The sequence below is a fragment of the Gigantopelta aegis genome, chromosome 9 (genome assembly GCF_016097555.1).
Source record: "Gigantopelta aegis isolate Gae_Host chromosome 9, Gae_host_genome, whole genome shotgun sequence".
NCBI lineage: Eukaryota > Metazoa > Mollusca > Gastropoda > Neomphalida > Peltospiridae > Gigantopelta > Gigantopelta aegis.
In genome coordinates, this window is record NC_054707.1 from 3,304,920 (window position 1) to 3,377,008 (window position 72,089).

General features: G+C 38.3%; 1 protein-coding gene across 1 annotated transcript; it reads left to right on the plus strand.

Annotated features, from left to right (window-relative positions):
• Positions 1 to 12,508: 12,508 nt before the first annotated feature.
• LOC121380727 (double-stranded RNA-specific adenosine deaminase-like) lies at positions 12,509 to 36,218 on the plus strand. The gene is made up of 10 exons (XM_041509680.1): positions 12,509 to 12,517; positions 13,247 to 13,398; positions 14,535 to 14,685; positions 16,067 to 16,247; positions 20,985 to 21,078; positions 24,473 to 24,631; positions 25,457 to 25,521; positions 25,977 to 26,147; positions 27,760 to 28,003; positions 35,954 to 36,218. Exons 1-10 carry the CDS (start codon positions 12,509 to 12,511, stop codon positions 36,186 to 36,188), a joined length of 1,461 nt encoding a protein of 486 aa, XP_041365614.1. The 3' UTR covers positions 36,189 to 36,218.
• The last annotated feature ends 35,871 nt before the right edge of the window (positions 36,219 to 72,089 follow it).

A 72,089-nucleotide genomic window follows, 5' to 3' on the forward strand; every position in this document is an offset into this window, starting at 1 on the left:
TAGATAGCACTTTAAACAATAAAACATATGCGTGCAAACTAATAACAGTTGAAGACTGACTTAGATATGGATAAACAGGGTAATATGTAGATGTCAGAAAAAACTGCCAATAAAAGATACAGAGTTTGTTTTGTTTAACGACACCCCTAGAGTACACTGATTTATTAATCATCGGCTATTGCGTGTCAACAGTCTGGTGATTCTGACATATAGTCTTAATTATTGGGATACAAAATTCAATTTGAGCTACTTACAAAGATTAGGATAACTAGAAACACATTGAATATACAGATTCTGATATTCTAAACAAGAAAATATATTTTATATGCAATACCAGTCGTTACAAAATTGTGTTAAAATATACTTTGCCTTGATTTATGTATTGTATTTTATTATCCACATAGTTTGAGATATTCAGAGAAATATAACCAGTATTTTGGATGATGTGGATAACAAAGTACTGATCACACTCGCGTGTGAATCGCACTGAATTTACGAAACTCGTGTCAGGGTTCATGTGTCACACTCGCTCTCGATCGGGTAAGCGCGACTCGTGAGATATGATTGCAAACTTCACGAGATGAGATATAAATCATATTTGACAAAAACCATGAAATATCCTCTCTTTTTTTTTTGAGAATGTCAAACACTGTAGAGGTTTTTTATAGTAGGTATTTCTTAATGGTGTGAAAATTAGTGATACTTGTTTACACAAATAATAGTGTAATTTATGTTTTATGACAAAAACGTTAATGGGGTGGAAGTCCTCCGAGAACCTTTCTGGATCCGCCACTGAGTGTCACGCAGTATAATATCACTGAACACGGCAGTGTAGCAGGCCTGAACATGACTGTGAAGAAAAGAAACCGTCATTTGTACCTTGACCTCATTACAATAGCTGATAGAGGTCTGGTCTGATAGAGTTGTAACGTATTCAACTATACTGTATGCTGCCTTAATCTACTCGATAAACAAAGCTTGATAGTTAAAAGAAAGAAAAAAGAACAGAAAAGAAAAGAAAAGAACGAAAAAAAAATCCACGAACACCCCTTCACCCACTGTTGATAGTTTGACAGATAACTGCTTTGTGTCACGAAAAAGCCTAACAGTACAGCGTGTCACGAAACTGTGGAGAACTAGTATATTTTTTCTTTGTTTACAAACGTCAGTGGAGTTACAACGTAGTTAAATATCACAACCATATATAAACGTAATAGTTTAAGTATATATTACTTAAAAAAAAGAGAAGAAGTTTGTTTTGTTTAACGACATCATTAGAGCACATTGATTTATTAATCCTCGGCTGTTGGATGTCAAACATATGGTCATTTTGACACAGTCATGAAGAGGAAACCCGCTGCAAGAACAGGACCAGGAACTCTATTAACGTGCCCCTATCCATAAGGTTGAGACACGCCCATCCCAGGTTTAGCCTCTGACTTCGCCAGTGACCAACCCTGGGACGGGATGGTACCCGCTACATTGTACATTGCTCCATCCCACAGACAGGATAGCACATACCACGGCCTTTGATATACCAGTCATGGTGCACTGGCTGGAACGATCAATGGCCATATATTATACTAAAGACTGGAAATTAACAAGTGAGCCTACGAGTGAGGGAGTGAAAGAGCAGGGCTCACCCGGTCCATTGCCAAATAATTAGCCAATTGCTAGTTTTTGCACAAAGTGGCTACAAACGTTAGTGTTTGGTTAATAAAATGTTCCTTAAATGAACAACATTTTAATAATTGTCAAGGAAATACTCTACATATCTCAAAATTATTGGCTAAACAAACTTTCAATTAGTGAGTGAATGATAACATAAATTATAATAACATGAATTAATTGATTTATCAATACATTTCAATGTAAAAACTAATTGGCTAATGTAAAATGTTATAAATACAAACAACTTATTTTAACAGAATTAAAGAATAAGTCTTTAACATATATCACAAAAATTCTATAAAAACATTCAGAATTAACTGTATTAACACAAACACACACACACACACACACACACACACACACACACACACACACACACACACACACAGAGAGAGAGAGAGAGAGAGAGAGAGAGAGAGAGAGAGAGAGAGAGAGAGAGAGAGAGAGAGAGTAAAATAAATAAATAAATAAATAACAATAACAGTCCTGTTAGTTAAAGAAGTCTTGTATACTTAAATTAAAAGATACTGGTAATTTTTAAAATAATAATATGTGAGGAAAGAGGGAGAATTAAGAACGAATCATAGTACTGTAATATTCTTTATGGGCTCTTAATTGAGACACAATGCTCACTTTTTCGCATTTGTATTTGAGCAACCCCACCCCCCACCCCACTGCACCCTCCTATGTACGTCCCTGTTTGGTTAAAAAAAACCCACTTGATTTAGAATGTATCATGTTTTTGTTATTAATCGAGGGACGAATCGGAGAAGCTTTGAAACTCCTGTATTCATCATTAGTAGAGTGTAAACTTAAGCCTAATAGAACACAGCCATGCATTGTGAGCCTTTTCATGAATAAGACACAAATGTATGAGAATCATAATACAATGAGACCCCTTTGCGGGATAAGTACATGAGATCTACAAATACAATAGGACAGAAGTACATTCCTTGCGGAAGCCTAAACCGCCTCTTTCCCAAAGACAGGATCGCGAAATATTATACAGATATGAAGAGGAGTATTGAAATGACATCGTCCTTGAAATACTGTAAAGATTCGTGGCACAGTTACAACTTAATACACGCCTAATCTTTCTTTTCTTCAAGATATTATCAACTGGTTATTGTATTGTGCCGTGCGTTGATTTCGACATATAGCCGATATATAGTTATCTCGGTGTGCTTGCACATGTCATATTCTGTGTGTACCTACTTGATAATAATATGTCCATATTTATGGCTCTGTCTCTAGCAGTGATAATGTATTGTGATGCGAGAATTTAGTTCAGGAACTGACTGATGACGTGCACTTGAACGTGTATCTGAAAATCGACCAATGCCGCCGTGTGCGATATCGTGTTCTGTAACAGGTTAACCTCACGCAGAACAATGTAAATATTAGCATGGTGATACGCGTTTGGAGTAGAAATGCAAGTCGGGAAGAACCACAATTCACTGAGGAACTAGGCATATGGTAAGTTGAATAATTATAATTTAAACTGGAAATAAAAATTGTTTTAAAATTTATTTATTCAAATTTTTTTTTTATCATTTAGAGAATAATTTTTAAAATTTGTTCATTTGTAAGAATGTAACAATAGGATATTAATAAAGTTGATAACAATCATTGTGTGTAGGCGCCCGCGCGCATGCGTGTATGTGTGTGTGTGTGTGTGCGTGCGCATGCGTGTATGTGTTTGTGTGTGTGCGCGCGCGCGCGCGCGCGTGTGTATTGGGGTGGTGAGGTACAGAACACGCATTACGCAAGTAACGTGTTACCCCCATAACTATTGTTCATTTCAAGTAGGCCTGTTTGTTCAGTTATAATACCTGTTATTAACCGGGTGATAATTTAAAGGGAAATTCCTGAGTTTACTGCATTGTAAGATGTTTCCGTCTAATAAAGTATTTCTACGATTAAACTTACATATTTAATATATTTTCTGGTTTAGAATATCAGTGTCTGTATATTCAATGTGTTTCTGGTTGTCTTAATATTTGTAAGAAGCCCAAACTGGATTTTGTCTTCAAAAAATATTTTTTAGGAAATAAAATTAACCTAGTACAAATATTAGAACGATCAGAAACACGTTTAATATACAGCCACTAATATTCTAAACAAGAAAATATATTTAATATGTAAGTTTACTCGTAGAACTATTTTATTAGTCGATAATATCTTAAAACATTGCAGCAAACTCGGGAATGTCCCTTTAATATAGTATTGGTAGGCATCTTTCTGTCACATTAATACGTGGAGTTGAATAGATTCCTCGTGAAATACTATACAGCTGACACTCGCTATATAGCGCTGATCAAATTAGGCTCCTATTTACGTAGGGACATAAACTTGACAACTGGCAACCCGTGTGTTATGATGTCTGTACTTGTTAACTGGCAACTCGTGTTATTATGTTACGAGTACTATGATGAGCAACGTACATCTCATATTGGTGGATCCAGGGGGTGGGTCGCCGAGGTTCCGTGACGCCTCACCACCCCCGCCTCTTAGAAGTGTGCTTTTTAATGACTTTTTTTTTTTTTAAATTAATCATTAAAAACAACCCCACTAAATTCCTTGTCCGCCCGTCTCAGTTGTGAAAAACTCTGCATAAGCATCATTAGACGGGGAGTGGAGATGGGGTGGGGTGGGGGTGGGTGGGTGTAGTATATATTAATTTAATTTTCAATTTTGGAACCTATTTTGCACAGAACTATCAGGCGAAATCAGAGGGTCTGACCACGACAGGCGTGCTTAAACAGTTATCTGATGGAAACATGTCAAACATTACCCACACCCACAATTTCTGGGGCCAGTGCATTGTCTTTATGGGGGTGGGGGTGGGGGTGGACGATGCCCCCCTGGACCCTCTCCAGGCGCCTGTAATGTTTGCCCCTCATATCTCTACCTTCGGTAACAGCGTGTCCAAACATAATGTTGTGGACCTCGACCTTTACATCAATGACTACTTCTGAATCTTTGTGTCAACATGATTATACCACGGTGCACGTTTGAAAACGGGTCAACAACACAAGTAGTTTGGTAATATAATATTACTCTAAATGACACTATGTTTACCGTAAACTTTACGTCCACCTGGTTAAGTGGCCAATGCACGTTCTTAAATTAAGGCAAACATAAAATTATGTAATATTCTAGCCATTTCGTAATGACTGTTTTACTAGACCAGTCCTGTTTCGTGTGATTTCTTGTTTGCGTAATAAATTGAAAGGCAAGAAGTGTTGTACAACTGGCTGATTCTGTGGTAAATATTTCATTTTTGTTATAATTTAATATATTTTTTCAATTCAATTAAGTATTATGCATTGATCCCCACATGCCCCACACCCACCGTTGAAAATGGAGAATAGCCTACTACACGAGTGGCCGTTAGATACCAGTTAGCTTACGAATTGTTTCAAAACGTATTTAACAAGCGAAAGCCAGATGAATAAGTTTTCAAACCAGTTGTAAGATCAATGGTATCTAATGCATACGAATGTAGTATTTTATTTCTTACAGCGCATGTAGGCCTAGTTAACTTGTGGTCACAGACAAGTCAATTTCAGGTTAAATTTTTCGTCATAGAGTAATCGATTTCGATCATGCTTCTTTTGTTTTTTTTGATTGGATGTTATGACAATGGCGACCAGGCCCCATGCTTATAAACCTTAAAGTCTAGACTTTAATAAAGTCCAAACTTTAACGTCATGGCAACGCCATTCAAATAGCATTACGTTAAAGTCTGGACTTTATTAAAGTCTAGACTTTAAGTTTTATAAGCATGGGCCCTGGTCTGGTACTTATAAAACTTTTAGAGTCTAGACTCGAGACTCTAATAGAATCTGAGACACTAATGTCATGACAACGCCATACAAATTGTATGCGTATGACGTCATTAGAGATCGAGTCTGGACTAAAAGTTTTATAAGCACGGGCCCTGGTCATCACCTGGGAGCAGTCAGTCGTACGTCTTTAAATTGTTATCGCACGGATATGCGTCAACAGCATGTGTTAACAAAAATAACGAATGATGTTCTCACGACGGGTGTGCAATAAAAATTATGAAACAATTGGTCAGAGCAAAATGATACAAGTGGGTGGATACTGATGAAGGAAAAGTTGATGTTGTTTTGAGAGAGAGAGAGAGAGAGAGAGAGAGAGAGAGAGAGAGAGAGAGAGAGAGAGAGAGAGAGAGAGAGAAGGGGGCAATTTTCTACTGAGAGGAGAATGCGTGTTGGCAGTAGAGGTTGCTCATGGCTACCCTGCTTGAATGTCTATCATCTATACAATCGGAAACGCTAAATTATAGTTTTAAATTTCGATTTTTAACATTATTTTAGCTCGAGTGTCCTCTAGCGTTATTCTACTATGTGAATGTTATTTTCACATTTTATAATAGAATAACGCTAGAGGGCACTGACGATGTTACTGAGTTGCATTATGTTTCTCTGGTTACATTGCTTCATGTTTTATGTTACGTTTTTAAAACACCAGGTCAGGTCAGGTCAGGTCAGAGGGTTTTACGTGTACATTCAGAACAAGCTGTTGTAGCGCACGCCTGTTATGGGACTGGCAACTCGTGTGTTATGATATCTGTGCTTGATAACTGGCAACTCGTGTGTTATGATATCTGTGCTTGATAACTGGCAGCTCGTGTTATGATATCTGTGCTTGATAACTGGCAACTCGTGTGTTATGATATCTGTGCTTGATAACCGGCAACTCGTGTGTTATGATATACGTGCTTGATAACCGGCATCTTGTGTGTTATGATATCTGCACTTGATAACCGGCAACTCGTGTGTTATGATATCTGCACTTGATATCCGGCAACTCGTGTGTTATGATATCTGCACTTGATAACCGGCAACTCGTGTGTTATGATATACTGTGATGAGCAACGTACCTCTCACATTGGCGGATGCAGAGAGTTCCATGACGCCCCTTCCCCTTGAAGTGTCCTTTTTAATAACTTGTTTTCATAATTCAGTAGGACAGTATAAAGGGGGTAGGGTGGGTGGGAGGTTTTAAACGTTACCTGAATGTTATTGTGTTGTCTGGGGACAATGCCACATTATTTGTAAAACGTAAATTCTTAATAATCGGTGGACGGCTTGGCGGTTATAAATTTATTTAATTTGATATCAAGACAGGGACAGATTTATGCTTTCCGAAACAATAAGTAAATATTTATGATTTGAAATTATAAATTTTACGTGGACATCAATTTAGATCTACGTGGTGGGGTTTTTTTTCTTTCTTCTTTTTTCGTTTTTTTTTTTTAGCCGAGGGGGGTTTCCGTGCAACCATAATCCGCCCCCGCAAGACTGTTTTGTCCAGACGTTTTCTAGGTGCATTTAGGGTTATATATCCAAAACGCGTTGTTAACCTGGTTATTCAGAAACTTCGTGTGAGCACACGTATAACAGTGACATCATCAGACCGGGTCACAAGACACATGACATGGTAACATCTCCTTTTGTTTGTTTTTGTTTGTTTTTTGTTGACACATTACTCAGTTAGTGTTCAAATTTCACACATTACTCTGTTAGTGTTCACTTGACACTAAATAAAAAAAAAAAAAAATCAATAAAACGAACACTATCGTACATTGCTTAGTTAACTAAAGCAATCGCAGAACTATGCAAACTAAATTTAAAACCCACTATCTATACTAATGCTAATGGATCTTATCATCGGATTCTCAATCTTATACTTTAAAGCAAATTAAAACAAGTCTGCTTTAGGCACACCACTAAACTTCGCTATGCACTTGAAAAATAATGTAGAGGTGGCCAGCAACAAAGCAGGGCCGTAGCTAGGATGTTTTGTTTTGGGGGGCAACTGAGTAGTTAATAGTCTAAAACTCCTTAAACAGTTAAGAAGAGAATTTTCATTAAGTTTCTATAATGCTTTCCGGATGTTTTTCGAGGGGGGGGGGGGGCAACTGTCCCCCCTTGCCCCCTTCCACCCCCCCCCCCCCCCCACCCCCACCCCCCGCTAGCTACGGCCCTGCAAAGTCATCATACTTTTGGGGCAGGCTGTGTGTTCTGGCACACCTGGTATTTGTTGTTGTGCACTGTTCTCCCATTTTCTGAAACTTGATTGCACTACTGACTGTCAGGTTTGATTCACTGTTTTATAGCTGCCTTTGGATTGTCAGTGTTGGTAACAATTTCACTCTCTGGTCTCTGCGAAATGCCCGTGTTCAATGTATTTTCTGATGTGTCACGCGGGTATTTCCTGTTGCGACGATACAAATGTCCACCAATGTCAACAATGTAAGATCTTGTAGAAACTGTCTACTCGCCATGTCTCCATCTTTTGTTGCGATTATTTGGAAGTGGTGCCATACGAACTGGTTGTCCAATATGAAGTTAAGGTAGTTCCATCGCATGCTTGTCGTAATGGAACTTTGCCTTCTGACGTTTTAGTTTGATGTTTTCTGACACTCGTGCAATCACTCGTGGTTTTAGCAGAACTTGAGCAATTGGTACTGAATGTTGCGTTCTTCACGTCATCAGTCTCTGTACTGGACTACTTTCCGTACCTTCAGTTGGTGTGTTTCGCCAGTCTCTGTACTGGACTACTTTCCGTACCTTCAGTTGGTGTGTTTCGCCAGTCTCACTACTGGACTACTTTCCGTACCTTCAGTTGGTGTGTTTCGCCAGTCTCTGTACTGGACTACTTTCCATACCTTCAGTTGGTGTGTTTCGCCAGTCTCTGTACTGGACTACTTTCCGTACCTTCAGTTGGTGTGTTTCACCAGTCTCTGTAATGGACTACTTTCCGTACCTTCAGTTGGTGTGTTTCACCAATCCAGAATGGATTTCCAGAGATCACTGCCATTTTTCTTAGTTTTCTTTAACAGTTTCTTAGCTATCTTCATAGCTGATTCAGCTTTTCCGTTAGACTGACTGTGATATGGTGAAGATGTGACATGCTCAAATTCCCATTCTCGTGCAAATTCCCTGAATTCTTTGCTAGCTAGTTGTGGATCATTGTCTGTAACAACAATATCTAGAATTCCATGTCTGCTAAAATGTACTTTGAGACAATCGTCGATTGTTGCAGAAATTGTATTGGTAAGAATGTCAAGTACACAGACGTCTGAATAATAATCCGCTGTTACTAGGTAGTCTTGTGAGTGCAGTGTGAACATGTCAATACCTACTTTGCTCCAGGGATGATCAGGGACATCATGTGTCAGGAGTGGTTCCTTCTGCTGGTGTGATTCGTACTCATCGCAGATACTGCATTGTTGGATATAGTCCTTGATTTCAGTTGCCACTTCCGGCTAGTATAAAGCATCTCTAGCTTTTCTGAGTGATGTTTCCACACCCAATTATCATTCGGTTTCCCTTGAAGCGAATTCTATTTTGTATTGTCATCTCATCCCGAAAGTTCCAGTATTCTCGTATCAGGACTGGTACTTCATTCTTTGTTTCCGGCCAACCAGATAGAACAACTGATTTTAGCGTTTAAAGAGCCTCGACTTGCCGTGTGTGTGTTCGTATATGTTGTAGTCTTGGCTCATTAACCGTCAACGATTCACAGAAGTTAATGCAGCCAGCCAAGTTCTTCTCTGAATTTCTCCTCATGCACACCGAAGATCTGTAATGTACCATTATCTTCTGCCTTTTGAAAAGGTAGTGAAGGACGTTACAAAGTGTCTGCAATACAGTGTTGTACCTTTCTTGTCCTTAACATGAAGGCTGTACTTCTGGAGTCTCAAGAGCATTCACTGCAGTCGTTTCGGTGCTGCTAATAATGGCTTTTTGGAAATTGTTTCCAAAGGCTTGTGGTTGGAATGTACCGTTATCAAGTCACGTCCAAAACTGTATTGGTCGAACCTCTCACATGCGAACACTATTGCTAGGTATTCTTTCTCGATTTGGGCATATCTTTGTTCTACCTGTGATAATGCCCTTGATGCAAAGACGATTGGTTGTCCATTCTGCAGTAATGTTACCCCAAGTCCGACTTCGCTTACAGTACATTGAATTGTGACCTCCTCTGCCAGATCATAGTATTTTAGAACAGATTGTTTGGTAACCAAACTCTTTATTTTCTGGAATGTGTTTTCCTGTTGTGACTGCCATGACCAGACGACACCTTTATTTGTCAACCGTCTGAGTGGTTCACAAACTAGTAAGTAACAAAACCGATAAACCTCTAAACAGCTTTGACATCTGTTGGTTTTGGCATATCCAAAATTGCTTGGACTTTGGCTGGATCTGGACGAATTCCTTCTGAGGTAAGTATGTGACCAATATACCGTACCTCTGGTTGGCACAATTTCAAACTTGTCTTTGTTGAATTTCAATTCAACTTTACAAGCACATTCAAGAACTCTTCTCAGGTTTGTATTATGGTCCTTGATAACATCATCGGTGTTGTCACCACAACAATATATCAAAATATCATCTATGATAATCTCAATGCCCTCAAGTCCGTCTGGTGTTTCATGTTGCCTACGCTGAAATTCGTCAGGTGCAGATTTGAGTCCAAATAGCATGCGAATGTACCGTCCAAATGGTGTCCAAACTGTAGTCAAGTAACTACTGGATGTATCAAGATTAATGTGCCAGAATCCATCTTTTGCATCCAACACTGTGAACACTTGCTTTTGCTATCATTGGGAAAATATCTTCTATTGTGGTCATCGGATAGTGACATCTCTTTTTTGCACCATTCAAATCTTTTGGATCTAAGCAAATGCGCAGTTTACCCGAGGGTTTCTTCACAGCTGCCATACTGCTTATCCAATCTGTAGGAGTGACTACCTTTGCGAGTACTACGTGTTTGACTAGGCTGTCAATTTCTTTTCTAAGATCAGATTCTAAAGCTTTTGGTACCTTGCGTGGTTGCTGCTGTACAGGTTTTACAGTAGGGTCAGTTTCTAAATGATATGTTCCTGGTATGCTTCCTAATCCCTCGAGCACATCACCAAACTCATCTATGATCTGCTTGTGGAGTGGAATGATCAGTTACAGTGTTTACTGTGTTGAGAGTTACCAAACCCATGTTCTCACATGCATCAGCGAAAGTCACTTTTCCACATCGACTACTAGGAATGATATGTATTTGGTTTTGTTTCCAACTGCGCAATTAATTCTACACTGTCCTCGTGGCAGCATCCGTGTGCCATCATACAGCTTCAATCTCACTTTGTATTGCTCTAGCTTAGGATTACCATCTTGCACAATACAGCAGTGTTCCTTCAAGCTGATTAAACTGCAGGTGGAGCCTGTGTCCATCTGACATTTGACCATACCGTTTACATTTTCCGACTTTAATTTTCATATTCACGAACCATTGCTTTTCAAGTTTTTTCGAATAAACTTAAAACAGTGATTCATCGGATTCAGAGCACTCAAAGTTGCAATTTTCGTTTACTGCTTGTACTCTTTTTGACATTACAATGCGCGACTGTCTACAAACTGAATGGAAGTGATTCTTCTTTTTTGCATTTTGAACACGTTTGGCCATATGCAGGACATTTATTTTCATCCTAGACATGCTGTTATTTCCACAGTATTTGCAGGATATTTTCTCTCTTTTGTCTCTTTCGGGCTTTTCTCCAAATTGCGACGAGAAATATTTATGTCTTTTATCTCTTTCTCCCCGAATCTTTATTTCTTGCAGTGTTGTTTACTGGATGAATTTCTCCTTCTTTTAACTTCCTCAATTGCTGTGTAGTTATCTCACTAGTTCTACACGTCTATAGCTCTCTCAAGAATAAACTCTGGCTCTCGAAGCATTCTAGACCGTGAACCTTCATCATTTGTACCCAAGACTATTCCGTCTCTCGTGAGTTCATCTCGAAGGTTGCCATATGCACATGACTCGGAACTGTAGTAACATAGGTTTCTATATTTTCAGAGGTACCTTGATTTGTGATAATAAATATGCAGCGTTCATATATAACATTGGTTTTGGGTTCAAAATATTTCTGAAGTGCTTTGAGAATTTCTTTCTCTTTCTTTATGTTCTCTTGGGAAATATCTAGATGTTGATAAATCAAGTAGCACTCTTTTCCCAACACACTTAAGTGTTGCCACCATAGGCCTAATAGTCTCATCTTTTTTATCCAGTTCGGTTGCTACTTCATAATTGTGCCACTGTGAACTAAGCAAATTTCCAGCTGCTTTTCACATCACCTTTCATTTCCATTGGAGCTGGAAAAGGGTATGCCTCCTGACACCATGTTCAAGAATTCTGGCGATAGTGTAGCTAATTTTATATATTTTCTCAAGCAGTATACTTTTCTCTAATTTTTTTTTCAAATTTGCGCGAACTTTTGATAAACACAATGTTTATTAACGTCACTCGAATCAAAGAGACAAACTGTTCAAATGTTTTTTGTTGTTTTTTTTTGTTTTTTTTTCACTACATGTGAGCACTTAGTTTTTTTTCTTCTTCTTCTTTTTTTTTGGGGGGGGGTGGGGGGGGTGGGGTGCGAATATTGGTGCAGTTGCAACACATGGCTTGTGGGTTTTGGACCTGTTTTGCAAGAAATAGGTCCAGTTTTAGGAATAACCGGGCTTTAAATCAGTTCTGATTGCTTTACGGGTTAAATTAACTGTCCTATGCATTCCATTAAGTTTTCCACTGGTTTGCGATGGCTGAAAAAAACCAAAAAATATCACAAAATTGACTGCACAGCTATTTATTCAGAAACGTCGTGTGCGAGTACGTCCATCAGTGACGTCATCAGACAAGTGCCTCATCACTACACAAAGTATATCTCAGCACATGACATATCCTAACAAAACGAACAGAATACGACGGCACAAATAACCAAACTGCAGTTGTTCAATAGGCCCCTATGCCAAAGGTATGACATTTATGTGCAAATTTATTAAGGTCGACGACAATCACTTTTCGCACCCTATTTGGTTTTGAACACAATACATTTTAATATAGTCCTATAACATATTACATAATATCTTACTATAATTGTACTTCAAATCCATAGTTCGTAAATAGTACAATGTTTTAATTATAATATTTTCTTCAAACACAGTCAGGTGTATTAGTAATGTTCCACAAAAAACCCACCCAAAAAACCAATAGCAGTTTTACATTGGAATTTTCCCAGCGTTTTCGAAACCTCATCGAAAACGTCATACGCTCAGCTTACTGTTATTGCAAGGTAATGCACTGTGACGTCATTGTAATAATGACGTCATAACAATTGAAATTAGCCATATTATGACAATGCTTCGACACAATAAAATAAAAACTAGTCTACTAACCTTGATCCCTTTTCAAAATAGTTCCGAGAGCCAACAACCCAGTTTACATGCCTGTTTGTTATATTATTTTTCGTAATTTTAGACAAAATATGAAAGAAACAAAAAATTGTCATTCGTCAAATGTATCATATTATATTTGACGTATGAGATTATTATATAATCTGATACATTTGATGAATGACAATTTTTATTTCTTTCATATTTTGTAGGTATGTTATAGGCTAAATATTTATTGTGTACGAAGCCAAAACAAGGGTGCGAAAAGTGAAGTTCTGTCGTCGACTTTAATTTTGTTATGTGTATTTCAGGGACACACAATGACCGCTGGGCCATGGTCCCTGATTTCATCTCAATATGGAGACAGGGACCCTGTAAGCGTCCTCATGGAGTACGGACAGACCAAGGAGGTTACAGTGGAATTCACGCCATACACCAAGTCGGGGCCAGATCATAATGCATGGTAGCATACGAAATAATATTAAACTGCTACACACACACACACACACACACACACACACACACACACACATAAACACACACCAGTTTTATTTCTCAAATTTGACTTGACGCCCATGGCTTTGGAATTTTAGCGTTGTTTTGAAAACAAAAAGAAGGGAACTTTCGGTTTCATTCTAAAAATATCTCGGCAAATTTAAAAAAGTACTATTAATACAAAGCCATGTACTTGTTTTATTAAAATTAATATATCCCGGCTCGTAGGAACCGGTGGTGGGGGGGGGGGGGGGGGCTTTTTTTTTTTGCATATTAATTTTTGCCATTGTAACCAAAATCTGATATAGAGTTTGTACCCGATCCGTCAGTGCCCCCCCCCCCCCCCCTCCAAAAGTCGTTTTTGTCACGTTATGTATCGTTTTCAAAATATATGTTTATAGGGCCTATAATAGCCTAATAGAAAATGGGAATTTTTCACTCCAAAATTGTTAATAAAAAGTTACTTAGCTTTTTACTTGTGAAATGATGGGGAATGGTGTCGATTATAGCTGATGAGGCCGTGCGCATGTATGTATGCACCGCTACCTCTTTTTAATTTTAATTATATTGATATAATACGTGTTACGGTGTTATACATATAACAGACATTCTGAATCAAAAATATTATTGGTAGTAAATCTTAAGGCAGAGATGAATTTTACTTGTAGAATGCAGGAAATTGTATTTCAGGACATCTAGTTTTCTTACTGTTACTGGGGATCATATCCCCGAACCTCCTAGAAACTTTACTTTGCGCCCTCGATCTCAGTCAATCCCCGATTGCTTCCGCCGTGCCTGTATAATAATATAACTTATAGGCCTATATTTCGGTAAAGTCATTAACTGTTTCTCTAAATTACCGCTATAAGTGAACAAAAGGACGACTATATACTCATTATTACAACTGCTAGACAGATCAATTTCGCATCACCGCTTATTTGTAGATCTGCAGTTCATGAATCCTTCGAAAAGACATGTCCTAATCTTTCGAAAGCACTCTACAATTATATTATTGTAATAGAAAACGCAAATTATATATACCGTAAGCTAGATATAGGACACTTAAACACATTTGCTTAAAGGTATGTGTACGTTTGTTTTCAGTTTCCACACCGCGTGTATAGTAGACAATGTCCAGCATATTACGGGCAGCGGTTCCTCAAAGAAACTTGCCAAGAAAGAGGCCGCTGAGAAAGCGCTCAAGACAATTTACGACAGAGGAAAGAAGAAGTTAAAAGAAGCTAATTTTGCTATGGTAACTTACTTTTCAGTGGCAGATTTAGGGGAGGTTTAGGGGTTTAACCCACATCCCTTTGGATGCCAAGTGAGAAAATGTGTCTACCCTGAGCCGGCACCAACACATGACCCTTCCTTACTGGGTGCACACAGTACAATATAACATTCTATTGTGTGCCTGGAATGCTGTTTTTTTAGTAGGTTTTGTTATTATAATACATGCTACAATTGATAGCCTAAATTATTAAATTTACCCCCCCCCCCCCCCCCCCACACACACACACACACACTTATGTGAGAACGCGCGCGGGTGTGTTTGCATGGGGCGGACGTATGACTTTTCTTGGGCGGGAATGTAACGTTTACAAAAGGCACCACCAGTATTCAGGGAGGGAATGTAACGTTTAAAAAGGGCACCACCAGTATTAAGGGAGGGAATGTAACGTTTAAAAAGGGCACCACCAGTATTCAGGGAGGGAATGTAACGTTTAAAAAGGGCACCACCAGTATTCAGGGAGGGAATGTAACGTTTAAAAAGGGCACCACCAGTATTAAGGGAGGGAATGTAACGTTTAAAAAGGGCACCACCAGTATTCTGACGGGATGTAACATTTACAAAGGGTACATACAGTATTTAAAAGTTCACTAACTTGTATATGGTAATCATCCACAAAAATATCAAGATGACCAAAATATGTCCCCCACTAAAAACCAATACATGCATTGTATTCATCTGCTAAGCACTCTTTTAGGCACTTCTAATTTCGAAGTGTGTGTTTATGCGTGTATGTATGCGTGTATTTCTCTATATATCTTGTCTATATATTTATCTATACAATTTCAGATCACACTAGTAATTAATATTTAAAGGATCAAACTGTCACCCCTTTACATAAGTTGTATCTAGGATCGATTCCCGTCGGTGGGCCCATTGGGCTATTTCTCGCTCTAGTCAGTGCTCCACACAACTGGTATAACAAAGGTTGTGGTATGTACTATCCTCGCTGTGGTATGGTACACATAAAAGGTCCCTTGCTACTAATGAAAACATGTAGCGGGTTTCCTTTCTAATACTTAGGATAAGACTATCAACTGCCACGACGAAGTTGGCCAACTCGACGGTTGCGTTGTAATTTCCCCAACTCCTGACTTACGACGGGTGTGTTCAGATTAACAACTAAAGCATGGGTTACACGACGAGAATCGAGTTGTAAGAGCGCCCAGCCAAGCATCTGGACTGTCGTATAATTATGTCGTGAGAGCAGAAAGTTGGCCAACTTTGTGCTGGCAGCTGGTAGTCTGAACCTAGTATAAAAGTACATGTCAAAATTATCGAATGTCTGACATCCAATAGCTGATCATTGTGCTCTAGTGGTGTCGTCAAACTTTACCTGTTACAGAATGAAGACATCGACGAGCAGAACGACCTAATCCACGCCCACAAGATCTGCATCCTGGTGCGGGGGGTGTTGGAGCAGGCGGAGGAGACTCAGCTCATATACTACAGCAAGGAGAAAATCTCGGCCGCCATCGCGCTCGAAATGCACCACGGGAAAATCGTCGTCGTTGGGCTCGGAACGGGTATGCTGCGAATTAAAGTCCGTTTTCCATGTGAACGGATTTTTTTAACGCGGTGCGGGCGACGTATGCACCAAACAAATGCATCAGAAAATCATTGCTATGGCTATCAATAGCAGTGATTTTATACGTCCTTTCTTTAGCGTACCTCGACCGCGCCGCGCCTGAAACCGCGTTCATGGAATATGGCTCTTAAGTTTATAATGTACTACTGCCAATGATTTTCAGTTCGCGTTGTCAATAACATTGGACCTTTTGTAGCAATAAAACTAATATAAATGGCGTATCAACCTATATTTAAATATGTCTACTGCACTAATATTATATGGCATTTAACAGACGAATAATGTTATTAGTGTGACTTTCCATACCGTTACCATGTCATTCAACACTTTTCCTTTCCTTTCTTCCAGATGTTTCAAGAAAATGGTAATTAGTGGGTTCTGTAATATTTTCAAGTTGCATGTTTTTGTAGCATTTTGCTTCTTTAAATGTTTTTTATTTCTTCATTTAACTGGATTATATGTGTTTTAATTTACTTCAAAATTACTCGACACGTGCACAGAGTTACACTGTTACATGCACTCTGTAGTTGTTCTCACGGGGTGTTACTAACAGAAGAGTCACTAGAAACCACAAATGCATGCCAATTTCAGAAAATATGAGGCCGGCAAATGTTTGAGCATGTACTGTTGTCTAACCACACGAAACATGTATTTTGTTTGAATATCACCTGAGATTGACAAAAAATATAACAATTTCGAGTACTGTCATTTGTATGAATTGATTCCATGCTATTATGTTACCATTACTTTTTTTGTCTCTCTTTTTTTTAATTTGGTCTTTCTTTTAAGGTTGTTGTTTTTGTATGTTTTGGGGTCTTGTTTTGTGGTTTATTAACGGATAGTTACAGACCATCCGTTACGTTTACGCCATGGATTTATGTGTGGTCCTATGTATTTCGTGGACTAACGGAAAAGAATACCCCATGTCAAGTGGGTTCTTCTCTTATCGTACTCGGTGATTTGATGCCAAGTAATCCTTCATTAAAAGTACTTTGTCTCCTTAGAACATTGTGCGGTCTGTCTGTCTGTCTGTCGGTCGGTCTGTCTGTCTGTCTGTCTGTCTGTCTGTCTGTCTGTCTGTCTGTCTGTCTCTCTCTCTCTCTCTCTCTCTCTCTCTCTCTCTCTCTCTCTCTCTCTCTCTCTCTCTCTCTCTCTCTTTCATATTTAGCTTTGTGAAATTTATTTTTGACTATATAACCACGTACAAATCCGTTCGGCTCACTACAATCCAAAATGTCGAAATTTGAACTGGAGCCGAGTAAATGCTTGGTCTTATTTTCTTGATAAATAAAAGTGTTTTTAATGTTCACAGATCCTCATTATTCATTAGGATTAGTAGAATGTATTTCTAAAAGGTACTTTCAAAGATCCATTGTCATCAGAATTCTGACGCACTTCAAACGGTCACATCAAGAGACTGTTCCGACTCTAGAAGCATAAGCGTACGAGACATGTGCTGGAGCAAAACCTCAGATTCGGGCAAAAATTATAGATATTCAGGCAAAATGTGTTAACCTGAGACCTTTTTATCATGTGTTTCCATACGGGTCTATATCGGGGGTCGTTATACTACAGTCCCGACTGGTTTTTGTTGGTAAACATTTTCCACGGGTCGGGAGATTTTTTTGCCAGCCGACTTCATGATCACGTTTGGTCCGGCAGGTTTTGATCCTGTCTCTCAGAATTTGTAGCTTGAATTTGACCGAATGTTCAGCAGCAATTCCAGCCAATTTCGTCCCCTGATAATATATATGTATATATATATATATATATTAGGACAGCGAAAACAACTCCGGATTAGTGATGTTCCAATGGTCGATTATAATCGAAGGTTAATCGGGTTGGCTCTACCGATTTGATGATCGGCTATAAAAGTCTATAATCGATTGAATAGAGAAGATGTTGACTGTAATTATCCCTCCACTGTTGGTAGTTTATAGGTGAAATTAGCCATTTGTAGAGGAAGGAAGGAAATGGTTTATTTTACGACGCACTCAACACATTTTATTTACGGTTATATGACGTTGGACATGTGGTTAAGGACAGATATTGAGAGAGGAAACCTGCTGTCGCCACTTCATGGGATACTCTTTTCGATTAGCAGAAAGGGATCTTTTATATGCACAATCCCATAGACAGGATAGCACATAATACGGCCTTTGATGTACCAGCCTTGGTGCACTGGCTGGAGCAACAAATAGCCCAATGTGCCCACAGCCCGGGATCGATCCAAAATCGACCGTGCATCAAGCCCATTTGTAGAGTTTAACACAATAGAATGAATGCATGTTTAACGACACCCCAGCATGAAAAATATATCGGCTATTGGGAGACAAACTATGGTAATTTAACACAATAGATGCACGGTGCTTATAATTAGAATCCTCCTTATCTGCATATACTTCTAATCGATTGTGTCATCAAAACTTGATCGTTTAGTGCAAACCGATGATCGATGATGGAATTCCAACTGATTCACAAAACCACGCCGGAAGTACACAATGAATATTCTAAGAAAATAAAAATCAACCTGAGGGACCGCACAATATTTTTAGAAGACTACATTTAAACATTGTTTGGGCACATGTTTCTACTTCTGATTACAGAATGTTTGAGGGGCCGCATAATAGTTTTAGAAGATTGTACATTTAAACATTGTTGGAACAAATGCTTCTTTCTTGTTTACAGAATGTTTGAGGGGCCGCATAATAGTTTTAGAAGACTGTACATTTAAACATTGTTGGAACAAATGCTTCTTTCTTGTTTACAGAATGTTTGAGGGGCCGCATAATAGTTTTAGAAGACTGTACATTTAAACACTGTTGGAACAAATGCTTCTTTCTTGTTTACAGAATGTTTGAGGGGCCGCATAATAGTTTTAGAAGACTGTACATTTAAACATTGTTGGAACAAATGCTTCTTTCTTGTTTACAGAATGTTTGAACATAGATGTGATATTAGTTGCCTGTTGGACATTTTGCTTTGTACCAGCAAGAACGGGCATGCTCAAGTTGATTAATGTGTGTGCGCGCCGCCATGTCTAAATTTATTTGCTTATGTGCTGGTTGGTGTGTGTATAGCTATTAATATTAGTGGTGTGATCTTTCTAGAGGGGAAGTAGTGATAGTTACGCGTGTTCCATGACGCTTACATAGAGTTCAATCTAATTGACCTCAGTTTTTATTTGTGTACTGGCCGTGTTACCGTCAATAATATATTAGGTGTATTGGGATTAAACTATTTAACTTAGGAATGTGGTGGAGGATGAAAGGAAGATTACATTGGTTGAGGATGGAATATTACATGTGGTTGAGGATGGAATATTACATGTGGTTGAGGATGGAAGATTACATGTGGTTGAGGATGGAATATTACACGTGGTTGAGGATGGAATATTACATGTAGTTGAGGATGGAAGGAAGATTACATGTGGTTGAGGATGGAAGGAAGATTACATGTAGTTGAGGATGGAAGATTACATGTGGTGGAGGATGGAAGATTACATGTGGTTGAGGATGAAAGGAAGATTACATGTGGTGGAGGATGGAATATTACATGTGGTTGAGGATGGAAGGAAGATTACATGTGGTTGAGGATGGAATATTACATGTGGTGGAGGATGAAAGGAAGATTACATGTGGTTGAGGATGGAATATTACATGTGGTTGAGGATGGAATATTACATGTAGTTGAGGATGGAAGGAAGATTACATGTGGTTGAGGATGGAAGGAATATTGCATGTGGTGGAGGATAGAATATTACATGTGGTGGAGGATGAAAGGAAGATTACATGTGGTTGAGGATGGAATATTACATGTGGTTGAGGATGGAATATTACATGTGGTTGAGGATGGAATATTACATGTAGTTGAGGATGGAAGGAAGATTACATGTGGTTGAGGATGGAAGGAATATTGCATGTGGTGGAGGATAGATTACATGTGGTTGAGGATGGAAGGAAGATTACATGTGGTTGAGGATAGAAGATTGCATGTGGTTGAGGATGGAATATTACATGTGGTTGAGGATGGAAGATTACATGTGGTTGAGGATGGAATATTACACGTGGTTGAGGATGGAATATTACATGTAGTTGAGGATGGAAGGAAGATTACATGTGGTTGAGGATGGAAGGAAGATTACATGTAGTTGAGGATGGAAGATTACATGTGGTTGAGGATGGAAGATTACATGTGGTGGAGGATGGAAGATTACATGTGGTTGAGGATGAAAGGAAGATTACATGTGGTGGAGGATGGAATATTGCATGTGGTTGAGGATGGAAGGAATATTGCATGTGGTGGAGGATAGAAGATTACATGTGGTGGAGGATGAAAGGAAGATTACATGTTGTTGAGGATGGAAGGAAGATTACATGTGGTTGAGGATGGAAGGAAGATTACATGTGGTTGAGGATGGAAAGATTACATGTTGAGAATATGTATCACTGGTTAGTGTGTATTAGAACATTTTTGCCTCCATTTATTCCAGTCATCATTCCAGACCTACGTTCAGCCAACTGTTTTCCGCTAAACGTTTGCAAACTATTTTGACTAGTTCCCAAAGTGCATTCGGTTTAATGTATAGCATAAATTAAATACCGATGTCGCAAGCGTTGGCGGCAAGCGGTTGGCTGAGTTCACTAACCCCAGGTGTGTGTCGCTGTTGTTGCAGGTAACCGGTGTATTCTGAGTCCCCACCTTCCCGATGACGGCAGTAGAATCATCCACTCACACGCTGAGATGATAGCGAGGCGGGCGTTCGTCAGGTACACAAACCAATTTATGATTCATATGATATATTCTGTCCCCATCGATACAACCGACATGTGTCGGAGTTAGCGATCGGGATGGGCGTGCCTGCACCTTGAGTGGATATAGGCACGTAAATTAGAGTTTTGGTTGGTTGGTTGATATGATATATTTTTAAATTGCAATTGCAAGGAGATAAATGTTCGTTCTGTTTTGCTTACAGTTTTTTTTATGTTTTGACACCAGTGTGGCGTAGCCTCTCCAATTTCACACGCACGCACGCACGCACGCACGCGCGCACACACACATACAGACAGACACAAAAAACAAAAAAAAATAATAATAATAAAAAAAAGTTTTTGTGGAGCGCAGAAAAATCTCAAATTAAAAACAACAACAATAAACTAAAATAAAATTAATTATTATCTCTACCGAATATACATCATCCAGAGTACAATAGATAGATGTTGACATAAGAAACACGGAGTCTATTGTTGTATAATGGAAAGACGGAAGTGTATGTCTCCTTGACACGTAAAATAATGATTATATATCATCTCGTGATCTTCTCATTGTTGTCCTGTAAACTCGTCTTTAAATACAATCTTATGCAATAACCATCTCGTGATCTTCTCATTGTTGTCCTGTAAACTCCTCTTTAAATACCATCTTATGCAATAACCACCTCGTCATCTTCTCATTGTTGTCCTGTACACTCGTCTTTAAATACCATCTTATGCAATAACCATCTCGTCATCTTCTCATTGTTGTCCTGTAAACTCGTCTTTAAATACCATCTTATGCAATACCATCTCACAGCTGCAACTAACGTGGCAGGTGCGTGTACAGGAATATTTAGTAGGGGGTTGTCAGTGGTCTAGGTTGTAGAGAGCGAAGTTTATATGGGGAATAGAGTGCGATTACTGCTCCCCTGGAAAATATACTGACAAAAAAAAAAAAAACCGTTGCTTCAGCAAAGAGGGTGTATCCCCACCTCACCCTCTCACACATGGGGTGTGACACGGTGACAGTCCTATAAGGGCAGGTTGATAGTGATATACAAAACATTGCTGAAAAATAATAAACAAGGTGTCTTTTTAACACTTAAACGGACATTCCTGAGTTTGCTGCATTGTGACATGTTTCCGACTAATAAAATATTTCTACGAAAAAACTTACATATTAAATATAGTGTCATGTTTAGAATATCAGTGACTGTATATTCAATGTGTTTCTGGTCGACTTAATATTTTTAGGAAGCCCAAACTGGATTTTTGTCTTCAAATAATTTTGTAATAAAATAAAACTTAACCTTGTACAAATATTAGAACGATCAGAAACACGTTTAATACAGAGCCACTAATATTTTATTCAGAAAAATATATTTGATATGTAATTACAATCGTTAAAAAGTGTCTGTTAGTCGATAACATCTTAAACTCAAACTCAGGAATGTCCCTTTAAAACTAAGAAAAGTGCCATGTCTGTCTAGCTGGAAAACACGCATGAATTATATACTGAACTTCGTTGAAAACGCACCAGTCAAAGTTGTAGTTGTAAATGGATATGAGAAATAAAATATAGTTCATTTAACTGATTTTCTATAGCTGGATGTATTCTGGTTGGCAATAGATAACCCTAAAATTGTATAGAAGGGTCAGGGTTACTGTGTGGTATATAACAGCCTCAAGCATCCGACTGAAAATTGGGTGATGCGTTTTCATTGGAGTTCAGTATACATATATATCACTGGTCCCACCCTGATTGTTGTATGTTCACTGCCCCTAAAGGCCTTGTTATTGTATGTTCACTGCCCCTAGAGGCCTTGTTATTGTATGTTCACTGCCCCTAAAGGCCTTGTTATTGTATGTTCACTGCCCCTAGAGGCCTTGTTATTGTATGTTCACTGCCCCTAGAGGCCTTGTTATTGTATGTTCACTGCCCCTAGAGGCCTTGTTATTGTATGTTCACTGCCCCTAAAGGCCTTGTTATTGTATGTTCACTGCCCCTAGAGGCCTTGTTATTGTATGTTCACTGCCCCTAGAGGCCTTGTTATTGTATGTTCACTGCAATGTTATTGTATGTTCACTGCCCCTAGAGGCCTTGTTATTGTATGTTCACTGCCCCTAGAGGCCTTGTTATTGTATGTTCACTGCCCCTAGAGGCCTTGTTATTGTATGTTCACTGCCCCTAAAGGCCTTGTTATTGTATGTTCACTGCCCCTAAAGGCCTTGTTATTGTATGTTCACTGCCCCTAAAGGCCTTGTTATTGTATGTTCACTGCCCCTAAAGGCCTTGTTATTGTATGCCAGGGACGTCTCTGTATCTGTATATAAAGCACATTTCAATTACAAGTCATTTGCATACACATTCATCAAGTTGACCCTTGTAAAGGTCAGCTAGTCACAGAGGACCCTTGTCTGTAGACAGTGGCGGGATCAGGAGGCCGAGCGCTTGCGTACAAGTTGACTGGTATCGTCATGTTCTATCTTCTATCTAACGTTAGACTAGTATGTGACCGTGATTAGATCGTTCGCCCTCCTAAACTTGCCTCTGGTTTCAAAGAGTATTGTTGTTAATTGAATCATTTTCCAATGCATGCGGACGGGAACAATGTCTGGGGTGAAATGTTTGATCCTAGATAATGTCTGAGAGAAAAAGAAAAAAAAGGGAATATTTGTTAAACGACTCCTCAACACATTTAAAAAAAGGATTGTTTTTATATTATTTTTAGTATTTAACAAAACACTCAACATATTTTAATTACGGTTATATGGTTAAGGACCACCAATACGTTTTAAGCGAAAAAGCAGCGAGAGATCCTATATATGTACTTCCCCACACAGTAGAGTACATACTATGACCCTTAATGTTCTGATTTTGTTTTTGTTGTTTCCAACCAGGGCTATGCTTTACATGTTTTGCATTAATAATATCCAGCTGAATGTTATAGATATTTATGTGTTGTACATATATCTACGTTGTATTTATCTCTGTGTTGTAGATATGTTTATATTGTAGATATTTCTGTGTTGTAGATATCTCTGTGTTGTACATATGTCTACATTGTATTTATCTCTGTGTTGTAGATATGTTTATATTGTAGATATTTCTGTGTTGTAGATATCTCTGTGTTGTACATGTCTACATTGTATTTATCTCTGTGTTGTAGATATGTTTATGTTGTACATACCTCTGTGTTGTAGATATGTCTATATTGTAGCTATCTCTGTAGATATGTCTATATTGTAGCTATCTCTGTGTTGTACATATGTCTATATTGTAGCTATCTCTGTGTTGTAGATATGTCTATATTGTAGCTACTAGTATCTCTGTGTTGTACATATGTATATATTGTAGCTATCTCTGTGTTGTACATATGTCTATATTGTAGATATCTCTGTGTTGTAGATATTTATACAAGCAGTTGGAGCGGTATGTGTCTACGCGCGGACACCACCTGTTTGAACCCAGCGAGACTGGGAAACTCAAACTTCGTGACGACGTCAGACTCCACCTCTACATCAGCAGACCTCCGTGTGGGGACGCGTCGGCCTTTCCTACCATTGGGTTAGTGCAGTTGTGGTCGTTGTCGATGTCGATGTCGTTGTAATGATATTTGTGGCGATGGCAGTAGTAGTAGTAGTAGTAGTAGTAATGGTAGTAGTAGTAGTGTGGTAATGAGACGTCAACATATCCTGCCATGATGTAAGGTCAAGTAGGTCTGTGTTCCTGCGTGGGCGTGGTGCGGGCGCGAAAAGCGGGAAACAGATGCATCAAACAAATTATTTTGTAATTATTAGTAGCAGTGTTTCTGTATGCACAGTGCGTCAAAATCCGCGAACATGAAAAACGAACCTTATTTCATGGTATATGCATCTGTGTCTTTCCTGATGTCTGTTGTTGTTGCTATTGTTGACTAAAATGATGTCATGCATCTCTGAAGGGAAGTTGCTGTTTCTGTTATTGTTATAGGTGTTGTTATTGTTATTTTTATCGTTAAATTTATTTGCTAATTATGACATATCATTTGACATAATTTGTTTTGTTACAATGCTTGAGAAATCTGTGTGAAGTTAGGGAGTTTATATTAAATATCTACATAGTCTAGGTCTAAAATATAGGAGTTGGAATTTATTGCAATAAATGGGCAATACCACACTGTTCTGGCTATTTTCTGACATTGTTATTGTGTTCTTAGACGACCACTCACGGTAAGTAGTGACTGTTTAGCTTTTAGCAGAAAACAGTAGCAATATATACCCAAAAAAATCAGGGTAAATGTGAGAGAAAATGGAGATTTATTTTTCCACAGGAAACATGAGCATCCGAACTGCAGTTTTATGTTTAAGGATCTATGTTCTATATAATAATGAGGGGTTTTTTTTCTTCTAGAAATGGGCCAACAAGAATGAAGGCGTTGCGCAAACAAGGACAGCTGAGGACTTTAATAGAAGATGGTAGGTCAATGTCCGTTACATTGTTTTTGTTTTCTAATTGTTTTTAGCAAATACAAGAAGAAAAGACGACAAAAAAACTTGCCAGACTGTGTGAATATTGTGTTCGTGTGTGTGTCTATGTGTGTCCACGTGAGTATGTCCAGTATCCAGGTGCGAATGTGGGAATGTGTGTGTGTGTGCGTGCGCGTGTGTGCGTGTGTGTGCGTATGTGTGTGCGTGTGTGTGTCTATGTGTGTCCACGTGAGTATGTCCCAGTATCCAGGTGCGAATGTGCGAATGTGCGTGTGTGTGTGTGTGTGTGTGTGTGTGTGTGTGCGTGTGTGCGTGTGTGTGTGTGTGTGTGTGTGTGTAGATAAGGATGGATGGATAGATAATGGATGATTATATGGTGGGTGGATCGATAGATCATGTGATTATAATATATATTTGAGACATCACACTTGTCTGCTCAACAGGTGAAGGGGCTATTCCGACTGATTCCGACGTACCGCCCTGGGAGAACGGAAACGAACGAATGCGGGTCATGACCTGTTCGGACAAAATATGTCGCTGGAATGCACTCGGTCTACAGGGGGCGCTACTGAGCCACTTTCTGGACCCGATTTACCTTTCCTCCGTCATTATAGGTAAATAATATATAAAAATATATATGTACAGTTTTAGTTTTTTCACTTTTATGGATTACCGGTGGCGAATCCAAATGGGTTGTTTTGAGCGTGTCAGACGTGTGAACAATGTTGAGGAAAGTGATTCACTACTCCCCTAATTTATGGGGAGACGTTTAAGGTATGACCGTATTGATGGCCTATAAATTCACGTTCTAAGAGGAGCTAATCATTACTTCCATTCTCCCGCCCCGGAGGTGGTCACTGGCGAAGTCAGAGGCTAGATCCGGGGCGGGCGTGCCTGAACCCTTGTGGATAGGGGCACGTAAATATAGTTGCCCATTGCCCATTACTTCCATTGAACTAGTCTGAGGGGAGCGATGGGATTATGTTATGCGTAATTAAAGGGACATTCCTGACTTTGCTGCATTGTAAGATGTTTCCGACTAATAAAATATTTCTACGATTAAACTTACATGTTAAATATATTTTCTTGTTTAGAACATCAGTGTCTGTATATTCAATGTGTTTTTGGTCGTCTTAATATTTGTAAGAAGCCCAAACTGGATTTTGTATTCAAATAATTCCGTACGTAGTCATGGTAGCAAGATAGGTAGCAAGATCCGGTGTCGGTCCCACAAAGTGGTTATTGCTCATCACACACCCAGCGACATGAATGTCGCGATGGTTATGTCGCCGAGCCCCAACTCATCAGTCGGCAGGTGTGTATGTGCTGGCCACAGGCTAAACGTCACGTCCGTGTCTAGTCTGCAGATTTGCGACGTCATCTTTCTTCAGGGCTGCTGTTAGTTTAATTTAGTAAACTAGTTTAGGAGTGGCAGTCCTCTTTGAGGCGATGCCAGAGGGATGAAATATCCAGTAAAGGATGTCTTTGAGAGTGGCTGTCCTCTTATAGACGAGGCATTAAGATAGAGATTCGTGGTATCAACCACTAGTTTGTCAAAAAACGTTTGTTTGTTTTGTTTAATGACACCACTAGAGCACATCGATTTATTAATCATCGGCTATTGGAATTCAAACGTGATAATTTTGACCTATAGTTTTAGTGAGGAAGCCCGCTATATTTTTCCATTAGTAGCACGGGATCTTTTATAAGCACCATACCACAGCTAGGACAGTACATACCATGCACTTTGATATACTAGTCGTGGTGCACTGTCTGGAACGAGAAATAGCCCAATGGGCCCACCGACGGGAATCGATCTCAAACTGATCGCGCATCAAGCGAACGCTTTTAAATGACCACTGGGCTACGTCCCGCCCTATATTTTGCCAAATACTAGTACTCAATGGACTCTGCCTTGTGCAGAGATACGACCCTGATCACTTAATTACGATTCTGTCGTTCACATTTATTAAAGTCTAGACTCAAGACTCGAGTTTAGACCATTGGGATAGCCCAATTTTATGAGCGGGTGTGGATAAACACTGTATGAGTCGTGTTACGGGACAACAGGAAAATATTAACGGTGGTCTGTGTGTGTGTGGGGTGGGGAATGGGGGGGGGGTAAAAAGATATGTGATTAGGGATGTGAGACATGGAAATGGTTAATTTTTTGTTGGTGGTGGTGTTGTCATTCCTTATACGTTCCCTATGACGTCATTTGTACAGGAAGTTTCGCTGGTGACCAGAGGGAACACATCCCCCGCGCTGTGTTCGGCAGACTGAAAAGCGGACACTTTGAGAAGACGCTGCCGTATCCGTACCGAGTGAACGCCCCTGACATTTTCTACCCGGAGGAGGACCTGCACGACTCCTACAGCATCCTCAAGTCGCGCCAGTACCTCGTTAACTGGACGTTCGGGGACGCCGGGGTCGAGGTGCTCGACGGCGTCACCGGCGCCATGGTCGGAGGGTAAGTACAACCAACACTCAAAAGTGGTTGTTTTTGTGTGTGTTTTTTTTTTTAGTGGGGGGGGGGGGGGTATTTATTTGGTGGGGGGGCAAAGAAGAGAGGATATTTTGTTGATTAGTGATGGGGGTTTTTGTTTTGTTTTGTTTTGGTTTTTTTGGTGGGGGGGGGGGGGTAGTTTTTTCTGTTTTATTTGCTGTTGTTGTTGGAGGGAGGATTTTGTTTTTGTTGTTTTATTTGCTGTTGTTGTTGGAGGGAGGATTTTGTTTTTGTTGTTTTATTTCTTTTGGGGGTGGGATTTAGCTCAATCGGTTATATGGTTATATGGTTATATGGTGTTATGGTTATGGTCGCTTGAGGTGGTTGCGTCGCAGGATCGAACCACCTCGGTGGATCCATTCAACTTATTTGGGGATTTTCTCGTTCCGACTAGTGCACCACGACTGGTCAAAGGCCGTGGTGTGTGATTTTATGTCTGTGAAAGTGATATAAAAGATTAGTCTGGTCGTTGAAGGGTTTGACCCGGAAAAAAAAAGGATAGAAATTGTTTTAATATCATTCGAAGCGTATTTTCAGGTAGAACAACATAACCAAAATTTATTTTAGAAGCGATTGAATGTTTTGCCATGTATAGTACTATCCCAGTGCAATGGCATATATTAAGGACGTTGCTCAGTCTTAGGAGACTACCACCTTCAATGAATACAAAGGCTATATACGTGGAACTCCGTACACTTGTCGGAATCATGATAGTAATTATTATCCGTGTAGAAATGTAGTTCCATTTTCATGCTTCCCTACTTATTTTCAGGGGCGGATACATGGTTTATGGAAGGGGTGACCGGGCATGAAATGGGGTCCCAGAACATGTGTTAACTGGAATAATTGTACTAAAAATGAGCGAGAAACAATGCAGTTAAAGTTCAATTCGTCATCAATGGGGTGGACAGGCATGACCTGGCCACAGGGGCGGATCCAGGAAATATTGGGGGGGGGGTGCTTAAGGGAATAACGGCACATGGACCAACGCGTAAAAGCGCAAACCGTATGCTTTTTTATTTTAAAAAACCGAATAAAGTGACACATGAATATATTTAGGGGGAAGAGGTTGCCTGCTCTTCCCCCACCTCACCCCATACACCTGTAGGCCGGACCTAACTAAATCTACCCTAAATTTATGCGGATTGGAATCTTAAGCACAAGTCTTAAAAACAGGCGTTTGTAATTATAATCCGTTAATATACTAAAAGGCAAAAGTTATTGTGACGCACAAAAGACAAAGATAATAGAGGCTAAGCTTTTACTTCCGTGTATGGAACGTTATAATATGGAAAGAGAAATGTCCGAAGGTATGGGAACGAGCAATAGTCCATGAAAAGGGCGCACCTGCCATATGCAAATGAGCCACATCACTAGAGGGGGTCCAGAGCGAAGTTCACACAGTCAGTAGTGCGTGTGTCCACCTTGAGCATTGATACAGGCCTGGCACCGTCGTCTCATTGAGGCCACTAAACGCTGGAGAAAGTTCCTGGGAATGCCTGTTTCGCAGATGCGTGGTTAAGATCAATGTGCCTTGGCGAGGGTTTGTCACAGGTGGTCGGCCGCTACGGGGACGGTCCCTGACCTGGTTGTTTTGTTGATATCGTTGCCATAAGTGCCATATGGTGTTTCTGTGGACGTTGAATTGACGTGCGACGTCACGCTGCGAGGTCCCAGATTCCAACATCCCTATGACTCGCCATCTGTAATTTTCACTGAGGCGTGGCATGACGAAATTGCTTCAAACAGTTCACTAATGGTGTTTTTCTGACTTCTGGACTTCTGAAGGCTGCACAGAGTACCAATGATTTGCGACTGAATGTCTGGCCTTTTATGGTGAACACTGGACAGAATGTCTCCCGAATATTCCATGTTTCTTGCACAAAGCATGCAATCGCTGCAACAACTGCTTGGTTGCATTTCTTCGAGCTGTTTAATGCACATTTTCTCTGGTTTACATCCATAAATCCATTCACAAATTTATTACTCTAAACAATCCATGTAACAATAAATTTTGCCTTTTAGTATATATCCTTTGACATATTTGGATTCATATCCTTCGTACTGTCTACAATCTGCAGAAACTATGCCAACTCAAAATAGTTTATTTAGTAAACAATATATCAAGAGATCCTTGTACCACTTTAGTCTCGAATGGTATAATCGTAAACTGTTGCACAGTTTTGCGATAAGAGCATACATTATTTCCAACACTCCATCAAACCCTCTGACGCTGCATCCAATTCACTTGTAATTGACATTTTTCACACGATTGTTTAAGGTCCAAGCTATTGTTTGTGATTTTACCTCGGTAGGTGAACCGGTAAACTTTCTGTAGGTGGAAGATTCTTTCAAACGATTCCTTTTTGATGACACGGTCTCCATGGATGTAGCATATCATAAACCCTTGAGGATATCATCTGCCATATATAATCGGATACCAGATTTGCCTTCATGCTGTCGATATCTACACGTTCTACTCGGGTGTTTGCGACCTTTTGTTGACATACTTGCTCATACCCATCATACAGGGCTCAACTATGTCGACTGTGTGTTTTATTTTTCCTCGCACATGTACTAAAACTTTCTCAACAGCCAGTTTGCTCATTTAGAACCTGTGTTTTATCCACCAAATGTGCTGTGTTCCCACTATGAACAGACTGTAATATTATAACAGGTCTACTAAGTTTTAAAATTATACAAATTATGTTACTTCGGTTGTTTATCTGTGCATGTCAGTCTGTTGATTATATAATAATCAGTTTTAATGGACAGGGTTTTGTAGTCGTTAGAATAGTTATTGAGAGAATGGATTCAGATACACGTAATATTCCTTGGCAAAACAAAAGCAAACTAATTAGGCCTTCTTGATCAGAAATATGGAGTGGGCGCTTGGACCCCTACATAACTCCACGTCTGGAAACCTATGAAAATGTCAGAAATACGTATATATATTGTCGATAAATTTAAGTGCCATTTCAAACGTTGTTTCAGTTTGTCAGTTGGGAGAGAAAAAAAAGTGAGTAGGTCCATTTTTAAATTAAAATAATCAGAAATGCATTAAATATACAGATACTATTATCCTGTTCAATGATTTAGACCCAAAGGTTTTTGCAAATGTTACGTTTATTTCCTATTCGACATTTGTTTTCTTTGCATTTACATGAAAACAAACCCAAACCCCAACAGGTTTTATATACAAATCATCATATAAAATGCACGAAGTTGACTTAATTCCACTTTTTAAAAATCTTTGTGTCTTTTGAATGCACGTTATTTCTCCTATAAATAACTAAGGTCATTTGCATATAAAAGCATCATTCTATAGTGCGTTTCAAACTAATGTTCGGTTCTGTCGTCCTATCCGCACAAATCGTAGTATGACCTATATTTAAGAAAATATCTGTAAACATGAAGCAGGCGCGGATTCAGGTGGGGAGTTCAAGTGACAAAACCTCAGTTTGAAACAAAAATATGTATCAAATATTATAATTATATTGTGGAATACACAAGCGCGCGCGCTGAAGGGAGAGACAGAGAGAGAGAGAGAGAGAGAGAGAGAGAGAGAGAGAGAGAGAGAGAGAGAGAGAGAGAGAGAGAGAGAGAGAGAGAGAGAGAGAGACGTCATTTATGTAACGACGCACTCAACATATTTTAATCTATGGTTATATGGTTATAGGGAGAGAGAGAGAAGAATATGGTATGCATGCGATTGGTGGAGGTGTGACCCTCTGCACAACCCCAACCCCACTTAAGGCTTCTTTTGTATATGGAGCGGGACGTAGCTCAGAGGTAAAGCGTTCGCTCATGGTAGGTCGACTGATCGATCCCACATGGTGGACCCATTGGGTTGTGTCTAGTTCCAGCCTGTGCACCACAACTGATGTATAAAGGCTGTGGTATGTGCTATCCTGTCTATGGGATGGTGCATATAAAACGTCCCTTATTGCTTATCAAAATTGCTTATCGGAAACAGTGGCCCATGTGGTGGTAGCGAGTTTCTTTCTCACTGTCATAATGCTCCTTAACCGTTTTGTCTGACGCCACATAAACGTATATCAAATGCGTTGAGTGTGTCGTTAAATAAACATTTCTCTCGTATGTATGTGTAGTCTATATGCATTTCTAGTCGATTAGTTTATAGGTTGTTAGGTTGTTTGATAGTGAATGATATGGAAATAAATTGTTTTTGGTGTTAAAGAGTTCATGCATACATTAAAGTAATACTCCTGATGGGTATGGAGAAATAACTTAATCAGTCGACGAACTCATTTCTTCATCACTATCTTCGTTGAGGGGGACTATCACAGGGGGTATTTTATTTCTTATAAAACTATTTTGTTTTCAAAAATCTTCTTCGATCTTTATTACATGTTTAACTGCGTCAGAGAAGTGTGTAGGTGTGACAGAGTTCAATGCATGTGCAAGTTCTCTCCGCACCGTGGTCATTTTACCATCATTATGACGAGCTATGTGCCCTTTGACTTGACTCCAGATCAGTTCTATCGGATTGAGTTCAGAATGTCTTGGCGGCAGTCTTAGACACAAGTGCCCATGGCGTTCAGCAATATCATCAGTAACAAATTGCTTTGCACATTTGTTACTTTTCACAAGTTCATAAAGAACTGGCTTTGTCATGTTACTCTCAAAAGGTATATTTTTGTTTCGTAGCCACGACTGAATTTCTTCCTTTTTAGCATTTAGTGCAGGACATCGTGTAATCTCAGTTAATTTGTTGTGGTAGCTTGCGTTATCCATGACGATAACAGAAGGTTCTGGTAGAGAAGGCATAAGTTGTTCTTCAAACCATTTGATGAAATTTTCATGATTCATCTCACCATGATAGTCTCCGTCTGTTTTTTTAGCCTCAAAGATCAATTCACAGCCATCTATCAATCCATATTTATCACTATTAAATACCCCTGTTCTCGTAAACTGGATATTTCATGGAGATAGGACAGTCTCCTGTCTGATATATTGGCGTCCTCAAAAATCACTTTTCCGGTTGTAGACATATGTTGGTATTTAAAATCGAGGTCATGGAGTGTTCTTCGTAAAGTTAATATGGATATGTTGATTCCACATTCCTCCCTTAAAGCCACGTTAATCTTATGTAATGTAGGTAATTCGCCCTTTCTATAAAATCTGTATACTCGTCGTCTAATAACATCTTTATCAAATAAATCGATGAGTTTTCGGTCGTGTTTTTTAACAGTGATTTCTGTGCTTGGATTCGTAGAGCTTAGATTTTTCACAGTTCTTTTTACTGTTGAAACCGAAACTTTAAGTGCAGCGGCAACTCGATCGACAATTCGATAAGAAGCATACCTAGGTCTACCGCGCTGATATTCATCTTCAAAATAATCGAAAACGTTCTTAATACACGATTTTACATCAACTGAAGTGTTTTTTCGATTTACCCATATTTTTCCTCAAATAACAATAACAAGAATGTCGACTAATACATTTTCAATGAATTTATATACCCTACCTAACTTGTATTTTACGTGGTTTACACATTGCTACAATAGCACGTGCAGTCATAGATCGAAATAATGATGTTATTGACCAAGCAATGCTATCGTATTTTGAACATTCAGGGCTGTGTCTGCGGGATGAAAAAGTGGTTGAACCCATACGAGTCCGAACAATAGCCCTTTGGTTTTTCGCATTACAAATGTAGCACCCAACCCCCAAACCCCAGCCCCTAGCACCACCCTAAATACTATATATATATATATATATATATATATATATATATATATATATATATATATATATAATATATATACGTATGAGTTCCCAATTTAGAGGCAAATTAAATAACATTTTTATTATTATTTGATGTTGGTGGCCTTTGACATTTTATCCCCTCCCCCCCCCCACCTGGTCTTCTGGGTCCGGCCCTGCATTAAATTTATTTATAAATTTGGAAAGCACATTCCTGCGATGTGTGAGGTGATTTGTGTTTATTACTGTGCTACACCTCAGTTGTGTTAGGTTAGGTATGGTATGCTAATATATAATTGATATAATAAAATAAAAATACATAATACATTAGCTAAATTTATTAAATATAATGCACCTGCAAGAAAGGGTTACATGTTCTGTTTGTTTACATCTATGTTTAACGGAAAGATTAGACAATGCTGTTACACACTGCAAAACAATAATAACCTTGATTTAGTGAAACAAGCTATAATGACCTTCACGTAGCCACAGATCCTAATGTTTTGATATGCAAATGACCTTAGTTATTTATAGGAGAAATAAATTGCATTCAAAAGACACAGAGATTTTTAAAAAGTGGAATTAAGTCAACTTCGTGCATTTTATATGATGATTTGTATATAAAACCTGTCGGGGTTTGGGTTTGTTTTCATGTAAATGCAAAGAAAACAAATATCGAATAGGAAATAAACGTAACATTTGCAAAAAACTTTGGGTCTAAATAATTGAACAGGATAAAATAGTATTCATATTCTAAGCAAGAAAATTGAGTATATTGTTGTAATTATTAAAACAGGCTATATTTGTGGGAAATGTGCCACAGGGAATACAAACTGAGGATACTATTTTTAAAACAGTCTTTAAACGGTATAATACATGAAAATTTATGATTAAATAATAATTGCAGCTTTATAAACTATATTTATTACGGTTTCGCTGTATCGTGACAGTCTGTGACGTACTTAGATACACTTAGATACCATTGTATTTTCAATCGCCGCCCACTGGTTAAATGACGTCACACATAACGTCACTTGGGATATATTTGTTTATATTTCCCAATTTTTTTTAAAAATATAAACACTTCTAAAACAAATTCCCCAAAGCGGATTTTAGCGGATTTTGGATATGATGTTCTACAAAACACGACGCTGCTAATGATACCAAAATGATTTCTATACCATTCTATAGATCCCTTGCTACATTAGGAAAATATAGTGCTCAGCTTACCTGTGATCACTACGTGTCAGGATTAGCAAATGTTTTATTTTAAATAGCAATAACCAATAGGTATGGGTATGAGGTTATAGGTGTATGATTAGTACCAGTCAATGAAACACCGATGCTCGCTACGCATTACAGCCTGTGTTCATATATATATATATATATATATATATATATATATGTATGTATGTATGTATGTATGTATGTGTATATATATATATATATATATATATATATATATATATATATGTATGTATATATATATATATATATATATATATATAGAGAGAGAGAGAGAGAGAGAGAGAGAGAGAGAGAGAGAGAGAGAGAGAGAGAGAGAGAGAGAGAGAGAGAGAGAGACACACACACACACACACACACACATATGAACACAGGCTGTATAGTGTAGCGCGCATCGGTGTTCCATCGACTGATACTAATCATACACCTATAACTTCAGATCCTGTTTAATATCTTTTGTATAGGAATCCAAGCAGGTCCTACACCAGGGCCCGTACCGTGCTTATGATTCAATCTCAAATGACGTCACAGCCATGTACTTTGTATGATGTTGCCATGACGTTAAAGTCTCGGACTCTATTAGAGTCTTGAGTCTAGACTCTAAAAATTTTATAAGCACCAGGGCCCGTGCTTATAAAACTTAAAGTCTAGACTTTAATAAAGTCCATACTTTAACGTAATGCTATTTGAATGGCGTTACCATGACGTTAAAGTCTGGACTTTATTAAAGTCTAGACTTTAAGGTTTATAAGCACAGGGCCAGGCTAGATCATTTTTCCAGAAGCAGTCTGCTTTAAATTATTCCTCCATGTTTACAAGCCATTGGACAGTCTTTGTTTAAGATCATTTTTGTATTTGTGCAGGCCTGTAAGCAGTCTGTGTAAGATTATTCCTCCATTTGTACCAGCCTCTTGTTTGATCATTTCTCTATTTTCACAGGCCAGTAAGCAGCTCCTGTTCGCGATTATCTAAAAAGTCGTTCTTCGATCAGTTCCATAGTCTGTGTGAGAGGTTCGAAAGACGTGATCTCGCTGGCCTGACCTACAGCAAGGCGAAGCGCATGGCACGAGACTACAGCAGGACGAAGGAACAACTCTACGAGCACTTCGAGTCGTGTGGCTATGGCCCATGGTATTCCGTACGAGACAATTACGACGTGGACGAATTTCAATAACTGCAGACACGTCAACACGTTCATAAGCAGAGTTTGGAGGTGAACGGGTGGGGGTTGGGTGGGGTTTGGGTGGGGTTGGGTGGGGTTGGGTGGGGGCGGGTTTGGGCCAAACGAAATAGATTTATGGTTTCTGGTCAGCGCATGCGTCGATTTTGACACTCGCGCATCGACATGTTTTTTTTTTTAAATAATTTACCGCTGTATGACGTCGATTTTTCAGGGCCGTATCTAGGATTTTTTGTTTGGGGGGCAACTGAGTAGTTAATAGTCTAAAACTCCTTTTCTTTAACTTTCTATAATGCTTTCCGAATTTTTTCGGGGGGGGGGAGGGGGAGGGGGGAACTGCCCCCTTGCCCCCCTGCTAGCTACGGCCCTGTTTTTGCCTGGCGTTTCTTGCTATGACGTAAAACCGCATTTGGAGCCAAAATGCCATCACGCATGAACCAGGACGTGCATTCTGGTTTCAATTTTAAAATGCCCGTTATTTCGGTGTCAAATATACCCACCTTTTCTGTGCTTTTAAAAAAGAAAAAGAAAGAAAAAAGCAGCATCAATTCTGGAACTTTGGTCTGACCAGAAACCGACTTTTTGTTTTTGTTGGCCTTATGCAATAGACTGGGTTATTATACAGGGTGGCATTTATGATAGCCCAACTATATTCAAACATTTTGAGGGTCATTTGGGTAACTTTTATACAGAAGTTTGACTCGACGACCATATAAAGACTGCCCAAGGGATCCTTAAAATGTTTACTCGTGATCAGATGGGTTTTGGTTTGTAGAATATAATGGGTTTTGTTTTGTAGAATATAATGTATATATTGAATTGCTAGTTATAAAGGCAGATGTAATATGAGATGATATTTTTTAAATATTTACATACTATATTTCATATTCTGTTTAACACATGAAGTGAGCATCAAGGTAACTTATGCATTCTAAATAGCAAATCAGTGAGACGAACTAAAATGTGTGCTATTTATTTTGTACATTTATTTTTACATTAACCAACAACGGCACCGTTCTAAGCATCATTTATTTGATTTAATTAATTTCATTCTATTCCACACTGAAACATATAAAAACGTATACAATAATTTGTCTATGGAACTGGCGAACCTTAACATACTTTGTTTTGTATATTGTGTGTGAACTGTGATGTCTGGAACATATGTGATATTATTAAGTGCATTATTTCATGTTAGTTGCTATGATACAGTTAACGTAATTATATTGTTAACTATAACAAAGTCCAATGGTTTACTTATATAATTGTATTTTTTTTTAGTAAATTGTTTACTGGTACACATTTATATTATTAAAAACTACTTTAACATAAATATTGAAATTTTATTGTTTACACTGAAATAATTAAATTATGTTTACCTTTATACAATGACATTATTAAAATTCATAAGTAATATTTAGTATAATTATATTATTATTAAAATGTATTCTATACCTCATATCGTATTGTGACACGCAGACAAGTGTTTTAAAATGTTTGTGATTTATATTTATGAAAACCTACTCCAAAGGAGCATACAATCAAAATACCGTTTTGAACATAATTACTGATATATCGAGGAAATTAAAACTTCCATACGGTTATCACATATGTTGTTTCAATAAAGTGTATACGTTTAGCTTAATTAAATACGAAAGTATGACTGTTAGATAAATTGATAAACATATACAGAGTCAAATTAATTATGGATCAGCAGATGTTTTGTCTTTGCATATGGTACAAAATTTGTTTTTGGATTTACATTTTTGCAAGCATCACTGGTCAAAATATACTAAAACAACGTTTAGAAATATCCTGTGATGAAAACTTGGTCACAGCATATAACACAAGCAAAAACCTGGCAAACAAGTTTACTGGCCCTTAATTACTTTTCATGAGTATATGTATTTCGTTTATAAGGGCACCAATAATGGACTTAATAAATGATATTGCAAAAATATTAACTGAAAATATATAAATTCGATTTGTCAGGCTATCTTCTTTATTCAACCAACCAGCATGTGTTTAATAATTGTGGTAAAAAAAATCATTGAATTATGGTATATGACTAACTATTCCAAGTGAATGTAATTATTTTGTTAAAGTCAACGATCCTATTTTCCATGGTTTACAAGTTGACAAGTTTATGTATTGTCTTAAGTTTCATAACTCGCCAGCATACATAATAAATACATGTCTATACACAATATGTACAGTATAATGGTGCGGAGTAGTTTTTATATTATATGATAAATGTCAAAAATAATACATGTACAAATTTTATATAACTATACAATATAAAACATTGGAATTACAGACTGTACATAGTCTTTGGGGGGGTTCTACATTTTTATATCTACCAAATTTTATATTTAACATATTCTAATCTTTGTCCATTCTTTTAAATAAAGCATTGCTGGAGGCGCCGTGTCTGCGTCACATAAATTGCATTTGCAGCTAAAAGGAACACCACGGCAACTAGAATCATATTGAATTTGCCCATCCCCCACACCCCTCCCCCCCCAAAAAAAAAACCCCACCAAAAACAAAAACAAAACAAAAAACAAAGCAAAAAAAAAAAAAAAAACGTTTGCGCAAGACATGGAAAGTAATGTATAATTTAGAAAAAAAAGTTTCTGATAACCAAAAGTATTTTACACTGCCTAAATCACCAAATTCGGTGGATTTAATAAGTCACCTATCCATGCTACTCTACCTTTATTTAAATAAGTTTGGTGGACCTTAAGGTTGTTTCACACGGTGTAACGTGTATTAACGATCTTTATGTTACGACTGGTGGAGTCACGGAACTCTTGCCTCTGTATCAAGTCATTTCTACACAGTGATTGATTGTATCTTGCAATGGACAGGAAAAGCTCATTTCCTGGCTGTGGAGACAGGCAACTGGTCTGAATTGATCAAACCTGTGGAACCTGGCAGGTCTTCTCCTATAAAAATTAGAAAACCCTATCTGAATGACTTTTTTTTATAATATTTAGATACTGTGATTATTATTGTCATGACTTACTGTAGTGTTTTGTAGTGTATTATAGAACTATAGTCCGTCCCATCCTATAATTTTTTTTATTTTTTTGTAAATGCATTCAGTTTGGTTTGACGTAAGAAAAAAAGTAAAAGTGTTTTGCAAATAACAAAAACATACTATTTTTGTATGCAATTTAGAAAACTATCAGCTCAGAAATAAATAACTTGTAGTAAATTATGTAGCATGAAAAAGGGCGTTCCCTGTGGTAATTACTATAAGTATATCTAAAATGGCTCCCATGCTTTGAAGCTTTTCATTAATATACCAATTCGTGTTCTAACTGATCTAGCCTCGAGTAAAGAGAAGTATACATCGTTCTGTGATGATAATAACAAAATCCAGCATTGCAGACAACTCTTCAGTGAGTCACGACAATGATAACACGGTGAAGGTGTAGGCTTTTCAACCACAATGTCTTTAACACTAAATGTTTCATTCTTTGTTAGAGCTCACATCGACTGTGATGCGACCCTAGCAATGAACCACGATAGTCAGCAATGCCGTGCAGATTGCCGCCGTATTTTCAATTCCCCACGGCATTTCTTTTGTTTTGGGCCTTTTAATTCTCTATATCACTTTTTAAATTAATTATATATATACCTTTCAAACCGGACCCTCTGTAAACCGGAATTCCATCAAAAACCGGACGTTTTACAGACTTACTTTTTAAAAACTGGTATAGAACTTAACCTCTCTAAACCGGATACCTCTAATAACCGGACAGTTTTCTCGGTCTCAAGTGTGTCCGGTTTAGAGGGTTTTCACGTATATAATACTGACAAATTAAACGCATATCTTACACATTATCTACAAAACTGCTGTGCGGTACGGTGGAGACTTTTTCCACGGCATTTAGTTTTTTTTGCCGTGGCAATTTTCTTAATTGATTGGGTTGTAATATTTTGTCAAGCATTAGCTGTTAATTAGAAATAATGTATAGTTTTATATCAAGTTTTAGATACTTACATTTCATATTTTTTGTGTACATAACGTCATCTTTTTGGCACTTTGCTATACATTTAAATCGTAATTTCAGTTTCATTTCTTGGTATTCATTTTTCAAAGGATGTATTCAGTTGGTGAAGCGGGTGTCAACGAACCGGGAAGCAATAATATTAGTTTAAACAATGAAACGGCAGCATCATTGATGAATGTATATTATATTTATAATACTTTTCTTTTCTCGTATGTCAATGTATAACATTTAACATTTGTGCTATCTTTTTAACATGATTTGTATTTATAATGAAGCCGGTTTGTCTTCAGTATTGAAGTTAACATGTTATTGTATTAGTGTACACACCAAACGCAGCTACAGCTTTAATTACCTCATTCATCAGATATCGTTCACAAATTTGACGCAACTTGCAAAAATCACTTCATCATTCTACAATCGAACATGTATGTATACGAAAAACAACGGTCCGAATTTACGATGGCTTGTGTTTTCATCTTAAAGACGGTGTTTGAGCATTGTGTATGTATATTAATTACAAGCGTCTATGACAAAAACAGGTTTTGTATGTTTGACCCACCATGTTCGATGTCACGTGTGTTGATGATTTTTCAATGAAATGCTGGCGCTGAAATCGAGAATACTGAAAAACTGGACTCCCTTTTCTGTTTTTCATTTAGAAGTACGCACCAACAAATGAAATCACATTCTAAATATTTCAGTATAAAAAGGTTTCCGATATGGCTGTTTAAAATGACGTAATTAACTTCAAGGGACACTGCGGTCAAAGGTTACGATATTACTGTCTATGTCACGTGACAACACATACTGTCCATATGAAAATTGTGTAGTAGGCTGTTATATATTAATTGTATGTATACTGTAGAATCTAGTCACAATTTTTCACACTGGTTTTAATAGGACCAAGAACATTTAATAGTGAATCAGATTTGATCTCAAAATTCGACATGTCCTACCGAATCCCAATCCTGAGACGACGTTTGTACGTATATCTGCGATTCTGTAGAGGTTTAGAACTAGCCTTACTTGTCTCAACCAGATTTACAATATGGCCGCTTTTGCTTGTTTTGCTTTTTGTTTTTATAATCTCTCTCTCTCTCTCTCTCTCTCTCTCTCTCTCTCTCTCTCTCTCTCTCTCTCTCTCTCTCTCTCTCTCTCTCTCTCTCTCTCTCTAATTATGTCGCTTTTCCACAAATTATCTGTCTGTCTATCTATATATCTACCTACCTATCTACCTACCTACCTATTTGCCTATCTATATACCTGTATGTCTGTCTGTCTGTCTCAGTCTGTCTGTCTATGTTTGTGTTTGTTTGTATGCATGTTCGAAGCACATTTCATTTTAGAATACAATATATATTCAAATTTCAGAATCCTAGTCAATGTACAAAGATGAATGTAAACTGTACTTCAAATGTCAAACATAATAAACATATTCCAAATACGATCATGTTGTTGGCCTGGCGTTTTAATTACTGTTCGTTTTATTTCATTTCTACTTATTTTCGCGCTTATACCACTGAGGTTCCTTGGCAGAACCAGCTGTCTGGATTGTCTCTCCAGGACTTGGTTAGTTAGTTGTTAGTGGTTAGTGACAGAGAAATCGGTGTAGTAGCTCACATTTCATTTCATTTCAACTTATTTTCGTGCTTATATCCAATTAAGGTTCAAGTACGTTGTCCTGGGCACACAACTCAGCTATCTGGGTTATCTGTCCAGGACAGTGGGTTAGTTGTTAGTGGTTTGTATGTATGTGTGTGTGTGTGTGTGTGCGTGCGTGCGTGCGTGCGTGCGTGCGTGTGTGTGTGTGAGAGAGAGAGAGAGAGAGAGAGAGAGAGAGAGAGAGAGAGTCGTTAAAACGTGCTCTGGGTGGGAGCTGGTACAGGGCTGCGAACCCTGTACCTACCGGCCTTATGTCCGATGGCTTACCATGACACCACTGAGGCCGGATGTGGCAGTTAGTAGATTTATTTATTGACCTCCAGCTAACTAAATAGCAATTAGGAATTTTCGGTATATAAAATGTATACAGATAGTTATCCATGTAACAATAACATATATTCTATATATCGAGTCTTATCCTACCACTATAATTGTAATGGTATTGTGTACTGTGATTTTATTGTCTGTTCGATATGACGTCAAACGTCTATTAGTACTCTGGTGGCAATACTTTAATCGAGCTTCTATACTATTCGAAATTTAATACATGAGGGTGGGGTTTTTTTTGCATGCAGCATTCCACAGACGGGGTAGGATAATACATACCACGGTCTTTGTTATAAAGTCATGGAGCACTTGCTGGAACGAGAAATAACCCAATAGGCCCAATGACAGGGATCGATCTTTGACCGACAGCGCATCAAGCGAGCACTTTTGAACATGCCATTGGTCGCTTAATATGACTAAACATTGTTCTCTGTTCTCTTAGTTTTCATCACAAAGACACTTTTTACATCGCATCCCTAAAACCCGTAATTAAACCAGTCGGTACATGAATGATGTCTTCTGAATTGTATCTTCAATGAACACACTGTAGAGAGTACAAGCATTTAAATGTCTTTCCTGAAAATAGAGTCACCTCCGAGAGACAATGTTGTAGCTACCCAGTTAGGGGTAGCGTGGACTTCAGGACGGTAGCTAGCGGGGAGGGTGGGGAGCAAGGAAATAAATCCGGAAATTTTTTATAAAAACTTAAAGAAAATTCTCTTCTTAACCGTTTAAGGCGTTTTAGACTATTAACTACTCAGTTGCCCCCCCCCCCCCCCCCCCCCCCCCCCCCCCAACAAAAAGTCATAGCTACAGCCCTGGACTTGGACACGTTCTGATCACGTTCGTGTTCTGGGAATTAATTAATTTATAAAGACACAGTTAATTGCTTGTTTTTGAAATCACAAAGACATCTGTACTTTCAATCTTTTCGAAATTCACCATTCTTGTCATTGTCTGTGGCGTCGTGGCAGGCCATCGGTCTACAGGCTGGTAGGTACTGGGTTCGGATCCCAGTCGAGGCATGGGATTTTTAATCCAGATACCGACTCCAAACCCTGAGTGAGTGCTCCGCAAGGCTCAATGGGTAGGTGTAAACCACTTGCACCGACCAGTGATCCATAACTGGTTCAACAAAGGCCATGGTTTGTGCTATCCTGCCTGTGGTAAGCGCAAATAAAAGATCCCTTGCTGCCTGTTGTAAAGAAGAGTAGCCTATGTGGCGACAGCGGGTTTCCTCTAAAAACAGTGTCAGAATGACCATATGTTTGACGTCCAATAGCCGATGATAAGATTAAAAATCAATATGCTCTAGTGGCGTCGTTAAATAAAACAAACTTTACTTTTTTTTTCTTGTCATTTAATTAAATTGTCTGCTTGTCACGAAGGTATTTTCAACTTGGCGTATTTTGACGATAATGGTCAATGGCATTGCGTTCAGTGTGTTATGCAAAATGGAAGACGTCGTTATTAAAGCTTTCCCCGTCCCAAGCAGTATTCAAAGCTAGTATATCAAAGGCGTGGTATGTCATACTCTGCCTGTGGGAAAGTACATATAAAAGATCCCAGCTAATGGAAAAACGTAGAGCGGGTTTCCATTACCAAATGTTTGACATCCAATAGCCGATGATTAATAAAACAATGTGCTCCAGTGGTGGTGTTAAACAAAACAAACTTTAACTTTTCGTTTTGTTTACACTGTTTTGGTAACCAGTGGAGTAAGCGGAGACGTGTATGGTGGTGATATGGTGTCTACCCATGGCATATTTACACTGTTTTGGTAACCAGTGGAGTAAGCGGAGACGTGTATGGTGGTGATATGGTGTCTACCCATGGCATATTTACACTGTTTTGGTAACCAGTGGAGTAAGCGGAGACGTGTATGGTGGTGATATGGTGTCTACCCATGGCATATTTACACTGTTTTGGTAACCAGTGGAGTAAGCGGAGACGTGTATGGTAGTGATATGGTGTCTACCCATGGCATATTTACATTTGCTGGTCTGGGGAGTTTCAAGAACATCTCTGGATATCTGTGAAGTAAAATCAGAAATATACCAATGAATGATCAAATAGTAGTACTGTGCATCTGTGTGGATACGGGAGCGGAACGTAGCCCCGTGGTAAAGCGTTCATACCCCACCCCGCACCTATTACCGTCATCTGATAATGGATCAGCTATTAACGAAGAGTAAATAAACTGGGAATCTAGGATAGAAGCTTTTATTAATATAAAAACGCATCTAAACTATAAACAGGGGCCCAGTGGTAAACTGCTCGTCTGTTGCCCAGTCTGTCTGGGATCGATCCCCATCGGTGGGCATCATATAGAACTGTATTAAAAAGAAACGAAATACATTAGTTTCAACAAGAGCATCCAGACTGGAAGGAAAGAAGGAAGGAAATGTTTTATTTAATGACGCACTCAGCACATTTTATTTACGGTTATATGGCGTCGGACATATGGTTAACGACCACACGGATATTGATAGAGGAAACCCGCTTTCGCCACTTCATGGGCTACTCTTTTCGATTAGTAGCAGGGGATCCTTTATATGCACCATCCCACAGACAGAATAACTCATACCACGGCCGTTGATATACCAGTCGTGGTGCACTGGCTGGAACGAGAAATAGCCCAATGGACCCACCGACGGGGATCGATCCCAGACTGACTGCGCATCAAGCGAACGATTTACCATAAACGTATGCAGCCGCCTACAATGAAATCAAACGCAAGCTGCTGACGCATCAGACACAACTGTTGGACCGCACGCACGCGCCGCATCCATTCTAATATGAGCCTTGAAACTAACATACTCAGGAGAATAAAGAAACTGGCTCAGTCTGTTCAGAGGTAAGTGCGTCGGCTGGCACTGGTTGGTCGGGTCCCGTGGGTGGGGGTGGCGACGCAGACAGGACCACCGCTGGCGGTTGAGCTGCCAGTTTAGGTACCCCCTGAGCCGTCCCTGGTGCAGGTTTCCTCTTCCTCCTTCCTCTTCCCTTCCTCTTCGTCGTTGTGACGGAACATGCTCTTATTTCTTTTCGCCTGTGGGGATATTAATTGTTTTAGAGGGCCATGTGCAGTCCCAATATGCACTTAAGTCCAGGTGGGCACTTTGTTACGTAATACCTCTGCGCGACGGTGGTCGAGCTGTGCCTAATACACACCCAGACAAGGTGCGGAGGCCATGTGGCCAGTAGTTACGTAATACCTCCGCTAGTTCGGTACGATCGGGGTATTGCTGGCGAACTAGGCGACGACCAGTCTAGGCTTCTAAGAAAAATATGCCGGCTTGGTAGCTGTGGAAATATCACTTGTAGGTATTCGGTGCCGCCTTGTGCCCCCAGGCGATATTCGGTTTTTGTAATAAATAGATAGGATTTAGAGTTATCGGGGAGAAACATAGGAAGGCTACAGGGGAAACGGACGTCGTCCACTGAACGAAATATATAAGTTCAGTCCGGACGTGGTAAATATATTTTTCTGCTCTGTGTATAACCTTGATGTGATTGATGTGACTTTAAATATTTTAATACTGTATTATACCAATATTATTTAGACGGTGTTTCCGGTAATCTGACGAAGTAAACTGTAGGCTTCACTGTTCTAATATTATTAAAGCTTAACCAGTCATCCTAGAGGACCTAGGTAAACTGTAGGTTATTGTCTTTATTGTGATAGGTACCAGTATTAATTCTGTATTACAAGGTTACTGAATGAGTAGTAAGGGTTAATTAAAAATTAACCAGTTAGGAATAGAGTTGTAATTCCTTTATTAATTAAGTTCCCCTGGCAGCGTTTCTCAATTATCACACTTTTGGGTGTTGTGTCACGGTGAAGTGATTAGAATATTGTGTAAACTAGACACCTAGAGATTAACTAATTAAGTGATCAGTTCTGGGTTGTTATTATTTGTTGTTGTTAATTAACTACTGCGGCAGTACATTTGTCAGCGTAGTATTAATACAGATTCCAAAGTGTATTGTTTTTTGTTGTGTCTTCTAGTGAACTAACGTGCTATATTACATATACTTTATATATAGATCTTATCTCTGATCATACCTAGACGAGCCACACGCGGGTATAACCGCCCGTTACAGAGAGATCTAATAGATATACAGTTAGGAGAGATATTTGGATAATCGTGTTTCATTCAGTTACGGGTATTATAGGATCCCCGTGACAGTCGTGTTCGTTACCGCGTCGCCATACACAAAGTCACGGTTGCCCGTGAGCCAATGTAAGCGACGCGGTACTCCAACAAAGAGCCGTAGCTAGCAATAAGTTCCCCCAGGTGGGGGGGGGGGGGGGGGGGGGTGCAACTCGAGAGAGCAGAGCGACACGTCTTTCCTCATCGAAGGCATAGCTCGGAGTGGACGGTTATAGGCTGTATACTACCAAATCAAATTCCATAGAAGACAATAGTAACATATGCGGTTAAAACTCCTAACCGGCCTCGGTGGCGTTGTGGTTAAGCCATCGGACTACAGGCATGTAGGTACAAGGTCCGCAGCCCGGTACCGGCTCCAACCCAGAGCGAGTTCTTAAAGGCTCAATGGGTAGGTGTAAGGCCACTACTCCCTCTTCTCTCTCACTAACCACTAACCAACTAACAACTAACCCACTGTCCTGGACAGACAGCCCAGATAACTGATGTGTGTGCCCAGAACAGCGTGCTTGAACCTTAATTGGATATAAGCACGAAAATAAGTTGAAATGAAATGAAATAAAACTCCTACCTGCAGCGTATCAATCGGCATAAACGCCACAGATATAAATACTACCACCCTCACCCTTAAAATGAATCAGAAAAAATGGGGATCAAACTGCTCATTTCTAAGATAACCTATAATCCTTACCCGTTCACTGCGTATTTTATGTGAGTACCTCATAATAAGCAATTATGGCACATATTACTGCAAAATTAAAATAAATCAGATGTGTTTGGAACAGCTCTCAGTAAACATGTACTGGTGAACATTATGTTAAAGGGACTATTATGAGTTTGTAACCACTGTATTAGGTTTTCAGCAAATAAAATATTTAGACTTTGTTAAAATGACTATGTATATGTACTTACATGTTCGTGTTTAGAATATGAATATTTTTACAACCAATGCCTTTCTGGACGTGGTAATGTTTTGTAGTATCTTAATATTGAGTCATTCCAAATATAACTATGTGGATAATAATGTGTTTGCAACATGTCGAGGTAAGATAGTGTTTTAAAAAACCGATAAAAGCAGGATGTGTGTTTATTTTGTTGTAGTAGAGCAGAGTGGCAAGTGCATTGTGCATTGTAAGGTACAAGTATGACATTTGGCACAATGATTTTGTATGCCATAACGACCATTTCAAGATCGGGACTCATTCTGTGATGACCTTGATGGCCATTTTGAATTTTGCCATATCTGAAGCCTATTTTCTCTATTGTAGGTGCTATATAGTCTTCTAATGCAGTTTAAGTTAGTAAACCTATTTTAATATAATTTTTAACAAACGTAGATATGAAATGTAAATGTTAACGACTTCCAAGATGGCCGACAAAACTCAAAATGGCCAGATTTTGTCATACATAGAACTTTTTATTCCTTATTACAGGAACTATTTCCGGCTAGCAGATAGATTAGTTCAGTTTTAGATTGTAAACCTATGTTAATGTGATTTTAATAATATTAACTGTCATTATTAATAAAAAGGAGAGTAAAAAATCATTCAAAATGGCTGCTAACACCCAGGTTTAATCAAGCATGAAAGTAATGTCCATAGCCTTATGACTGATAAATTACTTCAGTTGTAGTTGTGAAACTAACATAATTTGCTTTTATAATCGTTGATGGTGTGCATATAATACTAATGCTTAACAAATGTAGACATGAACTGTCCACATTAACAACTTCCAAGGTGGCCGACAAAATACAACTACTGTCATAAAAATAACTGTTTAAAGTATTGCAGTAACAATTTTCTTCCATCAGATGGTTAGTTCAGTTTACGTTTGGAAACTTATGTATATATGATATGAATAATATAGATTGTAAACAAAAATATTAATAACTTCAGACAATAAAAACAAAATGTCAAATGGCTGCCAATAGTATGCATATTATAAATAGTATAAAAGTAATTTTATGCATAGAACATCATGTTAAGAATTGTAGTAACCGTTGTCTGCCAGCAAATGGATTATAGTTCAGTCTAAGGTTGTAGATCTGTGTTAGTATGATATGAATAATATATAATGTAAATATCATCATTAATAACTTCAAAGACAGTAAATATAATTCAAAATGGTTGCCAATATCCAGATTATAAGTTGCATAGTACCAACGAAGAGAGTTCCGTGTCAAAGTTTGAGGTGCACCGTCAAATATTTACGGAATAAAAGCAGCTATGGGTGTGATTGGTAGTAATATGTGACATTGATTATTTGTGCAAATACTATTATCCATTGACAATAAACAAATACGCTTTTATTTTTATACAGTTGCTATGCAGTATATACAAGAGGTTGAAACTAATGCGGGGTACCCCCAAAAATGGAACCGCAATTTTCAGCAAAAATTACCAGTGCACCACGACTGGTACATCAAACACCGTGGTATGTGCTATCCTGTCTATGGGATGGTGCATATAAAAGATCCCTTGCTACTAATCGAAAAGAGTAGCCCATGAAGTGACGGCAGCGGGTTTCCTCCCTCAATATATGTGTGGTCCTTAATTATACGCCATATAACCGTAAATAAAATGTGTTGAGTGCGTCATTAAATAAAACATTACTTTTCTTTCTTTGATGCTTCTGGGATAGTGGTTCAAATCGGCTGCCACTCAGTCAAGACGTTGGTCTACTCTGTCAGAAGGAATGGGCATATGTGGGTCGGCAGATAAACACATATGATAGATGCTACTAGTGAATAGTTCAGAACAAGTGAAGAATCAATGATACGACAAAAGATCTTTTTTTCAGAAATCTAGTAACGAGCACACTTTATGTGATACTCCAGTGCAACCTGACTTGGTGGAATGTTCTCCAGAATACTGTATTTCTGGACAAACAGTTGTTTTGTGGCATCACTGATTCTACTGAAATCACTTGCAGTACACGAAAACAACAATGCACCGACTTGTCATTAGTAGCATCTACCATGTGCACTAGCTCTTCAAATGCTTCAATGACCTCGGGGTATGTATTTCTGGTTGACTATGCACTCTTCTTTCTTAATTCCCTGTGGATGGTGCCACTGTATTTCAGATACTGAATTCGGATTCTTTGTTTGGGATGTCTATCATGCAGATAAATGAGAGGCAAAGGTGTGTGTAGTTCTTCCAACTGCAGCGATACAAAGGAACTAGAAACATTTGTTGAGCACGGACAAGACCAAGATAGAATTGTTCAGCTACTTTTCACGCTATGCATGCCACCCTTTTACAAACAGGGGGCAAGGAAGTGAATGCTGCTGGTGAACTCAGTGTGCTTTGCTCTTTGACATGAACTAACTTGGCAGGGTTTATGCAATGATCACACGAGGAAGTAAACACCTGTCTGTTTTTGCTTATGACATACAGTTGTACATATAGTTGATACTGATGTGGTGGTGGCAATAACGACAACAAACAGCATAAAGTCATATGAACTGTCGATGGTCTTTGGTACTGCTGAAAAGTTCACGTTCATAACAAATAGTTGCTACACTTGGCCTAAGTAAATCTGCGATTCCTCCAATGGTCCACGCCTTACACATTGTAACAGTGTCTTTGTTTGCAGTTATAGGAAAGAATACGGCATGGTTAACCCAGAATGTTTACCCTGGGGTCACTGGATCAACTGCAGAGCTGGTGCATATGATAAATGCTATTAGTGACAAGTCGATGGAAATAATAAAAGTGCTTTGTTTTCCTTACGTATTGCAAAACAACTATTTGTCTAAAGGTGTCATATTCCGAAGAACATTTTACAAACTCTGTCTGGTAAGGACAGATAAATTTATATAATACTTTGTGTCCGACGTATATGTTTTTAATGACAAAAATTAGTAAAGGTTGTGGTGTATATTATAATATACTTTCTATGAATGTAGAAATGCCAATAGCACAAATCCGCTGGTCTGTGATAATAAACGATGATAAAACCCCGTTAATATGGAAAAAGGTATATTTAACACCCAGATTATGTACTAAAAAAATCGCACTTATAGATTTTCAATATAACATTTTTAATAGAATAATAGCAACCAATACCTTTCTATGTAGGATAGGGATTCGGGACGATGCACTTTGTACTTTCTGTAATGAGGACGAGGAAACGATAATGCACCTTTTTGTAAAATGTTCAAAAGTGACTTCTTTGTGGCGAAATTTGGAATCTTGGATTTTTGACGTAACGGGATGCCGTACAGTTATAAACGATAGAAAGATAATATTTGGTATACAAACAGGACAAAAAATACTTAATCATTTAATTTTAATAACAAAAAAATATATATATAATGCTCGAGTAGCGAACATCTCACTATCGTTTCCTCGTCTTCTAGCCATGGTAAAGGATTATTACACGACAGAAAAAATAATATCACAAATAAATTTGCAAGGGGACGACCATATTAAAAAATGGTGCCTATTTGTCGCGGTATTAGAAGCCAGTGAATAAATATTCTTCTTCTCCGTTTTCTTTTTATTAAGGTTGATTTAATCAACTGGTTTTAATGCATTTATAATAATATATATTTATGCAAAAATAGAAGTCGTGGAAATAGGAGACCTGCGGTGAAATAGCCCATGTGTTCAAATACATGTTATACCTCCCTGAAACATCAGCTGTACATATCTTTTTACCTTCTTTTTTCAAATACTGTTTGTATTCAATGACGTGATGTGTGTATAGTGTATTGTTATTTTTTTCTTGTATTTTGTAATTTATGTTTTACAAATTGTACCTTTGCCAATAAAAAGAAAAATAAAGAATTAAAAAAAAAGAAGTTTTATTAAGAACATTACAAAAAAAAAAACCCCAAAAAAACCTCTGTCTGCATTGGAGCATCATATAAAGCATGACCGTTACCAGTGCGGCTGCTTGAATAAGTGTCTGTCTCCCGATCCACAGTTGCCAATTCCGTGTGACTGGTGGTGGACTAACGTCTTGCCTGTGTGAACCACCGTCACAGAAACACCAGTTGTGTTATGAACTGATTTACTGTGAAGGGATGCCATAGGTTCTGCAAATGTTCAAAAGTGGTGTTAAAAGACACTCCACACTGTGTCATTTCAGGAGATCGCTAGGTGTAGACACATGCTTAAGCAACTCTTTAAACGGATTGCATAGCGTTCACCATACGTTCTGTAATCTTTATCCGTGTACTTTTATGTGCTAAATTACAATATGTTTGTATTTTTAATTTATATCTGTATGTACATCATCAACTATTCTTGCATCATATTAATGTCAGTTTAATTAATGTAACTCGAATAATTTGCCATTCAGAATGCTATAGAAATTACTTCTATCATCAGTTAAATTTGGATATTGGCAGCCATTTTGAATTGTTTTTACTATCTTTGAAGTTATTAAAAAAACGAAGGAAATGTGTTATTTAACGACGCACTCAACACATGTTATTTACGGTTATATGGCGTCAGACATATCGTTAATGACCACACAGATATATAGAAAGGAAACCTGTTGTCGCGACTTCATGGGCTACTCTTTTCGATTAACAGCAAGGGATCTTTTATGTACACATCCCACAGACAGGATAGTAAATACCACAGCCTTTGTTACACCAGTCATGGAGCACTGGCTGGAACGAAAAATAGCGCAATGGAGTCACTGATAGGAATCGATCCTAATACGACCGCGCATCAACCGAGCGAATTACCACTGGGCTACATCCCACCCTCTTGAAGTTATTAATGCTGATATTTACATTGAATATAACTCCTATCAAATTAACATAGGTTTCCAACCTTAAACTGAACTAATCTATTTGCTAGAAAAACTAAAAGGTTACATTACGTAGTATGTATGACAAAATATGAAATGTGGTGGCCATTTTGAATTTTGTCGGCCATCTTGAAATTTGTTGACATTGACACTTCATGTATACATTTGTAACTTAAACTGCAATAATTCATCTGATAGAAGGCTGTATGGCACATACAATGAAGCAAAATAGGCTTCCCATATGGCAATATTCAAAATGGCCGCCAAGGTCAATACGCGTGACCTTGAAGATGGATCCCGATCTCGAAATGACCGTTATGGTATACAAAATCAGTGTGCCAAATTTCATGCTTGTACCATAAAATGCACAAAACCCTCCATATTTGAGGTTTCTCTGCTCCAATCTTGGGGAAATAAACGGAAGTCTTATTAGGGCTTAAAACCCAGGACAGTCCTTTTAATGAAATGATGTAATGTGATGTGATGTGATGTGATGTGATGTGGTGTATGGTCTAAAGAGACATTCACACTGTGTGATTTGTAATAACGACATGTAGAATGTGATCGACATCCGATATGTTAATTTCTAAATCGTAACGATTTTATAGTTGCGCGCTACAACTCACAAAAAGATAGTTCTACAAATCAAATGCTACAAGTCGTTACGTTAAGTCACACAGTGAGACTACACCTTTAGAAGGTAATGTGGTGCATATGTATGTACACATGTATGTATGTATGTATTGATGTATGAATATCTATATATTGTATGTATGTCGAGGTTGACTATTACATACATAGATATTAACGCACTGGCGCAGGGGATAATTAAATCCTTTCTGGCCTCACAAATTGTCCCATGCCGTTGCTGGGACTCGAACCTGTGACACCGATTCGCCCGCAAATTGCAAGGCTAACCACGATACGCTCTGAGCTATTGAGCTTCCATTAAAAGGAAGTTCTTTAACTCAACCATATGCATGAGGCCTACAATCTACGCGGTCGATCCCGCTTACGTGCATGGAACAGTGGGCAGACCTGGCACTGGCTAGTATGTATTGATGTATGAATATCTATATATTGTATGTATGTATGTATGTATGTATGTATTTATGTATGTATGTACGTGTGTATGTGTATGTGTATGTGTATGTATGTATGTATGTATATAATATGCATGTACGTATGTATGTACGTACGTACGTATGTATGTATGTATGTATGTGTATGTATGTACGTACGTACGTATGCATGCAATGCAATGCAGTATGTGCAAATGTGTGTGTGTGTGTGTGTGTGTGTGTGTGTGTGTGTGTGCAATATAAAAATGTTAACAACAAAAATAGTATAACAGCAACAGCGACAACACCATCCGCATACTTTTTGTCCGACTGGTGCTCATAATAGATTCCATATAAGTGTGGCCATGATTAATCAGAGAGACAGGTAGACAGGTAGAATATAAACCAATCGATAATAAAGTCCGTCGGTGATACAGCCAATGCTCTGTCATTATTCGTCTCGCACAGACCATCTTATTATCTACAAGTGCCGCAAAAAAACATTCAATATTTCCCGACTCGTTTGACTTATGTGCAGGGTGTCACCGTGATGTCTGCTGTATAAGGTGAGTTCTTTTAAGATATTTTTAATCAATGGTATAGTGAAATAATTTGTTGTTGTTTTTAATTTAAACCGCGAAAAGATGAACCGATAGAGGGACGGACAATGACAACGGTTATCGCGATTAAAGTTTGTTTTGTTTAACGACATCACTAGGGCGCATTGATTTATTAATCATCGGCTATTGGATATCAGATATTTGGTAATTGTAGCATATAGTCTTAGCGAGGAAACCCGTCTCAGTTTTCCGTTAGTAGCAAGGTATCTTTTAAATAAATGCACAATCCAGTAGACAGGATAGCACATACCACGACATTTGATAAACCAGTCGTGTTGCAATGGCTGGAACGAAAAATAGCTCAATGGGCCCCGCAGACGAGGACTGATGATGCTAGATCGACCGCGCATCAGGCGAGCGCTTTACCACTGGGCTACACCCGCCCCGCATCAGGCGAGCGCTTAGCCCGAGTACTCTGACTGTAAGAGAGCTAGACGGACATTTGGACATAAACACGCTCTCATTACAGTCAGAGACCAACCTATGTCTTTTTTTGGCAATTCCTGACTACCAAACGGTAGGCAACGAGTCCCGCTCTAATACCACAACAATCCTATGTTTGACGTCAAATACCTTTACATCAATCATTTTCGAGTTAAGTGATACAAAAAAATCCACATATTAATCACTAATACACTTACTACAGAAAGAAACCCGACAGCACCCACATTCAGCTACGCTTCGTGCACTCCGTCGCAACAATTGCAAAGCTCGGCGATCTATTTCGAGACGTAGACCACGTGATCGCGCACTGGGCGATTCCGCCTTGTGCAGCAGTTACAGGGGCCGTCTCTTATCAAGCGAAGTTACAACATGGAAGAGTTGGCTAATGCCGTTTTGGATGAATTTGGATTTCATTACGTCATTAAACCAAAACAATTACACATTATTGATTCCATTTTGAATTTGAAGGATACATTTGGGGTGTTATCGACAGGATACGGCAAAAGTATGTGCTACGTACTGCCTCCTCTTATGAGACGACCCCTTAACTGCTGCACAAGGCGGAATCGCCCAGTCTCGAAATAGATTTATGTCCAAATGTCCGTCTAGCTCTCTTACAGTCAGAGTACTCGGGCTAGCGAGCGCTTTACCACTGGGCTACACCCGCCCCGCATCAGGCGAGCGCTTTAACACTGGGCTACACCCGCCCCGCATCAGGCGAGCGCTTTACCACTGGGCTACACCCGCCCCACCTGTTTGACGGACGGACGAATAAGCCTAAAGGTGTTATTATTCAGTAGACTATCAGACAGATCAGGATGTCCAAAAGCACGTTAGATTTTGAGGGGGGGGGGGGGGGGGTAATTTAAGTAAAAATCTGTAATTAATGTGTAATTTAACGGTCCAAAAGCTGTTCAAAGGCAATACTAGTTTTCACGGTCTAATTAATAACTAATAATACAAAGGTTTTTTAATATTTTGATTTATATACAAACTTTTAAAATGTACTTACCTTGATATTTGTTGTGTTGTGTTGTGTTGTGTTGTATACTAGTATTTTGCCACAGCTCTTTACATTGTGTTTTACATAATTATATAATTATTGTTTTTTAATCGAAATAATCACATTAATATATGTACCTTTCTTTGACACCCAATAGCCAATGTGTTTGGGTTTTTTTGTGCTGGGGTGTTGTTAAACATTTATTAATTCATTCACTCACTCACTCATTTACTCATTCGTTCATTCGTTCATCAATTCATTCTGTTAATAACTAGGGTCAACGATTTCACAAGCATCGATTAATGAACGATATTGTAAATAAATCGCTTCTTGCAAGTGGCGGCAATACATTGCAGCGATTTTTAGGCTGTGTTGTATATATATATATAACAATTTTTTTAATTGTTTAGGGGGTGGGTGGAGTGGGGGTGGATGGTGGGTGTGTTAAAACAATACAAAACAATTATCAAGTGTAATATAATACGATCATATTTACTTGTTTTGAATATTTTGTTCTTGCGTCAGATCCATGTTAATTGGTGTAAATTCCAAATAATCAATTTAGGCATATGGGTATATACTTAGCAATTCGCATATCCGTAGGCCTACTTGTAAGCTATTTGCAAGCGATATTTTCGGAAATGATATATATTCGTGAAACATTTTGATCATAGCATCTTTTGACAATTGTCACCTGAATACAGCATTACCTACTGCTATTCTGTTTTACACAAAATTCTCGTTTTGAAATAATATATAAAGGCATACTGTCACAGATTTAAGGACCTTATTTCTCTAAACATGGATAATAAATAAAAATTACATTAATTGTTGGAAACCAAATGTAGCTATCGCATCACCTTAACTGAACCATGATGGAGGGAAATCCATGTCATTCCTCTCGGCAATTTTTATTTTCGCAATTATGGACCATTGCCATAATTCAATTATTTTTACAAAATGTCATTAATAAATGGAGTATGGTGGTTATGAAGATGGTTGAATAAAGTACATTTCAGGACAAATCAAATTATATGTGTTCAGGTAATACTTTGTTAGATCATTAAATAGGTCAGTGGACTGTGACAATATGCCTGAAATCAGTCGCAAGTATAACACGATACATGAATATAGTTTCGTTATAGCCGACTGACAAAAAGACAGGAAAAACATTGATTACCATTATTCTTAAGCATAATGATATATTATAGTCCTAATAATGATCCGACAGGGGAATCAACTCAATTTTTAACGACTCCATTAGAGCATATTGATTAATGAATCATCGGCTATTGGATGTGAAACATTTGGTAATTGTGACTCGTAGTCATCAGAGGAAACCCGCTACATTTTTCCATCAGCAACAAGCGGTCTTTTATATGCACATTCCCACAAACAGGAAAGCGCATACCAATGCCTTTTACCATTTGTGGTAAACTTGTTAGAACGAGATAAATATAATCAGTTGAATGGATCCACCAAGGGTGTTCGATTCTGCGACGCAACCACCTCAGGCAAGTGCTCAACCAACTGAGCTAAATGCCGCCCCTTAACTGTATTAAGACAGAAAGACAGACAAACAGACAGGAATACAGACAAACAGACAGAAATACAGACAAACAGACAGAAATACAGACAAACAGACAGGAATACACAACCTTGTAGAGGAATCTTGAGAATTTAATATGTCTAGTTCATTCTCAAGTCTTTTTTTCATTAGAATTTGTTAATATTTATACTTGTGGCAAGATGTTGTTGTTGTTTGTTTTTTTGGAGGGAGGGGGGGGGGGGGGGGTCACCGAAGCCGGAGATTGTTACAATTCATGTATCTTAATTTGACAGATCAATTTAAATTTAAAATAACTCTTTTCATGTCAGTTTGATCAAATCGTGTGATTTTTGTTAGAATAAATTGTAGTACTGGCACATTCTTCTCATTAATCTTTTGATTTATTTTTCTTCTTTTTTGTTTCCACTACAAATCGCAATTATACAATGGGAATCATCTTACAATAGCGAATGAAAAGGAAAGGAATATTTGTTTAATGACACCTCAGCACATTTTAAAGTGCAGCTATTCCATGTCTAAAATATAGTTATTTCGAAACTTTGTCGAAAAAAGGAGAGAAAACCTGATGCTGCTATATAGATAATAAACTTAAAGTTTGTTTTGTTTAAAGAAACCGCTAGAGCACATTGATTTATTAATCATCGACTATTGGATTGTCTTAGATAGGAAACCCGCTACATATTTCCATTAGTGGCAAAGGACCTTTTATATACACCATCCCACAGCCAGGATAGCACATACCACGGCCTTTGTGGAGCACTGGCTGGTACTAGAATAGCCAGACCGACTGTAATTCAGACGAGCACTTTACCTAATCCTACCCCTCTAACCCTGCCCGTTGCCGCCATATAGATATTTGCAGTATAATACAGCACACAGGTTGCTATGTACCAAATTAAAGAGTTCCTTGTCAAAGTTCGAGATGCAACGCCAAATATTGCCAGTATGTTAAAGGGACACACCCTAGTTACGGCTAGTCGTTAACCATTACGGCGTTGTTTTTCGCTATTAAACCCCATTTTTCACAAATAAAATTGCACTTACTTACCGTTTAATATTTAGAATATACATTTCCGTTCACCTGAAGTGTTTTTTGGTAATCCTGGTAATCCTGGTATTTGTAATACCACAAAATGCATTTCTCGTATTTCTGAAAAACGGACGCACGTTTGAGAAAAAACCGTTGAGCAGACAAGGTCTGATCTATTTTTAGACGGGATATTTCCATTTCAATGTCACAGACGTTGGTATACCACGTGACCGTTATCATTTTGGTTCGATTTGTTTTCTCGTGCACGGTTCGCGCAATCAACATCCGATTTGTTGTTGTTCATTTGTGAGATTTTTCTTCACAGTTCGTGAACATTTTCAGTAACAATAAAGTTCAGACAAGTAAGTGTCTCAATACAAAACGTTACAAACCCTTAAAACCAATAATTTTGCTACGCCCTACGATATCTGGAGAGGGGATACAGCCAGGACAGAATAGTTGGAACATGTCCAGGAGAGGTGAAAAGAACGCACCCTAAGTCTGTGAAATTTGTCGTGACGTAGGCATTGTTGTGCTTCGAGCGACATCTACCGGTGACATCAGAATACAAACTTTCAAAATTATTTCAAGCAATTGGGACATGGGGATTCCCATGGTATTTATCGATATAAAACCTGCTTTTTCAGTCCATTTGATAAAAACGTGATCTAATTAGGTGTGTTACAGGTTTGTAGATTAACCAAATTATAATTTATTTTCGCTGGATGGAACTAGGGTGTGCGGCTTTAATTTGTTAAAGCATTTTTATTTTGTATAGTTGTTATTCATTTTACACTAGAGGTCGAAGTTAATAATACAGTTTCGCGTCCACTCTTGCCATTTTTCATTTGAAATCCTGAATCTAACGAGTTTGTGGAGATGTGTAAATATAGGCTGGTTTCGATAAAAGTCGGTGACACGTCGCCGACCGACGCAGACTGAAACTAAACCAAATACATTTGTTTATGTGCGGCCATGTTCCCATAAATATGCGGTCTGCAACCATCTACTTCGGTCAGCGACGCGTTACAGCGTCACAGATGTTATAAAAACCATGGCAAGATGACCAGAAGACATACATGCATGACGTACACTGATTTGCTTCTCGTATTATGAGAATGGCCACATATAAGAGGCGGAACAGCATTTGCATAGCGCCTGAATACAGCATTAACTACCGGTATTGTTTCACAAATAGGGCGGGACGTAGCCCAGTGGTAAAGCGTTCGCTTGGTGCGTGGTCGGTCCAGGATCGATCCCCGTCAGAGGACCTATTGGGCTATTTCTCGTTCCAGCCAGTGCTCCACAACTGGTGTAACAAAGGCCGTGGTATGTACTATCTTGTCTGTGGGATGGTGCATATAAAAAGATTTCTTGCTGCTAATCGGAAAGAAACAGCGAGTAGCGGGTTTCCTATCTCAATATAAGTGTGGTCCATAACCATATGTCTGACGCCATATAACCGTAAAAAAATGTGTTGAATGCGTCGTTAAATAAAACATTTCTTTCTTTTGTTTCACAAATAATTCTCTTTTTGAAAAAATATTCAGACAGAAATCAGTCGCAAGTTAAACACTATCTACATAAAAATACAATTTCGTTACAGCCGAACCGATTAAAAATACAACATTGATTACCATTATTCTTAAGCATACATATTGTGTCCCTAATAATGAACCGACAGGAGAGTTAACTGTATTAGACACCCCAGCACGAAACATCCATCGGCTATAAACAGACAGACAGATAAAGAAACATTATCCTGGTGAAACCTGGTAGAGAAATTTGAGAATTCATACGTTTTGTACATTCTGAAGATGTGAATAGTCTTTCCCAAGGTCTGTACAGTCTGGGGTTGGGTTTTGTTTTCAGTGAAGCCGGAGATTCTTACAATACAAGTATCTTAAAGGGACACACCCTAGTTACGTTTATTTGTTAACCATTACGGCGTTGTTTTTCGCTATTAAACCCCATTTTTCACAAATAAAATTGCACTTTACTTACATTTTATTATTTAGAATACACATTTCCATTCACCTGAAGTGCTTTTTGATAATCCTGATGTTTGTAAAACCACGAAATGCATTTTTTGCATTTTTTCACAAAACGTGTTGTCGAGAAAAAACCGTTAAGCAAGCGAGGTCCAATCTATTTTTAATGTCACAGACGTTGGTATATCACGTGACAGTTATCATTTTGGTTCGGTTTGTTTTCTCGTGCACGGTTCGCGCAATCAACATCCGATTTGTTGTTCATTTGTGAGATTTTTCTTCACAGTTCGTGAACATTTTCAGTAACAATAAAGTTCAGACAAGTAAGTGTCTCAATACAAAACGTTACAAACCCTTAAAACCAATAATTTTGTTAAGTCTTACGATATCTGGAGAGGGGATACAACCAGGATAGAACAGTTGGAACATGTCCAGGAGAGGTGAAACGAACGCACCCCAAGTCTGTGAAATTTGTCGTGACGTAGGCATTGTTGTGCTTCTACCGGTGACATCAGAATACTAACTTTCAAAATTATTTCAAGCAATTGGGACATGGGGATTCCCATGGTATTTATCGATATAAAACCTGCTTTTTCACTCCATTTGATAAAAAACGTGATCTAAGTCTGTTACAGGTTTGTAGATTAACCAAATTATAATTTATTTTCGCTGGATGGAACTAGAGTGTGCGGCTTTAAGTTGACAGTTTAATTTAAATTTAATATACCTCTTTTCACGTCAGTTAAAATGAAATCGTGTGATTTTTGTAAAATAAAATGAAATAAAAATTTTAAAAAGAAGAAGAAGAAGAAGAAAATAAAGGAATGTAGTACTGTCACATACTTCTCATTAATCGTGTGATTTTTTTTCTCTTTTCCCACTATAAATAGCAATTGTACACATCTTACAATAGCGAACGAAAAGGAAAGGAATATTTGTTTAATGACACCTCAGCACATTTTAAAGTTCGGCTATTTAGTGTCTAAAATATAAAACATTATTAGTTCGAAACTTTGTCTAGAGAAAGAGACAAAACCCGATGCCGCCATATGGATTACAACAGCGAAAAAACGGTTACTAGATTTACAGTATAACACAGGGGTCGAAATTATCTGAACCTCCTACCGGACATTCGGTCCAGTAAGCTACAAATCCTACAAGATCCAAAAGAATCAAAAGCTAGCGGAACCAAACATGATCATAAAGTATAAACGCAAAGTAATTGCCGGTCCAATGGGACGGCTGGCTGGAAGATCTCCCGGCCCGTGGTGATGTTGAACGGGCACATCGGTCGGGACGGTACTATTTCGACCCCTGTAATACAGCATCCATGTCGCTTTATACAACAGTGCAGAAGAGTAGCTACAAATATTCTTATTCATATTTTTTTTCACAAGAAAGAGGGGCGGGACGTAGCCCAGAGGTAAAGTGCACGCTTGATGCGACGTCGGTGGGTTATTTCTTGTTCCAGTCAGGTATATCAAAGGCCGTGGTATGTGTTATCATATCTGTGCATATAAAAGATTCCTTGCTACTAATGAAAAGTGTAGCGGGTTTCCTCTCTAAGACTATATATAAAAATTACCAAATGTTTGAAGTTTGTTTTGTTTAACGACACCACTAAAGCACATTGACTAATCAATCATCGGCTATTGGATGTCAAACATTTGTCAATTCTGAGTCGTAGTCATCAGAGGAAACCCACTGCATCTTTCCTAATGCAGCAAGATATCTTTTATGTGCACTTTACCACAGACAGGATAGTACATACTACGGCCTTTGATATACCAGTCGTGGTGCACTGGCTGGAACGAGAAATAGCCCAATGGGTCCACCGACGTAGATCGATCCCACACCGACCCAAATGTTTGACATCCAATAGCCGATGATTAATAAGTCAATGTTAGTGGTGTCGTTAAACAAAAACCCCATTAACATTAACTTTCGTTAGTATGACGATGTTATCTTTATAGTATCGTTGCTTCACGGCTACCACAGCCATTGACCCTAATTAGTTCATTCTCTTCTTCTTTCATGTACTCACCTTAGTTTAATGTCCGGAACTAGTTTTGATTTATTAAACCGACCTCGGTGGTGTCGTGGTTAGTTAATCGGATATAAGGCTGGAAGGTACAGGGTTCGCATCCCGGGAACCGGTTCCCATCCAGAGCGACTCAATAGGTAGGTGTAAGACCACTACCCCCTCTTGTCTCTCACTAACAGCTAACCCACTCTCCTGGACAGACAGCCCAGATAGCTGAAGTGCGCGTGCGTGCGTGCGTGCGTGCGTGCGTGCGTGCGTGCGTGTGTGTGTGTGTGTGTGTGCCCAGGACAGCGTACTTGAACCTTAATTGGATATGAGCACGAAGATATGTTAAAATGAAATTATTTATTAAACTAGTCTGCGAATGGCCGTCCTCTTTGTAGCGGTGCAAAAGATAACATCTCCAGTAAAGGATCTTGGGAATGGCTACCCTCCTATAGACGAGGCATTAGATAGAGATTCGTGGAGTCAACCACTATTTTGTCAAATGCCCATTTGACTTTGCGTTGTGCAGAGATACGATCCTGAACTCCGTTCCACAATGCGATCTTAGTGCTAAGATGATTCGATCGCTTCGTGGAACGGGGCCCCAATCGCATATTACGGTTTTGTCGTTCACATTTGTCACCCAAAAGCCGACGTGTTGGGGTGTCTTTTAAACATTTAGTCATCCGTGATGCCGATGTGTTGGGGTGTTTTTTAAACAGTTAGTCATCCGTGACGACAGTTCCCACGCTACGCATTCTTTCTTGGTTGGCATCAAATGAATTTTGTCCTAACACAAACATCGTGAAGACTAGAAACACACTGGATTTGCTCAAATTAATAATACTGTACATGTATAAGTAATATATTGCAAGTAATTCTTTATCTTAATATGTAAATACATCATTTTACTCTCAAAATTAGTTGTTTGGTAGTAACACTAATATGAATAAATGTTGTTATCCAGCTTCGAGCATTTTCGTTTTTATTCGGACAAAAGCCTGCCTCCAACAAAAATGGGAGACCGTACGCCTATGTCAGTGTTTTTAATAATTTAATGCATGAATATTATGGACTCAAAAAGTGAAAGAAGAAGAGCAAATGAAGCTACTCGTGCAATGCATGTGTTTTCATTGTTGTTTCAGACGATGTCACCAAATGCTTCAGCGGCACTGAATGACACGGACGCCACCATTCTGAATCCTTGTCTTCCGTCCTCATAGTGTCAGCCATATTTACGATAGGTGGCAACATCATCATCGTCATCGTCATCGCCAGGACGCCATATTTACAGAAACCAACATTCATCTTGACAGCAAATGTGACGATGGCGGATCTTCTCTTCTCGCTGTTTGTGCTGCCTCAGTTTGCCGTTGCCCTCATTATGAAATCCAGTACCTCGCCGTTCGGCGTCGTCTCTTGCTACCTTCAGGTTTACGCATCCAACAGTACAGTCGCTTCGACCGTTTATTTCATGGCGGCCATCGCCGTATTTAGGTCGCTTCACGTCTCTTACCCAGTGAAGTACACGAGAATCTGCACCCGCAAGTGGATGATATCTTTGTGTTCCACGTTTTGGACTGTACCACTCATTCTGTGTGCGGCGTTTGACACTGGTGTGAAATACGACACGGACAAATTCGTCTGCGTATTTTCCTCCCTTAGGTATCTGTACGCTCTTGGCGGATTGGTATATTTTCCCGCGTTTAGCGTCATGGTCATAGCTTACGGTAAAATATTATATTCCGTGAGACAGTGTAGAAGAAGAATTGAGGCCCTCGGAACAATGGCATCTGGACCGATTAACATACACAAAGATAGACATGTCTTCAAGCTGGTCGTTTCAGTCATACTCATCTTCATCGTTTCCATCAGCTTTCCGAACTTCTTTTATTCCCTGTCGCACGGGTGTGGCGTGTGTAGCACACGGGTCACCGAGCTGACCGGCGCCTGGCTGGTTCGACTGAGACCCACCATGAATATGATTGCGATTATGACGACTTGTCGTTTCTTAAGAAACACCGTGTGGAACCAGGTGTTGATTTTTATTGGAAAACATTGTGATGTGTCGTGTCAGGATGCTGGGGATTAAGTAAAAATAAATTATAGATATATTTCATTCACATTTTCTTGCTTGCTTTTCTATGAATTTATTATAATAATAGTTGTAGTTGCCGATAGTGTTATTGTTATTTGTAATTAGAAGAGGACCTCGATATTGCCATGTGCTTCACGAATTTTGAAAATTCGAACTCTCTGAAACTCGAACTATTTCGTCGTCTCCTTTAAGTTCGAGTTATCGAAGTTTGTATATATAAATATAAATATTTAAAATATGGAATTATTAAAAACAGAAGTTTTATTTTGCTGGTATATTGTATAAGCAAAGATCAATCTGATCAACAAAACCGTATTTCAATATCAAAATCGTATCTCTACACAAGGCAGAGTCGAAAAGACGTTAGCGAAAGTTGCTTCCTTGGTCCACTATCATATGCTCGTTATTAGGAGGACCGCCACTCACTGGGAGATATGTAACATGATGTTTCATCCTCCTGCACCGCCTGTAGGACCGCCACTCACTGGGAGATATGTACATGATGTTTCATCCTCCTGCACCGCCTGTAGGACCGCCACTCACTGGGAGATATGTAACATGATGTTTCATCCTCCTGCACCGCCTGTAGGACCGCCACTCACTGGGAGATATGTAACATGATGTTTCATCCTCCTGCACCGCCTGTAGGACCGCCACTCACTGGGAGATATGTAACATGATGTTTCATCCTCCTGCACCGCCTGTAGGACCGCCACTCACTGGGAGATATGTAACATGATGTGTCATCCTCCTGCACCGCCTGTAGGACCGCCACTCACTAGGAGATATGTAACATGATGTTTCATCCTCCTGCACCGCCTGTAGGACCGCCACTCACTAGGAGATATGTAGCATGATGTTTCATCCTCCTGCACCGCCTGTAGGACGGCCACTCCCAAGACTAGCTTAAAAAACCTAAACTTGCACAGGATAGAGCTAAATGGAAAATGTATAGCTGTGATGGCTAAAGTAAAGTTTGTTTTGTTTCACGACACTACTAGAGCACATTGATTTACTAATCATCAGCTATATGGATGTCAAATATTTGGTAATTTTGATGTATAGTCTTAGAAAGGAAATCCACTACATTTTAGTTGTGATGACGCATTCATGTGTTTACTAAAGGTGGACAAACCCTGCCCCACCGGTGGCACCCATCATGAGCACAGCCGACAGTCATCAAGTCCATAGTTAAAATGTACAGGGGTTTCACCCAAAAAAAGAAGATGAAAAGGCATGCACAAGGACCAAATAGGGTACTACATCAGACATCAGTTTAGTTAGTGATGCGTCATATCGTGAAAGTGTCTCTGTGTGTCTACCATAAAACCTTTTGAGGTCTTTCAAGAGTATTTGGATGTTATAACTCTGATCGAACATCTTCTTTACCAGAACCATATGTCTGACTTTAAAATCGGCATATGATGTGCATGGCCTTAGCTGGAGCAGAAGGAATATTGATCGACATGAAGGGAGAATTGAATATTGGAAAGCTGAAGTCATCCCTCTTATCATACAGATTTGTATGAAGGTCAAAGTCGTTCTGAATCTCTGTGTATAAATCAAAGTATGAAACAGATTATATACTTTCTGCAGTTTCCTTTATTTCTAACTCAGATGGGTGAATCGGTAAAAGATAATCTGTGATCTTACTATTATTGAATGATGTAAGATTATTAATATATCGAAAGGTGATTTTTTTTTTCGCCACACTCTTTTGTTTTGATTTAGAAGGATTAGTTAGAAAATCTGATTCATTTGCATAGAGAAACAAATAGGCGAGTAACGGAAGGAAGGAAGGAAATGTTTTATTTAACGACGCACTCGCACATTTTATTCACGGTTATATGGCGTCAGACATATGGTTAAGGACCACATAGATATATATAGAGAAGAAACCCGCTGTCGCCACTTAATGGGCTACTCTTTTCGATTAGCAGCAAGGGATCTTTTATATGCATGATCCCATAGCCAGGATAGTACATACCACGGACTTTGTTACACCAGTCGTGGTTCACTGGCTGGAACGAGAAATAGCCCAATGGTTTCACCGACGGGGATCGATCCTAAACCGACTGCGCATCAAGCGAGCGCTTCACCACTGGACTACGTCCCGCTCCGTGAGGAATGGAACATAGTTGGTGGCCATGGGGATACCATGTCAGTGAGGAAGTCCAGCACTTCACATACCTCTGTATACTTTTGTCTTGATTTACTTTGTCTTAAACAATTGTCCAGAACCTTTGAAGATTATTATATATTTGTATCTCTGTTCATATGTTTTAGCATCTTCATAAATCAAGGTTAATATTCGTTCCTCGTATTCAGCCTTGATACATGTCGTCAAGAAATCGTGCCACAAAATGCTTAAATTTCATTGGATGCGATGAGATCTGATTGCAACGAATCGCAACGCTCCTTGTAGATTCCCTTGTTATTGTAAACAAAGATGGCAGCGTCAGCGTCCGTGGAAACGTGTCGTGTTTGTCACGATATGTTAAAAAAAAGGTTTCGGCGGTTAATTTTTGATATTGCTTTCAAGATTGTTACATGTTACCGATGCTGTGATTGGTCAGCGATGTCATCGTGTAAGGGATATAATCGGTGTTACAAATTTTCTTCCAATAGAGGGCGCTAGTAGTGGATATCAGTAATCTTGACTACATGTATCAAGGCTGAATACGAAGAACGAATATTAGCCTTGATTTATGAAGATGATGTTTTAGAAACAAATGCACCATTGATTAAGGAATGGAATTTTCCCTTAAGTTTGTCGTGGGGGATTGTTGGGTAGTGTTGAAAAATATGTTATACTGTTATAATTTGTAATGACGCACAAACAGCATACTAACAAAACTTAACGATAAACGTTATTCTTGTATCATATAAAAATATAAACAAAGAATAGAAAAGAAAAGAAAGAAGCAAAAAGAAAAGAACAAAATGTTAATGACAGAATTAGCTCTCAACTAAAGTTTTGAAAAGAAAATTAATTTGATATTGATTATATTTAATTAAACAGCATGATTTCTAATGTATTTATATTAATCAATGAACGCACGTGATTGTCATTTAGTGGGGGTCCAGTTTTCAAAACAAATTGTTTCCTTTGTATCATTAAATACCACTGTGCTTTAATTTCCAAAGTCAGACGTTCCAATTTACAACCTTTGTGCCACATAAATTATAACGAACAAGTAATGGTTCATGCGATACTAAATGTCAAGAAAATGCTAATAAAAGAACATCACAAACAGAATGTATTGTAATCTAACAAACGTTGCTGTGAATCGTTGTAGAAACATTCGACATCAAAGATGTTCAAAGCATCTTAAAATTAACCAGGATTTGTATAAGAAATTAAGGACGCTATTACTAGATGAGTGGTCGTTGGAAATCAATTATTGTACGGGTTGTTTCAAAACATATGTTAGAAGCGAAAGCTATTTGGATACGTTTTAAACAACTATTGTAAGACAAATGATATCTAAGGGATACGAATGTAGTATTCGTATACCATCCATATCCTAAAAAAACAAACAACAAAAAACAACTTCAACCATAAACGTACAAGACAGGATCAGGGGTTGGGGGATGCTCCAGAGTTCAATGCATGTGCAAGTTCTCTCCGCACCGTGGTCATTTTACCATCATTATGACGAGCTATGTGCCCTTTGACTTGACTCCAGATCAGTTCTATCGGATTGAGTTCAGAATGTCTTGGCGGCAGTCTTAGACACAAGTGCCCATGGCGTTCAGCAATATCATCAGTAACAAATTGCTGTGCACATTTGTTACTTTTCACAATTTCATAAAGAACTGGCTTTGTCATGTTACTCTCAAAAGGTATATTTTTGTTTCGTAGCCACGACTGAATTTCTTCCTTTTTAGCGTTTAGTGCAGGACATCGTGTAATCTCAGTTAATTTGTTGTGGTAGCTTGCGTTATCCATGATGATAACAGAAAGTTCTGGTAGAGAAGACATAAGTTGTTCTTCAAACCATTTGATGAAATTGTCATGATTCATCTCACCATGATAGTCTCCGTCTGTGTTTTTTAGCCTCAAAGATCAATTCACAGCCATCTATCAATCCATATTTATCACAGCGAGCATGACAAATAATAAGTCTTTTTCCCTTCCCAGTCACCGAACAGAGTTTAGGAACTCTATCAACAGCGTCTGATTTCGGCAGGTGATTGGCGGTACTTGTGCCCGGGTGGATATCTGTCCAGTGGTGGGATGTTGTGTGGTTGACATTCACCCAGGTCTCATCTTGATACACTATTAAGTACCCCTGTTCTCGTAAACTGGATATTTCATGGAGATAAGACAGTCTCCTGTCTGATATATTGGCGTCCTCAAAAATCACTTTTCCGGTTGTAGACATATGTTGGTATTTAAAATCGAGGTCATGGAGTGTTCTTCGAAAAGTTGATATGGATATGTTGATTCCACATTCCTCCCTTAAAGCCACGTTAATCTTATGTAATGTAGGTAATTCGCCCTCTCTAGAAAATCTGTATACTCGTCGTCTAATAACATCTTTATCAAATAAATCGATGAGTTTTCGGTCGCGTTTTTTAACAGTGATTTCTGTGCTCGGATTCGAAGAGCTTAGATTTTTCACAGTTCTTTTTACTGTTGAAACCGAAACTTTAAGTGCAGCGGCAACTCGATCGACAATTCGATAAGAAGCATACCTAGGTCTACCGCGCTGATATTCATCTTCACAATAATCGAAAACGTTCTTAATACAACATTTTACATCAACTGAAGTGTTTTTCGATTTACCCATATTTTTCCTCAAATAACAATAACAAGAATGTCGACTAATACATTTTCAATGAATTTATATACCCTACCTAACTTCTATTTTACGTGGTTTACACATTGCTACAATAGCACGTGCAGTCATAGATCGAAATAATGATGTTATTGACCAAGCAATGCTATCGTATTTTGGACATTCAGGGCTGTGTCTGCGGGATGAAAAAGTGGTTGAACCCATACGAGTCCGAACAATAGCCCTTTGGTTTTTCGCATTACAAATGTAACACCCCACCCCCAAACCCCAGCCCCTAGCACCACCATAAATACTATATATATATATATATATATATATATATATATATATATATATATATATATACGTATGAGTTCCCAATTTAGAGGCAAATTAAATAACATTTATATTATTATTTGATGTTGGTGGCCTTTGACATTTTTATTCCCCCCCCCCCTGGTCTTCTGGGTCCGGCCCTGCATTAAATTTATTTATAAATTTGGAAAGCACATTCCTGCGGTGTGTGAGGTGATTTGTGTTTATTACTGTGCTACACCTCAGTTGTGTTAGGTTAGGTATGGTATGCTAATATATAATTGATATAATAAAATAAAAATACATAATACATTAGCTAAATTGATTAAATATAATGCACCTACAAGAAAGGGTTACATGTTCGGTTTGTTTACATCTATGTTTAACGGAAAGATTAGACAATGCTGTTACACACTGCAAAATAATAATAACCTTGATTTAGTGAAACAAGCTATAATGGCCTTCACGTAGCCTCAGATCCCAATCTTTTGATATGCAAATGACCGTAGTTATTTATAGGAGAAATAATGTGCATTCCGAAGACACAGAGATTTTTAAAAAGTGGAATTAAGTCAACTTCGTGCATTTTATATGATGATTTGTATATAAAACCTGTCGGGGTTTGGGTTTGTTTTCATGTAAATGCAAAGAAAACAAATATCGAATAGGAAATAAATGTAACATTTGCAAAAAACTTTGGGTCTAAATAATTGCCCATATACCACTAGGGTTTCGAACACGCCCATCCCGAGTCCGACCTCCGATAAGATCGGTGGCCTGACTCCGGATGGAGGGGGGGGGGGGGGGGGGGGGGAAATGGGCAGAATTTTGAAAATAGCAATTAGTAAAAAAGTTAATAGAATAAAGAAAAAAAAAAGGTTACAAGCCAAAAATAAAAAGAATTGACTGCGCGGCCGAATATTTATATAATTTGGAGCATTTTAGAAGGACAGTCCAAAATTAAATAAGAGAAAGAAGAGAGGATCGGGCTATTTAATAATATTTAAAAAAAAGAAGTAATTTCGACATAAAATTTTGAACGCAGATCTAAAAGTTTAAAGTCCGATCGATATGTCCACGCGAGTGGCCTCGTTAAGGCCGTTTGGGTGCACAGCTTAAAGGGACGAGATGGGTTGCATCCCGTCAAGAAAACCCCTAGATTGACAGTCGATAGACGTTGAAGGTGTAGTGCTGTGCTGAAATACAGATTTTGAGAAGCCGGATCCGTCTGAACGAGAGAGAGTATCAGACTAGGGTATAGTCCAGTCGTCATGGTTTGGTATAGTGGTGCGGACGGGCCCGACTCCGGAGGATACGAGATGGTATCACTATAAAGCAAGGTAAAGTCTAGAAAAAGAGTAGTAGGGGCCGACTAGAGGACTCACGAGTTACTTTAACACTGAAACAGAACAGAACTTTATTCAAATCAGATCACCAAACGGTGATACATTGAGGTGGTTTACAAACATATTATACAGACAGCTGCAGTAAACGCTTGACAAATATATATATATATATATATATATATATATATATATATATATACATGTATATATATATATATACACATATATATATATATATATATATGTATATGTATATATATATATATATATATATATATATATATATATGTAATTGTATATATATATATATATATATATATATATATATACATATATATATACATATATACATACATACATACATACATACATATATACATATATATATATATATATATATATATATATATATATATATATATACATATATACATATATATACATATATATATATATATATATATATATATGTAATATATAATGTAATGTAATGTAATGTAATGTAATGTAATATAATATAATACACAATAGGTATAATAATATAACAGTGTTATAGTTATAAGCAAGAGTATGCTTTAGATGTTAACCATTACGTACTGTCTAATTATGCTATACAAATATTTTTGATATTTTTAATCACATTTAGGAACATACATAATTTCTTTGTCGTTGATAGTTTTTTCGAATTAAATAATTGACAGAATATATAAGTATTGGGTCTGTCATAATAATATTTTTTAGATAAATGAATCTCTCATTTGCGAAATATGTACATTGAAATAAATAATGATATTCATCACCTATAGTGGTGTTACAGAGAGGACATTTTCGTTCTTGTTTATGGATGTTTTGCCATCGGCCAGTTTCATTTGGTAGAGATATTATTCGCAGTTTTTTCTGGTAAATATAGAAGATAATTTTCGCATGAAAGGGTCGATTTGAAAATTCTGTATGTGGAACATTTCAGATATGAATTTAAATTATCATTCCAAGCCTGTCTATACTGATATTTTAGTCTTTGACTTACAGTATGAGTGAATGCTTTCTTACTTGCAATATTTTGATTTAACCAATAATTTCCCAAGCCTAACATGTCTATGGTATTTTTTATATTAATTAACCATTCAAATCTATATCCAAGATTAATAGTTTCACATATCATGATTCTGTATAATATTGCTGATATTTTTTAAGCTTTTTCAGTTACGAGCGAGGCCCAAACATTTAGCATCCTGGGTTAAATCTTAATACCAAATATAAGTATTTGAGATTTCTCAATATTTATTTTTAATCTCCATTTTTCACAATATTCTCAGAAAATTAACAACATTTAATGATTTTTGTAGGTCCTCAGGGGATTCTGCTAGAATAACAGTGTCATCAGCATATAGTAATAAAGTACATGTAAGTACTAAAAATAAATCAATGTTGTCTTTTTTGTAATTTAATACCAGTGCATTGTTTCTCATTTAATGAGTCCTATAGATCGTTTAAATATATAGCAAATAAAATGGGTGAAAGATTTTCACCCTGACGTACACCGTTGTAACATAAGAAATAAGCAGAATATTCGTTACTATGACTAATGCATGATTTAATTCCTTGGTACATGTTATAAACAATTCTTAAGAATTTACCATTTACATCTAAAT

Bases quoted from the DNA above. Each gene is read 5' to 3' on its own strand.
- LOC121380727 (XM_041509680.1), top strand. The intron at 21,079-24,472 runs GTACACAAACCA...TCTGTGTTGTAG, and splicing joins GCGAGGCGGGCGTTCGTCAG to ATATTTATACAAGCAGTTGG. The intron at 26,148-27,759 runs GTAAATAATATA...TCATTTGTACAG, and splicing joins CCTTTCCTCCGTCATTATAG to GAAGTTTCGCTGGTGACCAG.